Raw genomic sequence first — 72089 nt, 5'->3', positions numbered from 1 at the left:
ATTGATTGATGTTCACTGTAATCTCTTTTCATCTTCAGTTTTCTTCTCCCTCAATACTTTCACACACAAACCTCTCTCACACCTTCAGGTACCATCTTAGAAATTTCTTCTGCCATCTCTGATTTTCTTTTAAATTTCTATAAGCTTTATGTGTGGTTCATGATATATGTTGTATTATTTAGTTATTATTATTATTATAATAATTAATCTGATTTAATTTTACAGCTACAGTCTAAAATTAAAGTATGATAATTCTGATAAAAACTCCAAGTTTAACTATAAAATTAAATATGGAAAATGATATAAGAAAATACTTTTACAAAGCATGAAACACGTTTTGCTTAATTATAAGAATATTTACTTGGAAACTTTTATGAAACGCGTTTGGTATATGGAAAATAAAGCTTATATAAGTTTTACAATTTCAATATTTATTGTATTATTATTACAATTTCAAAAATTGAAGATTTATTCGGGATTCCTATTTCAGCTAATTAATTCAATGATTATTCTCTTCTTCCCATTTTGGTAAATCTTGTCACTCCAGTTAGAGAGCAGTACTATGGTTTATAAATCAAACGGCAATTAATAATTTGATTGAGCCAAACGATTTTAAATTTTTAATCCATTTAATACAAATTATTTCTATTGACTTTCACATGAATCGTATCTACCACGCTTGTTCTAGGATTTTTATTGTTTTGTTCATATTTTGGTTTCTTAAGTAATTGATTTTGTGAGATTTGGTTTAAGGAATTAAATACAAAATTTATAAATAAATAAATAAATAAAAAAGGGTTTTGATTAATGCTGAAAAGTTAGATATACCCTCTACCTGTTAGTTTCACATTAACTTCTGTCAAGTTGAGAAACAATTCAGTTAATACAAAATAATTATGTCATTGACGATAATAGACCAAAAACATAGAGATGACAATCAGTAAGACTCATAAAAATTTAGTGGTTCTTTCATCTTTGAATTTACTTTTTAAATAGTTATAAGATATTGTAAATTTTATTTTCTTTTGAGCTAGAGTCTCCGTAATAAAATTAATGGTCAATATTATTTTATCAAAGTTTTTCTTATTTTAATAAAATATAAATTTGTCACCGGGTGAGTCTCAATCAATCAAATATTCTCAATAATAAAATCATGGGGTCTCATAAACAGTAACTAAAGAGACATTGATGGAGTATAAAATAAAGTAAACAATTATATAAGAATGCTTTTTTCAACAAACCATGAAACACGTTTTGGACAACTTATTAGAATATGATTTTACAATTCGCTAAACACGTTTGATTATTAAAAATAATTATACTAAAGCCATTGATCACGTTATTAAAATGAAAAGCTCATATTGATATTTTTAGGTATTAAAATTATATTAATCACTCCTGAGTAATCGAATGGTTAGATAAAAACTCTTAAATATATTATTCAAAAAATTAAATTATATCCATAAAAAAAAAAATCGATCCCCACAAAAAAAAACAAAAATAAAAAAAAGATAACAAATTTGATGGAAAGGTGAAAATTAAACACTTGAACTTCCATTCATATCCACATAAATTTGAAACTATTATATATATTCATTCCATTTTTCCTTATAGTAAATGACATGTGCTTACACTTATTTTTCAGAACAAATCCGAGGTTGGTTACTGCATCAACAATATCATTGATTTTCTTGGGATACATTTTCTTTATTTCCTTTGCACATCAATTTCAAAATTGAAGACTTATTCACTACTCCCATGATCCCATCTAAGCTAATTCAATAATTATATTTCTTTTACAGTTAATAACATTAATCTCATAAGGTTTGATTATATAATAAACTTTTGTTGAGATTTGTAAAATTAAAATATTCTTTTATACTAAATTTTATGTATTTAAAATACAATTTAATAAATATTTATTAATTCATAATAATTTAATTCTAACCATTTTTTATTAATTAATGGTTGATAATACAATTTTTGTGATTAATTTTTTTTTGTTAATACAAGGTCTTTCTCTCGTTGTAAGGGTCCTCCTCTCCTTCCCCATTTGGTTTGTCTGAACAACGTCTTGTCAAAGTCTGTGGCCTCGTAGCTGACTCCAGCTGGAAAGCAGTCAGCTAGCCTAAAATGCCTTCACGTGGTGGGTCTCCATCGTCATCAATTATTCACAGACAATCACAGTAAAGTTAAAATCAATTGATTGATGTTCACTGTATTTATGATTTCTTCTACCATCCATCTCTGCGTCTTCCGTTTTCTTCTCTCTCAAGTCTCAATCTTTTAGAAACCACTCAAAAATACTTTCTCACTCTGAAACGTCTCTCACTCACCCCTTCAGATACCCACCAATAATACTTTTACTCTCAAACCGGATTGCTTTTGAATATATCATAAGTTCCAATAATTCGATATAAAAAACTATAATTAGATAATGTGGCTGGTGGTATTACTGAAATTAATAACTGTAGAATTTTAAGCATGTGTCTGATACGTCTATGCATTTGATGATTATTTGATTGTTTATTTGACTGCACTATAAATGGTACCTATGAACGTAAAAATTTGTGTGCGTGTATGATGAAAATTTGAACTTATAAAAGTTTAGCTTTAGCAAGTGCACTTAAAAAAGCGAATGGTAACTTTATCTTCTGTTTTTCACCAAAAAGAATAATAAAATAATTAATTATGAAGCACAAGATCTATATTCAAATATTGTAAATTTTATTTTCTTTTGAGCTGGGAGTCCCTGTAATGAGGTTAATGGTCAATCTTATTTACTTTATCAAACTTTTTTTTATTTTAATAAAGTATAAATCTGTTCACAATGTGAATCTCTATGTCAATCAATTATTCTCAATAATAAAAACATCAGGTCCCATGAATAGTAACTACAAAGATATAAATGGAGAATAAAGATGTAGATAGAACAATTATATAAGATTTCCTCTTCCACGAACCATGAAACACGTTTTGGACAAGTTTATAAGAATATGATTTTACAATCCACTAAACACGTTATTAAAATAAAACTCAAATTGATATTTTCAGGAACTAAAATCATACTAATCACCTTGGAGTAGTCAATTAATTAAACAAAGAGTCTTAGATATATTACTCAAAAAGTCTTAGTATACATGATCCTAATCACCAATTGACCCAAAAAAAAAAAAAAAAAAAAAAATTAACAAATTTTATTGAAAGGTGTTAAATAAAATATGTAAACTTACGTTCATATTTACTTAAATTTGAGACCATTATACATATTCATTCCATTTATTTGATGAAAAATAATTAAAAATCATAGAAAAGTCTTTTTTTCTTATAGTAAATGACATGTGATTATACTTATTATTTTCAAAATAAATCCAAGGTTGATTACTCCATCAACAATATGATTGATATTCTTGGGATGCATTTTCTTTATCTCCTTTGCGCATCAATTTCAAAATTGAAGATTTATTCAGTACTCCCAGTCTAAGCTAATTCTATATTTATATTTCTCCTACAGTTAATAACATTAATCTCATAAAGTTTCATCAAATATTAGACTCTTTTTTTGAGATTTATAAAATAAAAATTTTCTTTTATCTTAAATTTTATGTATTTAAAATATAATTTAATAAATATTTATTAATTTATAATGATTTAAATTCTAACCATTTTTTTAATTAATGGTTAATAATAAACTTTTTGTGATTAAAAGTTTTTTTTGGTCAATACAAGGTCTTTCTCCCGTTGTAAGAGTCTTCCTCTCCTTCCTATTTTGGTTTGTCTGAACAACGTCTTGTCAGAGTCTCTGACCCTCATAGCTCACTCCAGCAGTCAGCTAGCCTAAAATGCCATTCTTGATCTAGCCTAGAACTCTCTCAGACCATCATCAACCCATTGTATCAAATTGCTGTAAATTTTGCACCAAATTTGCGTGAGTTTTTTTACGTCAAATACTGTTGCATCATATTACATTAAAAAGAATATTTTATCCAAAATATTCTTTTTCCTTTTCTTTTATTATAATAATAAACAATTAATCTATTTTAATCATCATTTATATATATATTAATTAAATATTAAAATTAATATTTTAATAAAATAATAACAATTTTAAAAATTATACTAATTTAATAAAATTAAGTATTTATTTAATCAAATAAATATTATATTTAATATAGAAAAAAATTACATCTAATATAAAAATTCATAAAAAAAAAGACACAAAAGAAAAATTTCATATTGATAGTAATTTAATTTTCTGAATTAGTATATTTTTCCCACAAATAATTAATTAATACATTTCGAAGAACCTGCGTGAGTTTTTTCAAAATGAGCAATCAAGAATTATGCAAAAAAGAGCTCAAAAGTCAATAATCTCAAAATAGCTCATGTTCTTTCTAATATTTTGATTATCTTAGAGGATCCGGAACTAATTTACCAGCATATCAAATTATTATTTTAGTTTATGTTGTATTTTCTTTTAATTTTAGTGTTTTAAAATTAGTATTAATTTTTATTTTGAGTTATTGTAGTTTAATATTTGTATTTGTTATAACTACTCAAAGAAAGAATCAACCAACACAAGCAACAAATCAAGATCAAGAAACACACACAAGACCAACAGATTTACCGTGGTTCACTTGCTCTAAGAATGAGCAAGCTACGTCCACGTTGAACTCGAGAATCACACGAGCTCGCTGCACTAATACTGTCAAGATTACAGATTACACACTCAGCAGCACAAGTCATTCAAAAACACCTTCTTCAACCCGTAACTAAACCCTAGAGATTACACCCTTCGAATCCCTAAGAACAGTGTATACTATACACCCAGAAATGACCTAACCAGTCACTCAACACTCAAGTTACAGGAAACACTCAACCCAAACTGTAGAAACCCTAAAGGCTTAACAATGGTGTTTTACCGAAGAAGAGAGAGAGTTCTTCGAACGAAAACTGAAGAATCGATCCCATAAACTGCCAAAAATAATTCTGCTTTTATATGGGAACATTAGGGTTGAATTTCACCCGTTGGATCTCCCTTTTTCATCAATGCTCAGGATTGGTTCTGTCAGTTGGAGCAAAGCGACGTCGTTCCACTTAAGTGTCAATACGGTAGCGTTTCAAGCCATCATCCAACAGTATTGAATAAAGTTTTTTTTTTTTATTTTTCATCATTTTTTGAATTATATAATTATTATGAATTTATTATTATAAATATTACCTTAAATAATAATTAAATTAACTTAAATACAAATAACAAAAAAAAAGTTTGAATAGTATCATGCCAATTTGGTGCAGTATGAACAGTGTTACGCCAAATATGGCGTGGCACTGTAGCTGAGCACCAAATTGGTGCCCAAATTGGCGTTGGGTTTACACCAAAATGACGTGGGTTGGAGATGCCCTCTCCTCTCATACACCCACCAAAAATATTCTTGGGTGTATTTGTTTTAGTATTTTAAATAATATTTTAGATAATATTTTAAAAAAAATAATACTCTCAAACCAGATTGCTTTTGAGATACATATGCATGTATTTGATCCAATCCAGATTGATCTTCATTAACCGATGTCAAATTTCTGATAATCTGATAATGAGAAAGATCCAGTGACATTAAGGGACCGGTTGATTCATTCTTGAAAATTTTGGGTGTATTTGGTTTATTATTTTGTATAGAATTTTAGGGATAGTATTGGATAATTAAATATAGGAGTATTACGAGGTAAAATTTAAAAATTTATAAAAAAACCCTCTAAGTTTGCTAATTTAATAAATACCCTAACATGTAAAATGACAAAAATACCCCCACCACCTGCAGTGCCAGATTTCGGCCACCACCACCGAAATCTGGTCGAAAAATCGCGTTACGAGACAAACCAGTCGGATCTGTGTCGTAACGCGTCGTTATGGCATTTTCTAGCCAGATCCACCACGGATCTAGCCGGAAAAGGCCAGATCTACGACCTGCCGTGGCCGTCGACGGTTAGAAAAGGCCAAAACGACGGCAGCAACGGCCAAAGATGGCCGTCATTTTTGGTCAACGATGGCCAAGATTTGGCCGTTATTTTCGGTCAACGATGGCCAAGATTTGGCCGTCGTTTTCGATCAACGATGGCCACGATTTGGCTGTCGTTTTCGGTCAACGATGGCCAAACTGTCGTTGATCGTCAACGATGGCCAGATCCAGCCTTTTTCGGCTAGATCTACTGTGGATCTGGCTGGAAAAGGCCAGATCGGTGAATTGCCGTCCAGTTTCGGTCAGTAATTCACCGTTGTGGTAGATTCCGACTACCACCGATGGTGGTTGTCGGAATCTGGCAAGTATGGGTCACGAGGGTGTTTTTGTTAATTTTTAAACTTTTTTTTGGAGGTATTTAATTAAATTAATAACCTTTTGGGGTTTAAAGTAATTAAAAAAAATAGGGTAATATTTCTAAAATAATGTGCCAAACATTATTTGGAGAATAGGATTGAGAATATGGATAATAATAATAAGCCAAACATGCCCTCTATTATTAGTATTTCTACTAAAATTAAAAAGTAAAAATAACTTATTTCAAAATATTATTTTATATTATTTAATTTTTTTTAAATCCTTTGAAATGTGTTAATTTAACTAAATATCCTCAAATATTTTTTTTAGAAATTACAAAAATACTTCGCTACCCTCCAGCGGTGGTGATCGGCTGTATATATTTAATGGATAGATTAAGAGTGTTTTTGTTAACTTTTAATATTTTATTATATGGGTGTTTAGCAAATAAATAAACATAGGAGGTATTTTTGTTAATTTTTAAATTCTACATCGTATTATCCACCCAATTTAACTTTTTTCAAAATATTATTCTAAAAACTATAAAATAATAAAACAAAGGGACATTAATTGCTTGATGATTTTTTTTTTTTTTAACTAAAATTTTGGGAAGCCAATGTCTTTATACCAAGAAAATTTTAATTCAGGGAAGTAAAATTTCTAATAATCTGATATTTTCTCTTAAAACTGCTTATATTTTCTTGAGAAAGTTTAGAGGCTCTGAAGAGAATCTTTTTTTACTCTTAATACATTTAATACAAATTGTTCTCTTCTTCCCACGATTAGTAATTAATTCAATGATTAATTCAAACTGCAATTAATAATTAATAATTAATTCAATGATTATTCTCTTCCTCCCATTTTGGTAAATCTTGTCACCCTAGTTGGAGAGAAGTACATGGTTTATAAATCAAACTGTAATTAATAATTTGATTGAGCCAAACGATTTTAAATTTTTAATCCATTTAATACATACAAATTATTTCTATTGACTTTCACATGAGTCTTATCTATCACGCTTGTTCTAAGACTTTTATTGTTCTGTTCATATTTTGGTTTCTTAAGTAATTGATTTTGTGAGATTTGGCCCAAGGAATTAAACACAAATTTATAAACAAAAAAAAAAAAAAAAAGGGTTTTGATTAGTGCTAAAAAATCAGATATACCCACTACTTGTTAGTTTCACACTAACGTCGTTCAACTTGAGGAACAATTCTGTTAATACAAAATAATTGTGTCATTGACGATAATAGACCAAAAACATAGAGATGACAATCAGTAAACTTATAAATATTTAGTGGTTCTTTGAATTTACTTTTTAAAACGTTATGTTAGCATATATCTATTTTAAAGGATGATATTTTGTAATTTCACATAAAACAAGGTTAAAATAATCTTTCAATCTTTTGGATTTTTATAGATGTTCAAGTGGTGGGTCTACAGAGAGTCAGAAGTTGATTGATATCCACTGTTATCTCTCTTTTTCTTCAGTTTTCTTCTCTCTCTCTCTCTCAATCTTTCAGAAATCACTACAAGTCTACAACATACTTTCACTCAGAAGCCTCCACCAAAAATATTTCTACTCTGAAGCCAGATCGCTTGATTTTTCACTTCTCCGTCGTTCCTTCATTTCTCTTTTGAAGAAAAAAAAATCCCAAAAATATTTTTACTTTGAAGCCAAATCGCTTGATTTTTCACTTCTTTCTCGTTATCGAAGAAAAAAAAATCCCTTTTCCTTATTTCTTCTTAACAAAAAAAAAAAAAAAAATCCTTACCATTTCCTTGTTTCTTGTTTAAGAAAAAAGATCTTCTTTGTAAAAGCATTTTTCCTTACTCTTGTTCTGTTATTTGAGTTTGCACCCTAGTTGTCCCGTTATTATTTCTGTTTTATTTTCATTTTCTTTTCTTGTCTTCTGTTTATCAAACTTGGAAAAAGGGTTGAAAATGGTGGAACCTGCCGGGAATATTTCGAGTGTCTTGGGTGTTGTTCTTCAAGTTGGCAAGTGGGTGGCTGCTCCGATTGGGCGTCGATTTATGTACTTGTACAACTACAATACCAACTTTGACAATCTCCAAGAAGAAGTTAATAGGCTGAAGGATGCGAAAGTCAGAGTGGAGCGTAAGGTTGATGCTGCTGAAAGAAATGTCGAAGAGATTGAAGAAAGTGTGAAGAAGTGGCAGAATAATGTGGAGAAGACCATTGTTCAAGCAGAGAGGTTGATTCAAGATAAATCAAACAACCCCCGATGTTTGAAGGGATTGTGCCCCAACTTGAAAACCCGCTACAAACATAGCAAGAAGGCATTCAAATTAAAGCGGGACGATATTGGTCCACTCCTGCAGCAAGAAGAGAAGTTCGACAGAGTTTCCTATGCAAGTATTCCGCAATCCAACTACGAGAAGAACTTTGACAAGCTCCGAGATGATGTTTTGAAGATGAAGAATGCAAGACTTAAAATGCAGCGTAAGGTTGAGGAGGCTAAAATTAAGGAGGAAGAGATTGAAGAGGATGTGAAGAAGTGGCTAGAGGATGTTGATTCTATCATCGCTAAAGCAGAAGAGTTGATTGAGAACCAAAGTTCAATTGGCACTGACCGCAAGACCCGCTACCAAAATAGCAAGGCAGCATCCGATTTAATGGTGGCTGATATTGGTCCACTGCTGCAGCAAGAAGAAAGATTCGATAACGTTTCCTATTCAATTACTCTACTATCCAACTACGAGACGAATTTTGTCAAGCTCCGAGATGCTGTGTTGAAGCTGAAGAATGCGAGACGCAAAGTGCAGCGTAAGGTTGAGAAGGCTAAAAACAACGTGGAAGAGATTGAAGAGGATGTGAAGAAGTGGCTAGAGGATGTTGACTCTATCATCGTTAAAGCAGAGGAGTTGATTGAAAACCAAAGTTCAATTGGCACTGACCGCAAGACCCGCTACCAAAATAGCAAGGCAGCATCCGAATTAATGGTGGATAATATCGGTTCCACTCCTGCAGCAAGAAGAAAGATTCGATAAAGTTTCCCACCCTACTATTCACAAGGAGATATGGCTTAGATCTAATGAAGATTATTGGCATTCGAATCAAGAAACTCCACTTTGAAGAAGTATGGGATGCTTACAAGATGAGGAAATCTACAGATGGGTGTTTATGGATGGGTGGTTAGGCAAGACCACTCTTGCGCAAGAAATTGGTAGGAAAGCCGACAAGGATAAGCTCTTTGATGAGATGTTTTTTGTTGAGGTAATGTTTAAACTAAAGGGTTCACTTTATTATATTCGTATATTATTTAGAGTGATATTAGTATTTAATTTATATCATTAATTTATTTGAGTGAAATTAATTAGACTTTGAGTTCTATTAATGAAGTAATTAATGGGAAAAAGTATTCAATAGAATATTGTTTCTTTGTTTTTAAGAAGAAATCCTTGTTTTCATTGTTTATTTATAATTTTACATATCTTGTTCAGTTTAGCTGTTAAGGTTTATTTGTTCTTACGTTATTTTTTTAATAAATTAATATTAAAAAGAAAAAAGCACAGTTATCAGTTTAAGATTTTTTTTATTATTATATTTTGTTTTTGTGGTTCTTCATCATGCAGGTAACAGAAACTCCGGATATAAAAAAATTCAAACAGTAATTGCAAACAAGTTAGGTGTCAAATTCGTGATGCTGCAAAGGAAGATGAGAGTCGAAGAGCAAGTAAGTTATATTCAGAATTGAGACAAAAAATACTTTTTAATTGTAGATAATATTTGGGGAGAGCTAGATTTGAAGATTGTAGGAATTCCGTCTAGAGCTGATCGTGGAAGAAGTAAGTATTGATGACAACAAGAAACGTTGATGTGTTGGAGAAGATGGGTTCTACAAAAAATTTCGGAATGGGCATTTTAAACGAAGAAGAAGCTTGGAGCCTATTCAAGAAAATGGCAGGTAATTAATAACTCATTTTAATTTGATACACATAAACTTTGTGTTATAACATGTGAATATTTTCAAAATCTGTATAATTACTCCATTGATAGAATAGTAGTGCTGGCCTAGGGGCACAATGATTGGATCTTCGTAACCTCTCATTAAAAACAAGAAATCTAATTTAATTAATTAATATTATTATTATTATTTTTTGAAAATTCCTTTGACATTAGTTTTATTATTCTCTAATTAAATATTCTGAAACTTAAATTTCTATGTTAATTTCCATATGCAGAAACAATTCTGACATAGGGCTATTTTAATACAAGCTAGTCTCATTTATCGACCTGATCTTTCTAACTAAGCTCTACCAAAGCCTGTAATTCTTTTTGCCTAGGCAAATCCATTTGGTCCATCAGGTTTAACCTAAGGACATTTGATCCAGTAAATTAGAAAGTATCGGTTAGGCTAATAATATAAGCATCAACCACAGATTGCCACCACCGACAAGAAGTCTTCGCCATTGTCAACCATCCCAACCGTTACCACATTTTCTTACCCAGAACATCACCACTGCTTCTTTACTACCCTCTCTTCAAAATCACAACCTTCCATACATACGACATCACTACCGCCAGTTTTTCAAAACCACCCACGCCACCATAATAGCCACAATCATATAATTATAAACCCAGAATCATAAAAAGTGAAAGAAAAAGAAAAAAGGTTATCATATAATCACCTACACTCTTTGGGTAGGTTTGGTTGGAGCCGTAGGTGGGGTTTGGCTGGGATGAGTGTACATTTATATTTTAATCTTTTTTTTTTTTAATGTAATAACCGTATTTTTTTCTTTTTCTTTTTATTCATATTTTTAATCTGATTTTTAAAAAGTAATTTTATAACCGTAATATTTTTCTTTTAAATTCGTAATCTTTTTTTCTTTTTTTAATCTGATTCTTTTGAAAAATAGTTCAATTAACTTTTTTTTTTGCTTTCTCATTTTTAATTTTGTAACCTGCACTCCTCCTAAAACCCAGTAGTTACAAACCTCACCCACATTGTGCCCCACCCCTATCGGTAGCCACTAACAACCTCCGTCACACCCATAGCCTCCCGTGCACCACCACCGCACCTCCAAATTATTGCCATCGCCACTGCATGCATCCACACCAGAGCCATCGCCACTGCATGCATAACACAACCATCGCCATTGCACCCACACCACAGAACACCACCTTTTAAACAACAACCACCACCTCATCAGCCACAATAAAACCAGATCTCCAATCAAATCAACTTCAAAAGATCAACAACAACAACAACACCCAGGTTTAAAACAACCTCCCTAGCCCAAATTGATGCATAAAAAAAACCACCCAAGGTGTCGCTGAGTTTTCTCGAGGAAGAAGATGGGTTTAATGGGAATGGGTGAGGGGGTGTGGCGGTAAGAAAGAGTGAATGGGTTAGGAATAAGATTTTTAGGGTTTTATTTATCTTAATTAATACACTATGTAAATACTTCTCTGCCCTTCACTCTAGTTTTTCAGGGTTTTATAATGGCTGTCCGTCACCAGGGAATAGTTTATGGACCTAAACATTACTTTCTGACTTAAATTTAAAAGTATATTCATTAATATTTAAATTAGTTTTATTAGATGGCGTTAGTTTTATTATTTTCAGCCTAAATTCACAGTAATGAGAATGACTTGGCAGCTTTATTTTACATTTCTGATTTTCTCATCACTTTATTTTATTTTCTATAAATATTGTCTTGATTTCTATGATAAGACAAATGAATTTCTATGATTTTAGGATGAAGAGTGTAAAGTAATTTTTTTTGAATCAAGTGCAGTTTATTTTTATTTTCAAATTTTTTATGGTCTGTTTAGAAAAAAGTCTAACAAGATTGCTAGAGGGAAAATAACAACATTTAGACATTTCTTGTTTAGAAAAAAAAGTCTTACCCAAAACATCACCACTGCCTCTTCGAACATACGACATAATTGCTACCACTTTTCAAACCTATCACACACTAACATAAACCATATAATTAAATCAGCAAATTTCTAATCATCCTAACAAAATCAAATTTTTCTAATATTTATTTTGTAATAATTTATTTTGGGTTTTAGTCATCCCCTAAGATTAAAGCAAATTATAAAAATCCCCTGTGATATTCTAAATAACAAAGAAAACCCTGACGTTAATGAGTTATATAACCTTTGACATCTAACAATGATATAGTAACGGAATCCCGTATTTGCCCTTGAAAACGTTGCACAAAAAGGAAAGACTTAACTGTCCCTTTTATATAAAAAATAAAGGTTAGAAAGGTAGTTTCAAATATTAAATCTTGTTTTATCTTTTAAGTGCCAACTTATTATATTAATCTACTTTTTATTTTTTTAAATCTAATAACCGTATTTTGTCTCTATATAATTGAAAAATGATAGAGTTACCGAAAAGTTTACACCGAATTGTGCACCGAATGACGTGCAAAATCTTGACGTTGATTAATATTAACTGAAATAAATCAACGATCAGGATTGTGCCACGTCATTCGTGTACAAATTCGGTGCACAATCGTCGGTAACTGTAGCATTACTCCTATATAATTACACAACCATATAATAGTGTACATAATACAAATTAATAATGTAAATTTTTAAACTTGAAATACAAATTTCATGTACTAATATGGCACTGTTTTGCTTTAAGATGTTGTCCACCTTAGATCCTCTTAATTTCTATTCCGATTTCTACATCTTCAATCTTCTATTTTGAAATTTGTTACACTTCTTTTTAAAAAGATAATATGAATTTAAAGTATATTCATTAAGATATTGTTTTAGACTAATTCTTATATTTGAATTAGTTTAATAGAATCATTAGTTAGTTATAGTGCTTAGTGCAACTCCTATTATAAAAATTGTCTTAAAGGTCTTGAAAGACAATTTTACAGTGAAGAGTGGAAAGGAGTACTATTGGAATTAAGTGCAGTTATTTTTATTTTCAAATATTTTTTATGGTTTATTTGGAGAATAGTCAAATAAGATAGCTAGAGGGAAAATAACAACACTTGGAACTTTTCTTGTTTTTAAACCAAAGCATGTAAAGAGACAATGCAATTAGTATAATCCTAGCTTGTGTGCAGGTGGTGAAAATCCAACTGTGATTGAATTCTTTGCCACAAGATGTATGTAAGGAATGGGGAGGCTTGCCTATGTGCATTTGTTCTATAGCAAAAGCATTAAAGAGCAAGCGTCGTCCATCTGATTGGAAAGTTGCCTTGCGAGAATTAAAAGCGCCTTCACCGGCAAAGTTCATAGGATTACTGGAAAAGGAATACATGAAGATGCCCTTGAGTTACAAATATTTAAGGATGATGAGCTCAAGAAAACATTTTTAATTTCTAGTCTAATGAAAAATAATACTTCCATCAAACTTTTTCATACATGTTGTGGGATTGGATATACTGAAGGAGCTAACCTGAAAATGGAAGAGCAAGGGATAGATTAGATACATTGGTTCGCGACTTGAAAGATCTTGTTTGTTAACTGACGGTTCACAAAGCGAACAATTTGCTATGCATGATGTGTTCCGTGCTGTTGCTGTTACAGTTTCATATATAGAGCACCATGTATTTACAGGGAGAAATGATGTTGAAAGGGATTGGAAGGATAAAGATAAGCTCAAGAAATGCACTAAAATCTACTTAACTGATAGTAGTACAGTTATTAGTAAGTTATGGCCTAATGTTGGATGTCCAAATCTTGAAATTTTCTATGACCAATATGGGGTTTCTTTCAAAATCCCAGAGGATTTTTTCACGTGATGCCAAAGCTCAAAGTTTTAAATTTATCTGGAATGCAGCAATCAATGTTGCCGCGTCACTTGATCTTCTGAAACCTTCAAACTTTGTGTTTAAATGGTAGCAACTTAAAGATGTTGCTATTATCGGAAAGCTAAAGAGCTAAAAGTTCTTAGCTTGCGAAATTCATCTATTAACGAATTGCCAACAGAATTGGGTCAATTGACTCAACTGAGTTATTGGATTTAAACAATTGTTGGCAATTAAAAGTATTGTGCCAAATGTGATATCAAAATTATCCAACGGAAGAATTGTATATAAAGGGATGCTCTATTCAGGGGAAGGTTGAAGTACTGCGGAATTGAAGCTCTTGTCTGAATTGGCTAGTTTAGAATAGATATTAAAGATATAAGCTATGCCTAAAGACTTCTTTTCAAAGAGCTTAAAAGGTACAAAATATCAGTAGGAGGTCAGTGGTTCAAGTTTATTAGGAGATAACAAAGATAAGGGTTTGAGGATGTTCAAATTGGAACTTAATTCTACCATCTCCTTAGAAGAATTACGAGGAATCAGGAATGTTAGACTCTTATGCTTAGCCGATTTTTCAGATGTTGATGAATAGTTTTAATGATTCGTCACTCTCAGTTTTAATGATTTTGTCAATCTCACGCCACTTCTTAATGAAAAGGTTTGATGACTATAACTCTTGTACTGTCTATTAATATATCTTATTTTTTTCTCTTATGCCTTTTACGTTTGTTAACACATAGTTATCATATTGATTTGTTTCTCCTTTTTTTGCGCTTTTTTTTGGTAATTTACATATTCAGTTAAATTTCACTAGTAAATACTTCTCTTTCAATCTCGATACTGCGAATTTAGGTCGAGTTGGTTTCATAATTCAGCTTGATTCCATGATGAAATTTATTAGAGACAAAAAAAACACATCGTAAATATTAATGGCATGTCATCTATAAATCCATAAGAATCAATTATTCTTTTTTAAATTTATCTCATACGAGTTCGTAAATATTTAAACAACAAGTACTTTGATTGCAGGTGTTTTCACCATTTGAGGCCTTGGAATTGAGAATATAGTCTGGGAAAGATTTGGGACAGCAAATTTCCAACACTTTGTCCTCCTCCTATCAGAATTTGACACGCTTTATCTTGGAGGGATGTGGAAAAATAAAATATGTGTTTCCATCTTCCATTGCCAAAAGCCTCCAGACTCTACAACACCTGAGATAAAGGATTGTGAGGTCTTAGAGGAGATGTTGTGGAAGAAGAAGAAGCAAAAACTGCTGTTAATTTTGCCTTTCCGCAGGTTACCTATTTGAAGCTTGGAATTTACCAAAACTTAAGCTTTCTATCCTGGAATAAATATCAATTTGGAGGATGAGTTGTCACTCTCATGCCACTTCTTAACGAAAAGGTTTGATTGACTATAACCTCTTGTACTTGTCTATTATATATATCTTATTTTCTTCTCTTATTCATTTTCTCATTTGTTAACCATAGTTATCGTATTGATTTGTTTCTTCTCTTTTTTGTGCTTTTTTATGGTAATTTACATATTCAGTTAAATTTCACTAGTAAATACTTCTCTTTCAATCTCGATACTGCATAATTTATGTCGAATTGGCTTCATTATTCATGCTTGATTGCATGATGAAACTTATTAGAGAAAAAAAAACACATTGTAAATATTAATGGCATGTCATCTATAAATCCATTAGAATCAATATTTTTTTTTAAATTTATCTCATATGAGTTCGTAAATATTAAACAACAAGTACTTTGATTGCAGGTTGTTTCACGAATTGATGGCCTTGGAATTGAAGATATTAGTCGTGGAAAGATTTGGGACAGCAAATTTCCAACACTTATGTCCTCCTCCTATCAGAATTTGACACGCTTTATCTTGAAGGAGGTGGAAAAATAAAATATGTGTTTCCATCTTCCATTGCCAAAAGCCTCCAGACTTACAACACCTTGAGATAAAGGATTGTGAGGTCTTAGGGAGATTGTTGTGGAAGAAGAAGGAGCAAAAACTGTGTTAATTTTGCCTTTCCGCAGGTTACCTATTTGAAGGTGAGAATTTACCAAAACTTATAGCTTTCTATCTGGAATAAATATCAATTTGGAGGATGAGTTTGTCACTCTCATGCACTTCTTAACGAAAAGGTTTGATGACTATAACTCTTGTAATTGTATTATATATATTCTATTTTCTTCTCTTATTCATTTTCTCATTTGTTAACACATAGTTATCGTATTGATTTGTTTCTTTTCTTTTTTGTGCTTTTTTATGGTAATTTACTATTCAGTTAAATTTCACTAGTAAATACTTCTCTTTCCATCTCGATACTGCATAATTTATGTCGAATTGGCTTCATTAATATGCTTGATTGCATGATGAAACTTATTAGAGACAAAAAAAACATTGTAAATATTAATGGCATGTCATCTATAAATCCATAAGAATCAATATTTCTTTTTAAATTTATCTCATATGAGTTCGTAAATATTTAACAAACAAGTACTTGATTGCAGGTTGTTTCACGAATTTGAGGCCTTGGAATTGAAGAATATTAGTCGTGGAAAGATTTGGGACAGCAAATTTCCAACACTTATGTCCTCCTCCTATCAGAATTTGACACGCTTTATTTGGAGGGAGTGTGAAAAATAAAATATGTGTTTCCATCTTCCATTGCCAAAAGCCTCCAGACTCTACGACACCTTAACATAGAGGATTGTGAGGTCTTAGAGGAGATTGTTGTGGAAGAAGAAGGAGCAAAAGCTGCTGTTAATTTTGCCTTTCCGAAAGTTACCTATTTGAAGCTCAGAAATTGCCAAATCTTACAGCTTTCTATCCTGGAATACATACTGTGAATTGCCAATGTTAAAAAGGTTGGAGATCAAAGAATGTGAAAAATTCACTTCAAAATGTCTAAGCTTCCAAGAAAATTCATTTCATATTCCAAAGCGAAAGTCCCTCTGCTGGAGCATAAGGTATGCGTCTTGTTTACTTTATTGAAAAAGAAAAAAAAAAACCTTATATATAGAACATAATTTAGAACTTAATAATTTGTTTTTTAACATCTCTTTCTTTTTTAAACAAAAATTAGGAAAAAGAAATAAAAATTAACGGTCAGTTGGATTGGCAATTTTGTCATAGTCTTGTCAATAAAACTCATTAAGTACTATGTTTAAATCATCCAGTATAATTCTATAAATTATCAAATGTTTACTAGAAATATCAATATAATTTAATTTTCAGATATTATCAATTGAAAACAACTTTTCTTATTAATATTTTAAATTTGTGTGGAGAAAAATATAGATATTCTCAACTGGTACTCCCCAAAACCAAAGTCAATAACTAACTTTTGTTTTAAGTATAATTAGAAAGCTAATTGGATTTTTTTTTTTTTTTATGGATCTGTAGATTAATCACGATTTGGAGGTACTTGAATTAAGGAATGGTCGGAAAGGGATTACATGGCAAAGTCAATCTAAAGCTCTTAAGATCAAAGGTGATAAGTTAGCAAATAATCCACTCCAACTCTTTCAAAGATTTGAAATTATGAATAAGCTCAAACTATCCGGATGTGATCAATACAAAGAGCTATTCTTTCCAAATCTTCCAAATCTTGAAGTTCTAGATGTAAAGGACTGTAGCAAATTGATGAATCTAGCGTCATCCTCAGCTTCTTTCCAGAATCTTAAAGTTTTGAGAGTCGACAACTGTCATGAGTTGATCAAGTTAATAACACCTTCAACAATTAGAAGCTTTATCTTGAAGAATTGTGGAAAAATAAAATATGTGTTTCCATCTTCCGTTGTCAAAAGCCTCCAAACTCTACAAAGCCTTGAGATAAGAGATTGTGAGCTTTTAGAAGAGATTGTTGCACAAGAAGGAGGAGCAGAAGATGCTGTTAATTTTGCCTTTCTGCTGGTTACCTATTTGAAGCTTGAGAATTTACCAAAACTTATAGCTTTCTGTCCTGGAATACATACTTGTGAATGGCCGATGTTAAAAGAGCTGGTGATCAACGAATGTGAAAAATTCACTTCAAAATGTCTAAGCTTCCAAGAAAATTCATTTCATATTCCAAAGCCAAAGTCCCTCTGCTTGGAACATAAGGTACGAGTCTCTTATTTACTTCTTTATTGAAAAAGAAAAAAAAACCTTCATTTTATATATATTACATAAATTAGAACTTAATAATGTGATTTTTAACATCTCTTTTTTTTTTAAACAAAAATTTAGAAAAAAAAGAAATAAAAATTAATGGTCAGTTGGATTTGGACAATTTTGTTATAGAGTCTTATCAATAAAACTCATTAAAGTACTATGTTTAAATCATCCAGTATCATTCTATAAATTATCAAATGTTTACTAGAAATTATCAGTATGATTTAATTTTCGGATATTATCTATTGATGTGCGATTTTGACACCAACTAATCGACATGTGTATAACGTTGAATGGACAAGAGGCACACGTGAATATTAAGAGAAAAATAGTAAATGCAATGGAAGACTTTTTAAGTGGTTCGGATGCTAAGGTAGTAAGTTCTACGTCCACTGGTTTTATATTAATGTGGTGGGCCAGGTCGTTGTAACGAATTGACTTACAAAGTGACTTATGACTTGCTGGAAGTGAATAATAAGGAATTCAAGAGAGAATAAGCTATTTTCAATCCCCAAATGAGCGAATCCCCTCAAAGGGAAAGTCTTCTCCTTTTTATAGGGGGATGAGCATGGGCAATCATCATGAAATCCGTCGGTTGGTGTGGATGTCAGGGTAAATCATCCTTTATGTCATTTAGCTCACCTTCCAACCCGATTTTGCGTGATTTGGAGCAGGAAATGGACACATGGGTTCCTCACAGCACCTGACGGGCCTGTCATCCACCCACCATTCTGACAGTTGTAGGTCGTTTCTCTTCCTCACGTGACCCCACGTCAGCCCTCGGTTTCCAGGCATAACAGAAGCCCCCTAGTTTTTAAGGTTTGAGGATCGAACCTTGGAAACTACGAGTCATGCCGGGATTGGGAATTTCTAAGAGGTCGTCTGTTCCGACCTGGTTGAAATATGTTCGTTAAAGGACTTCAGCGAACACGTCAGGAAGCGACCTTCCCCTTAAACGACCTGGTAGCCATTGTCCAAGCATCCCGACCTAGGAGCGGGCCTTGCGTTGACATATGTTCTGTGTGTCAGGTGCTTACTAGGCGCATTAAATGCGTTGTGTGCTGAAACGTTATCGCTTTGTCAGGGCATTAATTGCGTGTCACACTCGAAACGTCAGCCTTTATTAAGGCATTTAATGGGGCGTGTGGCGCAATTAATGCGGAGAGAGAGAGAGGCGTCGTTCGAGTTCTTCAACGGAAAAATCTTAACCACCTTTAATTAAAAATCTCCTCTCCGTCGATCAGCGACACATGTCCGCGATCAAAGGTGCGAGATGGCTGCTGCCCAGGCGTCGCTTTGGTTCCGAGAAGCGGTAACCGTCGATTCATCTCCTTATAAGAACTCGAATCTTCAGTTGAATCCACCAAAGCATCCTTTGCTGCGAAAATGAGACCTTTGCAAACCGGGAACTTCCTTTCTCCGATTGGCGTTTCTCTGTCATCTGAAGCAAGAGTCGTTCACGGTTGTGTTTTTTGGAAAGGTGAAGCCCCCTTTTCTTTTCTTTCGCGTTGTTTTATTTTATTTTTATTTTGGTGGCGTTGAGTCTCTTGATGCTTCATCGGAGACGTGACGCCGGAGTTGGGCTTGGGCTGCGAATGACGGTTCGAGCCATTGCTAGGATTTAGGGAATGCAGTCCTCATCGTCGTACGGGGCAACCGCACGATGATTAAAATGACCCGTCTGTCACTGTTGCAGACTGCGGGATGGAGCCCTCAGATTCCAGGTCCGAGGAAGGAGCTGGCCCATCTTCGCGGGATGTTCCCGCAGATACATCCCTTGACGTCTTCTCGGTTCTCACCTGAGAAGAGTTCAAGAGGGTAAAGAAACAGTTCGGCGTCCGCGTGGAGGTGTTCTATGACACTACCCATCCGTCGTGACATCCTTTCGAAGCCTTGGTCGCGATTTCCGAAGAGGTCTTCAAGGGTGGGGGGTTGATTCCTTTCCACCCTTTCATTAGGTCGGTCCTGGACCACTTCGAGATCGCGCCGATGCAACTGACACCTAACGCGTACATCATCGCGGTCGCGATGTATATTACGTGTCGGGAAAACGATCTAGGCGAGCTAATAGCAGAGGAGCTCGGCTGTTCGTACTACCTGAAGAGGAGTAAGGACAAGGACTCCTTCTACCTGTCCCGGCGACCTACCATCGCCGAAGGGATACATAGCTATCCCAGTAATGCAGGGGCCTACGAGACGAAGTTTTTCTTCTTCCTTTACGACGGCCACTGCCACTTTCAAGAGCCAAGTATGTTTTCTCTTCGCTGATCTTACTAACTCTGTTTCTCTTTCTAACGACCTGTTCTCCTATGCAGTTAACAAAACGACCAGTCTGGACCTTCTCGCGGACCCAGACCGGATAGTATCCTTCAGGTTTCTGCCAGAAGAAGCCCGTGACGCGAAGAAACTCGTGATGACTGCGAACTTGCAGAAGTACGGTTTTTTCAACCAAGAGGCGTCCCTAGAGCCCCCAGAACGTGAGTCTGTCCGACTGAGATTTCTGGTCGTGAAGTATCTTTCTATTTTGCTAACATGTTTGTTGTGCAGCGACCATGCCTCCGAAGGAATCCGAACAGCCCCGCCGGGCACCGTTCTTCTTCCCCCGATCGAAGAAGGCCAGGGCAGCGGAAGCTGGTCGCGCCATCCCGGTTCAGCCGGTAAGGATTTCTGCTCCGTCGCAGCCCGAACCCGAGGAAATAGCGACCAGGACTGAACAGGTCGCTCAGCAGCCACCCCCTCAGCCATCGCCAACTTGTCCGAGGCATAAGACGATAGCCCAGCGGTCAAAGAAAAGAAAGCAGATCCGGGCCGAAGAATCTGAGACCGAGTCAGAGGGTGACCAGCCCTTGAGGTCGCGCCAGGGGATTAGAAGGAGGTCGGGCAAGGAGCCCGCCGAAGGGGCGACCGCAATGGATAAGGCAAAGGGCACCTCGGTGTTGGATTCGCTGGGGAATTTGCCCAAATACTTGCAGCCGGTGGTCTACTCCCTGCTCGAGTGTAAACTATCGGAGTCATACGACGAGTTCGCTGACAAGGGCGATGTGGAACTTATGACCACGTCGGTCCAACATCTGGGGAAGGTGAGCGAACCGTTTTTAAATGTAGATCTTTGCTAGCAATGTTTATTCTAACCTGCTCCTTGTTCGCAGGCCCTGCTGGCCATAAGGATGTCCCTTGAGAAGGCGCAGCTGGGCACCGCCAAGGGGGATAGCGACCTAAAAGAGGAGGTCGCTAAACTGAAGCAAGACCTGGAAGCCGCCGAGACCGAAAGGCAACTGTCTGCCGATGCAGCGAACAGATATCTGAACCAGAAGAACGCTGCCTTGCGTACGGTGGACTTCCAGAAGGCAGAGCTCGAGTGACGCGCCGAGGAGGTAAAGGAGCTCCAAAGGACAACGACTCGCCTTACCAAAGAGGTCGGAGAAAGGATCAGGAGCTTCGAGCGACCTTTGAGCGGGCCTAGTGAGCTGAACAGGAGGTGGAGGCTTCTGAGAAGAGAAGGCAAACTCTCGAGGCCGAGCTCCAGAAGAGCAAGGGTAAGATTGCTTCCTTGACCGAGGAGATGCGGGTCCAGGTAGAGGAGCTCGAGGACAAGGCAGTTGACTGGGCTATCGGGTCCATTTATACCCTACGACCTAAGAATCCAGACCTGGATATGTCCGACCTCCCGAAGGAGTGGCAGGAGAGTTTGTAGATATTGGCGATGGAGGACGATGATGCGACGGCGGCTGCTCGGGGGCCCGATCAAGCAGGTGGCTCGGGCCAAGCCTCAGAAAAACCTCCGGCCGACCAGCCCTAGAGGTCGGAGTTTTCAGTGGATTTTGAGGTTGTTTATTCTGTAATTTTTGTGCCTTCAATGAAATAGACTTTTACAATTCTTGTTCGCTTTATTATACAAGATTTGTAGTATAAACATATTTACATGGAAAATATAAGCGAACTATTACAACGAACAAATAATATTACAAAGGACTGTTACAACGAACAAATAACATTACAAAGGAAGTATCTCATAAAAGTAAATTACAAGTTGAGTTTCGGGATTACTGATAATATGGCCGAAGGTGTTCGGCATTCCAAGCTCGGGGTACTTTGGAACCGTTTAATCTTTTGAGGTGATAAGTCCCTGGTCTGATCACCTTGTCGACCCGGTATGGACCTTCCCAGTTCGGGCCTAGTACCCCCGCACTTGGCTCCCTGGCTCCGAAGAGAACTTCTTTTAGCACAAGGTCACCAACCTGGAAGTCTCTTCGCTTGACCTTTGAGTCGAAGAATCTCTTCGCACATTGCTGGTAGGCTGCTATCCTCAGCGAAGCCTTGCTGCGATGTTCTTCAACAAGATCCAAACTGGCTCTTATTAGTGCTTCACTTTCGACCTCATCGTACAAGTCTCTCCGAAGAGAACCAATTCTTACCTCCACAGGAATCATTGCTTCGCAGCCGTAGGCTAGCGAAAAGGGCGTTTCTGAGGTAGAGGTCCTTGGAGTTGTCCTGTATGCCCATAGGACTTCGGAGAGGTCGTCGGCCTAATTTCCCTTGGCTATCCCAAGTTTGGCCTTTAGAGTGTGCTTGATGGTCTTGTTAACGGCTTCGACCTGGCCATTTGCTTGCGGTCTCGCGACTGAGGCAAATTTCTTATGGATGCCCAGCTCGTTACAGAACTGCTTGAACTCCTCGTTGTCGAATTGCTTTCCATTATCCGAGATGAGTGTGTGAGGAATTCCGTAACGACACACTATATTCTTGAAAACGAAGTCTTTCAGCTTTCTGGTCGTGATCGCGGCCAGCGGTTCTGCTTCTACCCATTTTGTGAAATAGTCTACCGCAACCACAACATACTTGACTCCCCCTTTTCCAACCGACATGGGACTGATAAGGTTGATCCCCCACATGGAAAAGGGCCAGGGTCTAGTCATTGTTATCAGTTCGTGAGAGGGGGCTCGCGGAATGTTCGCGAACCGCTGACACTTGTCACACTTTTTAACAAAATTGTGGGTATCCTCTTGAATCCGAGGCCAATAATACCCTTGGCGAACAACTTTGTTCGCGAGGGATCGTGCGACGGTGTGATTACCGCAGATCCCTTCATGGATTTCCCTTATGATATAATCCGCCTCTTCACCAGTCACACATCGGAGGAGAGGGGCACTGAATCCCCATCTATACAACTGGTCCCCGATGAGGGAATACCGAGCGGATCTTGTTCGTAGGACCCTAGCCTCAATCTTGTCGTCGGGCAAGATCCCATCCTTTAGATACCGAATAATGGGAGTCATCCATGAGTCAGATTGTGTTACATTTACGGCCTGTTCGGTCGGACTGATGCTCGAAGCTTCGATGATCCGAACAGGAATGTTATCGGGTGCCTCTGAGTCTAACGATGAGGCTATCTTCACCAAGGCATCCGCAACAGAGTTGCTATCTCTGGGGATCTGGGTGATTGCGAAGTGTTTGAATGGCTTGAGCGCGGCCTTAGCTTCTTTCAGATAACGGATCATGTTTTCTTCCTGGGCTTGGTATTCCCCTAGGATTTTGGTTGACGACGAGCATTGAGTCGCTGTGGATGCTGATCGCGGTTGCGCCCATATCTCTGGCCAACCACAATCTAGCGAGTAAGGCTTCGTACTCAGCTTCATTGTTGGTCGTCTTGAATCCGAACCACAGGATGCCGTGAATGTGAGCCCCTTCGGAACTCAAGAGAAGGAGACCTGCACCTGCCCGCTTCCTGGTCGATGATCCGTTGACATAGAGGCTCCAGGTTGCCAGGTTCTGAAGAGTCTCTTGGATGGCTTCACTGGACTGTTGTTCTGGATCATTTGGGAGATAGGAGAATTCTGAAATGAAGTCAGCAACAGCTTGCCCTTTGATGGCCGACCTGGGCTTATACTTCAGGTCGAACTGGCTTAATTCCATGGCCCATTTGAACAATTTACCTGAGGGTTCTGGCTTCTGGAGGACCTACCTGAGGGGGTAATTAGTCATTACGTGGATCGTATGGGCGTGGAAGTAAGGTCGTAGCTTTCTGGAAGCGATCAGCAGGGCATAGGCTAATTGTTCCATTTCTGGATATCGCGTTTCAGCGTTCGACAAGCGCTTGCTCGCGTAGTACACAGGCCATTGAACTCTTTCCTCTTCCCGAAGCAGTGCTGCACTGACCGCGAACCGAGAAACGGACAGGTACAGGGGCAAAATCTCACGTGGGAGAGGCTTGGAGAGAAGAGGTGGCTTTCCGAGATGTTCTTTTATGTTTTGGAACGCTTGTTCACATTCGGGAGTCCATTCGAATTTTTTGTTGGCCTTTAGAACATTGAAAAATGGCAAGCAGCGATCCATTAGCCTTGATATGAAGCGACTAAGTGCCGCTATTCGCCCGTTAAGGCTCATGACCTGTTTTTTGCTGGTCGAGCTTTTCATATCGAGCAGAGCCTGAATTTTCTCGGGGTTGACTTCTATTCCACGCTGGTTAACCATGTACCCCAGAAACTTACCCGAGGATACCCCGAACGAACACTTGAGCGGGTTCAGTTTCTCCTGTATAGCCGGAGGATTTCAAACATCTCTACGAGATGAGCTACGTGATCAGAAGCGACATGGGATTTCACCAACATATCATCTACGTAGACCTCCATTGACTTGCTGATCTGGTAGGAGAACATCTGATTAACCAGCCGTTGGTAGGTCGCACCAGCATTTTTGAGGCCGACGGGCATGACCTTATAGCAGTACAGTCCACGATCTGTGATAAAAGATGTGTGCTCTTCGTCCGGTGTGTACATCGGGATTTGGTTATACCCCGAGTATGCATCCATGAAACTGAGCAGCTCGTGCCCCGAGGTGGCATCCACGAGCTGGTCAATTCTTGGCAGGGGAAAGCTGTCTTTTGGATAGGCTTTGTTAAGGTCGCTGAAGTTGACGCAGGTCCGCCACTTGTCGTTGGGTTTCTTTACCAGAACCGGGTTCGCAACCCAGGTCGGGTAGAGTGCCTCTCGGATGGATCTGTTGTGCAGGAGATTATCCACCTCTAGTTTCAGGGCGGTGTATCACTCTGGATCCATCGCTCTTCGCTTCTGGCGGACTGGTTTGGCTTCACAGTTGATGTTCAGCGCATGGAAAATTACATTCGGGCTGATCCCAACCATATCTGCGTGCGACCACGCGAACACATCTATGTTTCCCCTAAGAAAACTGATCAGTTCGTTAGCGAGCTGAGAATTTAGATTTTTACCGACCTTCAGAACCCTGCTCGGCTTGTTCTAGTCGACAGGTATCTCCATCAGGTCCTCAACTGGCCCACTGCAAAGGCCATCTTGGATACGAGGGTCTATATTGTCTTCGACCGGACCAGGTCGTGGTTCGATTTGACTGATCGCCATTGCCTGTCCGTGATTCCCTCGCTTAACACCCTTTCCCTTGCATGCCATCTGGACTGCTTTCACATAACAATCGCGCCAGGCTCGTTGAGACCCATTGACTTCCCAGATCCCCGTTGGGGTGGGGAACTTTATTTTCAAGTGATAGATCGAAGTGACCACCTTGAACTGTCTTAGCAGGGGTCGCCCTAGGATCCCATTAAAGGCTGAAGGGCAATCTACTACTAGGAACTCGGTTACCTTAGTCACTTCGTCGTAATCGCCCAGCGTGACCGGGAGGGATATTGTACCTTTGGGGAGCAGGTGGTCCCCTGTGAACCCATACAATGGAAACGAGGCAAGCTTCAGGTTAGCTTCGTCCAGACTCATCCTCTCGAAGGTGGATGCGAACAGGATATTCACAGCACTCCCGTTATCCACTAGCATTCTTTGGGTGTTATAGCGCCCTATCAGGGGCGTGATTACAAGTGCGTCGTCGTGGGGATGATGCAGCGTGGCCGCATCCTGTTTGGAGAAGGAGATTTCCACCTCCTTGCGAACTTTTCGTGGTCGCTGTTCTGCACTCATCACTCTAATGGGGTCGTGATGTGCCTCGCGAGCATACCTTTCTTGAGCACCTCGCGAGTTCCCAGCGAAGTGTGGTCTTCCAAAAATCAAGTTGAGGCTGCACACACCTTTTCGATCACGGCGCTTCTTACTCGGCTCCCCCCGATCTTTCTCTTGCGAGGGAACAGAGTCGTCTATATACTCCTTGAAATGCCCCTTCTTGATGAATTCCTCGATTGCTGGTTTCAGTGCCCGGCACTCATCGGTATGGTGTCCGTTATCCTTGTGGTAGCGACAGTACTTTTTATTATTTCTGGTTGTCGTAGGAGTTTTCATGGGCTTGGGCTCCCCGAGCAGACAAGCTTCTTCGGACTTATCAAGAATAGCTGATACACAGGCATTCAGTGGAGTATATTGGTTCCTATTGCGATCGCGACGAGGAACGGGAGCATAGGATTTTCTGGACTCGTACCTCGGTTTCTTTCCTTTTCGTTGATCTTCAACGGCCCCTATGCGATCAGGCCTTCTGCTTTCCCCGCGACCAGACATACCACCTAGAATACTCTGGTCGCGGCGGCGGAGTGCCGCCAATGAACTTTCTATTCGAAGGTACTTTTCCGCAAGGTTGTAAAATCTGGTGAGGGAAACATCGTCCTCACCTTGTAATTCCTTCCACAGGTCGGTTTGTGGGCGAACTCCCCCTATTATGAGTGTTCGGATGGACTCTTCGGGAGCATGAGCCACCTTGTTGAGTTCCTTGTGGAAACGATCAATGTAGGATTGTAGGGATTCATCCCTTTCTTGCCTTATGTTGTTGAGGTAGTTCAAAGGCATTGAAAACTTTCGATTTGCTTGGAAATGCCGCAGGAATGTCGCGCTCATCTGGGGCCACGAACTGATCGATCCTGCCGGGAGCGACCTTAGCCACCGTTCGGCATGGGAAGTTAATGTCACGGCCAAACAGCAGCATTTAGTAAGATCAGGGACCTTGTAGAGCTCCATCAGGTCGTTGAATTCATACAGATGATCCTGCGGGTCATGGTTCCTATCGAACGGCCGCATATCGGGCATCCTGAATCCGTGTGGGAGTGGGGCAGCTAACACTTCGGGAGAGAAGGGGGAAGCAGATGCGACCCGTCTTTGCTCATTTTGCTGCTCTCTCAGTCTGTCTAGGGCCCGTTACAGTTCCTCAATCTGTGGTAATGGAGCCGGTTGGGGATTGCTCTCACCCACGCGAGTTCACCCCTCGCGATTGCGGTTCAAGAAAGTCCGGAGGTCGGACTCCTCGCCTCAACCGGCATTGCCAGCCGCTCTTGACACACGCTGGCTAGACACATGCGAAGGCGACGGATGGTGCAAGGTATTTTCACGACCCTTGCGGTGGTACGAACCGCCCCGTGAGGTGTGGGAACCTCCCGTGTGATGACGATCAGGGGTATTCTGATGGTGGTGACGAGAATCGCCTCGCTTAGCATTTTTGCTCGGGTTCACTTGCGACGTGGCATGGGACAGCTCGGGATTTACTTTTTCACCGAGTCTCAGCTTTGCTAGCACCCTATTCCGGGCGCGGTTCGTGTTCGCTGGCCCTTTGGAGCCCGTAGGCTTGCTTTTCACCACTTGCTTACCCTTGCGTCTGCGCGCTGCAGTGCTTGCAGCACGGGCTATTTCCCTTTGTCGCACTTTCGCGCGACCTGCAGGCGTTTTTGGGGGTTGCACTCCCCCAACTGTTCTAGATGGCACGCCTTGGTCCAAACGGTCCAACCTTTGGTTGACCGTCTAGAGAGTATTGTCGAACCTCTCCAGGTAGCTTCTGATGGCGGGGTCAAGCTGTGAAGTTGCTGCGATATCCACCACAGCGTTTTGCAGGGCTAAAAGTATCCTGGAAGAGGTATCCCCCTGGTTCAGGGGGACTCCCTCAACGTCCCGAATAGCTTGCTCAGGCTCAGGTTGGCGGGCCATTTGTTGCTGTAGGACCGATAGGTTAGAGATTTTCCCGATGAAGGATGAACACTGAATCGGCCCTCCTTCTAGCGCCAAACTGTTGATGCGCGATTTTGACACCAACTAATCGACACGTGTGTAACGTTGAATGGACAAGAGGCACACGTGAATATTAAGAGAAAAATAGTAAATGCAATGGAAAACTTTTTAAATGGTTCGGATGCTAAGGTAGTAAGTCCTACGTCCACTGGTTTTATATTAATGTGGTGGGCCAGGTCGTTGTAACGAACTGACTTACAAAGTGACTTATGACTTGCTGCAAGTGAATAATAAGGAATACAAGAGAGAATAAGCTGTTTTCAATCCCCAAATGAGCGAATCCCCTCAAAGGGAAAGTCTTCTCCTTTTTATAGGGGGATGAGCATGGGCAATCATCATGAAATCCGTCGGTTGGTGTGAATGTCAGGGTAAATAATCCTTTATGTCATTTAGCTCACCTTCCAACCCCGATTTTGCGTGATTTGGAGCAGGAAATGGACACGTGGGTTCCTCACAGCACCTGACGGGCCTGTCATCCACCCACCATTCTGATAGTTGCAGGTCGTTTCTCTTCCTCACGTGACCCCACGTCAGCCCTCGGTTTCCAGGCATAACATTATCAATTGAAAACAACCTTTTGTTATTAATATTTTAAATTTGTGTTGGAGAAAAATATAGATATTATCAACTGGTACTCCCCCAAAACCAAAGTCATTCTACTCACAATTTGCAGCTGCCAAATCCCTCCTCTCACAACATTGTTAGCCTTGCAAGTGGTGCGCGGCTGGCCAAGGCCCCTGTTTAATTTTTTTTTTAAATTATAAAATAATAAATCTTTTAATTATTATTATGCTATATAAATTTACTTTTCAACTAAAAATATTTTAAAGTTGTATAAAATTATACCCTTATAAAATGTTAAATCTAACTATCTTTAATAACATTTTATCCCTTTTTAAAACTATTTTGGAACTTGTTTTCTTTTTCTTATAGTTTGTAAAACATTATCCCTCAATTGATAGCAGTCCCTTTATTTTTACTAGAAATTGTGCCTAACAAGTGATCCTTCTTATGATTAGAAACCAGATCACAAATTCAAAATTATTTAACATGATTTGGTAGCTAATGAGCAAAAAATCAGTTCAAAAAGGACAAAACTAAGTTAGTTACCATTAAATTTAAGAGGGAGAATGACAAAAATGGACACCTTTTTACTATACACACCAAAAACAGGCTAGCTTTTAAAACATGTTTAGTTTTCATAGGTTAGTAGCGTCTTTTATGAAATTAATTTGACTAGTAAATTAAAGAATCATACGCAATTACCCTTTGTTCTTCTCATAGTTAATTTAAACCAATTTCAATGGTTCCATATTTAAAATTTATTTCTATTATATTATAATGCAATTCATGGTATTGTCGTATTTATAATATTAAAATTCAACTACAATATGATGTTTCAAATCTATTTTAAAATTTTGTAAGTGAGTTTGGAATTAAATTTGAAAACATTTCAACAGTATATTAACTAATTTTATTTAATTATTAATTTCTTATACAATAATTTATTAATTGGGAACCTATCTTTAATATTTCATCATCCAAATTAACTATTAATTATTAATTGCCAAGGCCTGTGGGTAATTTATTATTGTTTTTTTAGTTTTCTCTTGGTTTTTTGTATTTTTTAATTATTATAAAACTAATAGAGAAAATAAATGTCCAAAGTCCAACTTATAGTTAGGATGGGCCGGTTTTGGATGTTAAAAAAGATAAAATTGACATTTCATACCAAAAGGAAAGATTAAACAAGAATATTTCAAAAATAGAAGATAAAACTAGAAAAACTTAAAAAAGAGCTAAACTTTTGGGTTTGGCCTATGACTTTTGAGCCAGTAACTAAACTTTTGTTTTAAGTATATAATTGAAAAGCTAATTGGAGTTTGTTTTTTATGGATCTGTAGATTAATCACGATTTGGAGGTACTTGAATTAAGGAATGGTGGGAAAAGGATTACATGGCAAAGTCAATCTAAAGCTCTTACGATCGAAGGTGATGAGTTAGCAAATAATCCACTCCAACTCTTTCAAAGATTTGAAAATATGAATAAGCTCAAACTATTTGGATGTGATCAATACGAAGAGCTATTCTTTCCAAATCTTCCAAATCTTGAAGTTCTAAATGTACAGGGCTGTAGCAAATTGATGTATCTAGCGTCATCCTCAACTTCTTTTCAGAATCTTAAAGTTTTGAGAGTCGACAATTGCCATGAGTTGATGAAGTTAATAACACCTTCAACAGCTAGAAGCCTCCAGACTCTACAACGCCTTGAAATAATGGATTGTGAGGTTTTAGAGGAGATTGTTGCGGAAGAAGAAGGAGCAAAAGTTGTTGTTAATTTTGCCTTTCCGCAGGTTACCTATTTGCAGCTTGAGAAATTGCCAAAACTTACAGCTTTCTATCCTGGAATACATACTTGTGAATTGCCAATGTTAGAAAGGTTGGTGATCAAAGAATGTGAAAAATTCACTTCAAAATATCTAAGCTTCCAAGAAAATTCATTTCATATCCCAGAGCCAAAATCCCTCTGCTTGGAGCATAAGGTACAAGTCTCTTGTTTACTTCTTTATTAAAAAAGAAAAAAAAAACCTTCATTTTATATATATTACATAAATTAGAACTTAATAATGTAATTTTTAACATCTTTTTTTTTTTTTTTAACAAAAATTTAGAAAAAAATAAATAAAAATTAATGGTCAATTGGATTTTGACAATTTTGTTACTGGAGTCTTGTCAATTAAACTTGTTAAAGCACTATGTTTAAATCATCCAATATAATTCTAGAAATTATCAAATATTTACTAGAAATTATCAATATGATTTTATTTTTGGATATTATCAATTGGAAGACAATCTTTTGTTATTAATATTTTTAGTTTGTATTGGAGAAGATATAGATATTATCATTGGTACTTCCCCAAAACCAAAGTCATTGTACTCACAATCTGCAGCTGCCAAATCCCTCCTCTCACAACATGCCTGGCTTGCAAGTGGTGCGGGGCTAGCCAAGGCCCTTGCTTAATTTACTTTTTTTTTTTTTTTATAAAATTTTTTTTTTTTATATTTTTTTATTATTATAAAAATAATAAATCTTTTAATTATTATTAGTTTATATAAATTTACTTTCCAACTAAAAATATTTTAAAGTTGTATAAAATTATACCCTTACAAAATGTTAAATCTAACTATCTCTAATAACATTTTGTCCCTTCTTAAAACTATTTTGGAGCTTGTCTTCTTTTTCTTATAGTTTCTTAAAACATTATCCCTCTCACAGTGATCCTTCTTATGATTGGAAACTATATCACAAATTCAAAATTATTTAACAAGATAAGCAAAAAATTAGTTCAAAGAGGACAAAATTACATTAGTTACCATTAAATTTAAGAGGGAGATAATGTAAAAGAGTCCGGCCAACATAAGAGAAGAAGCAAATCATATGTAAGAGAGAGAAAATTACGTTAGTTCTCAGGCCCAACTAACAAGCCCAAAATCTAAAAGAATCCAACCAACATAAGAGAAGAAGCAAATCTTTAAAATGATATAATGTCAAGGAGATTTGGGGTGACTGTGACTGTACATAAATTTAATAGACAATAAGAGGAGATGTATACTGTAGTTTTCCAAGTTAGTGGCGCCTGAGTAGCTTTTTGGTTTCAAGGGGTGTAATTGGTAAAATCACATAAATGAAACATTTGCTACCAAATTTGATTCACGGTAGCCCTTTGAAGAAAAATCTAAATTCATTTAAATAAAAATAAAATTCATTTGAAAAGCATGTTTCTATTTTCTATTTTAAACAAAAACAAAAAAGTATGTTCAATCTGTAGTTTACAAAAATAGTTTTTGAATGCAATTTTTAATGTTGATTTTTAATTTTAAATATTAATAAAATATAATTTACTAGTTTTAAAATAGATTGTAGTTGATTTGTCAAAATTTGATTGGGTTCGGCCTATGACTTTTGAACCAATAACTAAACTTTTATTTTAAGTATATAATTATAAAGCTAATTGGATTTTGTTTTATGATGGATTTGTAGATCAACCATGATTTGGAGGTGTTTGATATAACAATTGGCTGGAAAAAGATTATATGGCAGAGTCAATCTAAAGCTCTTAAGATCTCATGTGATAATAACTTAACAAATATTCCACTTGGACTCCTTCAAAGATTTGAAAATCTGAAAAAGCTTGGACTATATGGATGTGATCAATACAAAGAGCTATTCTTTCCAAATCTTGAAGTTTTATGTGTACATGGATGTGGAAACTTGATGAAGGTAATAACACCTTCAACAGCTAGAAACTTGATGCAATTGAGAGCAATGAGAGTAGAGAATTGTGGAATGTTGATTGAAATAGTTAAAAATGATGGAGAAGGAGATGCAACATCGAGTATTGAAATTGTTTTTGATAATTTGAAGAAGTTGTCACTTTTAGGGTTAGAAAGTCTTACATGCTTTTGTTCTGGGAATTACTCTTTCAATTTCCCATCTTTGGAAGAGCTAAATATAGGAGATAGTCCCAATATGAAGACTTTCTCTCAAGGAATTTTAAGCATACCAATGTTATACAAAGTTAATTATATGGGCTTGGATATGTATGAAGATTATGGGGAGATAATAAGGAAAGTAGAGATTAGTGGTATAGTTAATTATATGGGCTTGGATATGTATGAAGATTATGGGGAGATAATAAGGAAAGTAGAGATTGAAGGGAATGAGCTTAATAGAACCATTCAACAAGTACACAAAAAAGAGGTACATGTATTCCATTAATTAGTTTAAATATTTATTTTATAATAATATTATGTTTTTAGCGTTAATTATAATAAACTGTTTTTTTTTAAAGTTAGTTTGTGTATAAGTATTGTAATGCAAATTTTGCGTTAGAATAAAATTCACATATTTCCTTTCAGCATTGGAAGCTTTAATCTAGTGTTATGCAACACTAGGTTTGTCCTAGCATAAGGCTCGTCAAAAAGTCAATTTGTTCCAGTGGCTGGGCTAATTCCGTGTGTCATGTTCTTGTTTTTAACTATCATATTTTACAAATCAACATTAATTAGAGGTATCAATTTCAGCCCTCAGGTTAACTTTTTTTATTCTGATTCAAGGGTTATAGGTGGCCCGATAAAGTAATTGGACTAATTACATGGTAATTGTAAAGGAAAAAAAAAAGGTTAAATGAATATCTTTTTTTGCTTATATATATATATAATTATTATATGTTTTTAAGGGAAACATTAATTTTAATTTGATTGACATGATTTTGATTTTTCTTTAGGTTGACTTCAATTTGGAGGAATTGACATTAAATGGAAGGGACATCATGTCGATTTGGGAAGGAGAATTTCAAGAGAGCTTTGGCAAAGTAAAAACTCTTGAATTGATTAATGATGCATATGCAAATATTCCAATTCAAATCCTTCATAAATTGAACAGTCTTGAAAAACTCTTACTGAAAGTGAGTTCATATGAAGAGATATTCTCATTTGAAGAGGATAAGGAACACATTGGAACACTCACAAAATTAAAACATTTAGAATTGTTTGGACTTTTAGATTTAAAGTGCATTTGGAAACAAGACTCTCGATTAAACTCAATTCTTCAAAATCTTGATAGACTGGAGGTGAAATATTGTCACAAATTGACTACTCTGTTGCCATCTTTAGCATCTTTTGAAAATCTGAAGATTTTGAACGTAAGCTATTGCAATGAGATGCAAAATTTAATGTCATCCTCAACAGCCAAAAGTCTGGTGCTACTAGAACTGTTGAGTATAACTCATTGTGAAATGATCATGGAAGTAGTAGCAAATGAGGGAGATGTAGAGAAAGATGAAATTGTTTTTGAGAAATTGAAGGCGTTGTACTTATATAATTCAGAAAGTCTCACATGTTTCTGTTTTGGGAATTACACCTTAAAATTTCCATTCTTGGAACGTTTATATGTGAGTGGATGCTCCAAGATGAAGACTTTCTCTAGAGGAGGCTTAAGCATGCCAAGGTTAAAGATCTTGAACTTTAAATATTGTTCGGAGAGTGACATCGATACAACCGTACAACAATTACAAAATGGTAAGTATTCATTTACTTAACAATTTACTTTTTCCATAGACTTCTTCGTTTTCATTCATTGAATTAATACTAGTTATGCTCAATAATCTTTATTATTGATTTTGTCTTTAATTAAAATCCTCTAAGTGAATCAATTATAAATTATCAAGTATATATAGAGAAGCTATAATATTACAATTTATGTTTCTTTAAAGTTAATTTATACATGTTTTTGAAGTAATCGTTGAGGAAATTTCTCATTTTCTTGTTTAATTGATAAATTATTTATAAATTTAGAGCTTAAAATAACATTCTACACAGTTTTTGCTTCTAATATTAATTTGTTCTTCTTTATGATTACAGATTGTTCAGATTTCTGTGAAAGATTCGAAGGAGAAGATCCAGAGTTTTAGTTAGATAGGAAACTATAATATTCATCAACACACAGCAATCATATGGTAAGTGTATGACATTTAGATGAGTTGGCATTTCTTTTTAAACATAAATCAAAAGAATATATATAATAAGTTGACTATGCAACTATAGCATTTCTCTTTCACATATACTATTATTATTTTCTTGAAAAATAAAAGATTATTAAAAATATTTTCTTAATATTTATTAATTTATTTAATTCTAAAGTTAGTGTAAAACAAATAAACTCAAATATCCGGCTGCGAAGGCCTTATTTGGGGGCGGCAAACCGGTCAACGGCTTGGCTACTCAAGGTCCAGCCGAATCTTTGCTTGAGCTGCGCGGTTTGGTCGGATTTTCGCCTCAGCCGTGCGGCATGGCCACACATTGTCAAGCCAGATCTTGGCCTCAGATGATGTCACCACCTCCCATAACCTGGTATTGTGCTGAATTTTTTTTCCTTTGGGCACATGAAATGATGAAGCTAATCCTTCAATGACGTTTCCTATACTGGTTTATTCTAGGTATTTTAATATGAAGACGATGAATGTTCATGGAGCCTTTTGTAAGATTTTGTTTACTCTGTAGCCATAGGAATTGTTTACCCAAAGCAATTTATTAGCTCTATGGTTTGAAGAGTATATTTAAAGGGAAAGTAATAGACTTCTGATTCATTATGCCAATATACTAAACCCATTGAAGTGATCATCAGGACATATTAAAAATTAATGGTATTGCCATTCATTAAGAAGGAAGTAGTTTTGTTTTCATATGTAGAGTTTTAACCCATATATGCATAATAATGTTCCATTTTTTTCCTTCATGTTATCAGGAAGGATCGAGCAAAGGCTATTGAGATTCTTGACTAGGACCTTAAGGTTTTTGCATCCTTCAATTAAGAACATTTCAAGGAGATTTACCCAGCTTCTTACACTTGATAACTTTAGTTGATTTAGGTGACTACTCCACCATTCTTTTTAATTGGTATGGTATGCCATGAAAATTTTTGGTTGATTTTTTCTGCTGGCACTTCGTGATCCAGCAAAATGAACAGCTTTCCAAGTATGGAGACACAAAATCGGTTTGTAATATTATGCTTGTAGAACTTAATAAGTTAATTGAAGCAAACCCCCTGTTTTGTGACAGGCTTACATTCCTAGCCTTCAACAGTTCACAACTGAGGACATTAATAAACCCGAGGTTTGCTGCAGCGAGGTTTTTTGGTAAAAGCAAAACCTACAGAATGCATTTTACAAATATTTATTTGTATTGGTATATTATATATTAGTTGATTTCTACTTTGGGTTTGCGCTTTTGCTCTTATATTTGTAAGGTGATTGATATCATTTACACTTGCAGATGATATAACCTCCTCTTGATAGACTTATTTTCTAGAACTCACTTTAAAAAAAAAAAAAAAATGAGTTTAAATTGGCAGCATCAACATTGCAAGAATCCTTGTCCAAACCCTGATATTAGAACACTCTTCACTGATCATTGTTGCAACCCTATGGCTAATGGAGCTAGTCCTTCTCCTACAAACAGCCCGGCTTGTGGGACCAATTCCTAAGGCTGGTGCATTTCGCCTATTGGTGCTCATGGTGTGAGTATTTTGCATCCATCTGCCATATAAAACATTGGTTGCATACTCAAATAATAATTGTAATGATTCTTACTGTGCAGCCATTTCAGAGTGTTGTTTCCCCATCTCCAGGTGCTATTGCTGGTTGGATGTCAAACAATAGTCCTTCCTTACCTCACCCTGCTGTGGCAGCAGGGCCCCCCATCTTGTGCAGTCTTCTAGTGCAGGTAAGGACGTTTGTAATTGTGTAGTTTGCATTGTTTTTCTCCCTCTTTAGGCTTAATATATTAGGTTGAATTACTCTAGTCTTTTATTATTTATTTATATTGGGATGTCTATAGCTGCATTCTTGAAACATCCAAGGACGCCTACAGGTATGAATGGGATGGATTGTCAATCAGAGTATTCAATGCATTTGATGAAGCGTATCTGCACTGGCCAGTCTGATGCTGTCTGGATGAGTGACATAATCTATTGTTTTTTCAAGCTTGATAGCTGCTATAAATTTCTAAATGGCTCTTATATCTGCTGGTTGTAACAATTCTCTTGTTCCTTTCTCACCTCTTATTATCTTTTGGTTTTCTAGGTGTCTTTTGCTGGTGTAGCACATACTACCAATGTATATTCTCAAGATAACCTTACTAAAGCTGTTGTGCGAACCCTTAATCAAGGATCTAATGTCATGAGCATGGACTTCCATCCACAGCAGCAAGATATTCTTCTTGGTATAAAATTAGAAAAAAAAACCACTGTTTAATGACTGGTCACTGAAAAATTTATAAAACTTTTTCCAGAGATTATTTATTATTGATTGAAATTTCTGTTCTTTGGACTGTAGTGGGGACAAATGTTGGTGACATTAGCCTTTGGGAGGGGGTTCTGGGGATTGGCACACAAGTGAAAGCTCTGTGCGTACCTGATTCTATAGCACCAAGCATGGTAAGTGGTAAAGAATTCAAGTATTTGCATTTTATTTTAGTTAGGAAGAAACCCCTCTGCTTCTATAGTACTGGATATTTTCTTTGTGGTTATTTACTGCCCTTTGTGTGCCTATGCTCATATATGAAATATTTTACTATTATAAAGCTATGCAAATCATATGAACTATATTTTTCATTAATATACCAACCGTATATTCTAAAGAATTAGATGCATAATGCCAGGAACTCTGGAATGTTAAGTCAAATGCTGGAATGCCAGTTTAAACCTGCTCATCTGATGTGCTAACCTTTCTTTTGAATTTTTCCTTTCTTTTTTTGAATATCCTGACATGCCTCTGAGGATGATGGTATGTGACTGCCAATTCACATGGTAATGCCACCTCAGTTGTGAAGTTAGGGCATAATGCACCCTCTCTGCATGGCAGTGCTTGTTTCATGGATTAACAAAGTAGGAGAGGACTGGCGAAATAAATTTAAACTACATGACTTCTTACAAATAGACACAGAAGAAGAAACAATATCAAATTCATCAAAAGCTTAATACCAATCAATGTATAAATAGCCAAATAAAACATTAGGCATAAATGATGTGAAATACATTGGTAATTTCCCCTGCATTTAGGCCTGGGATACACCAACTCTGGTCTAGCTCTATTGGCCCTTACCGCCAGCACTGTTCACAAGCTTTGGAAATGGCAACGTAGTGAAAGGAATCCCTCAGGGCAGGTTTATTGCTTTCCATTTGTAAATTTCTTTTGTTTTTATACTTTGACCTTTTTAATGTCAGTTGCAAACTCGCCAGGCTACTGCATACGTAGTGCTGCAATGTGGCAACCTCCCAGTGGAACACTTATGACCAATGACATAAATGATAATAAACCAGTTGAAGATGTCTGCTGCATGCATCGTTTTATCCAAAAATGATTCTTACGTTATGTCTACCTCTGGTGGAAAAGTTTCCTTATTCAACATGATGACATTCAAGGTAAGTTATTGCACCTCTCCAAATTTGAAGTCTGTATTTCATAAATGTTCAACAATATTTGCTTGAGATAATGCTTTTGCAATATTTTGAGATTCCACATGACTGAATAAGATTGCTTACTATGTCTTAGGTCATGACGATGTTTATGCCCCCACCTCCGGCAGCTACCTATTTGGCATTCCATCCTCAAGATAATAATATTATTGCCATTGGGATGGAGGATTCTACCATTCAGATATACAATATCAGAGTTGATGAGGTGAAGTTTCTCACTTGATCTGTTGTTTTCTTTACTTAATTTCTGAAGCTAGTTTTATGTATACCTGGTCAAAGGATATGTTCAACTGACTTTTGCTCCATTTATAGCTAGTGTTAATTTATAGTTGATTATGATGATATTTTGAGATTGTTAATGTAAATTTGATTCTGGTTTGGTTGAATCATTACCTATTCCATACAGTCTGATTTATGCTTCTTAGCAGAGTTCATTGGAGGGAAAGTCTTATTGTTACCTTCTTGTTTTAAGGAATTGATGGTTAGTATAATTCCATAAGGACTATTGAAATCATTTTTTTTTCTAAAAATTAAACACATCATCTTCCTGAACAAACACAGATGCAACAAAAGTACAAAAAGGCGAACATGAGTCCATCACAATAGAAAAAACTTAAGTATAGCTATTTTAATAATTTAATCAATAGCTCTCTTGATTATCTAAAGCTTATTGTGTGACATATAATGAGGAAGCATAACTAATGTTGGATGTTGTTGGCAGGTCAAAACCAAACTTAAGGGTCACGAAAATCAAATCAAAGGGCTTGCATTTTCCCAAACTTTAAATGCATTGGTGTCTTCAGGGGCTGATGCTCAGGTTAGTGCCTGACTAATATAAAATTTAATATGTTAATGTTTATGGCTATTAGTTGTTCTTAATAATGTTTAATTGGGATGCTATAATTTTTTTTGCCAAGAGTAAGAAACCTAGAACATTTGGACCATTAAGGGTTTGCTCTATGAACTTTTGCTTATCTGGGGAGCAAATTACTTTATATGAAATCGAAATTACAATTTGAGATTGATCTTAAGCCATTTAGTGTAACCAATGCCTGCATACATGAGCCTTTTCTTTGGTAAAATTTCAAAACATAGTTGAATTACAATGTAAATATAGTCTTCTTGGATGTTACCTTCTCAGCAATAGGTGTTGACAAGTGCTCAAATATAAACTGTCGTTTGAATAGGTGAAGTCGAAGAATTGAATTGTTTTGAGGGGATCTCTAATGTGAAGATCTTTCCATGGAAATGCTCTTTTAGAATTATTTTTGAACATGAATCTGGTTATTTGGGTAGTGTCATAGCTTGAATACCATTATTGAGCTCTTGGCTATAAGCTGAAGCTTTTGATATGGTTTTTGGATCAAGTGGTTACTCAACATGAATACATGATATCATGCTAAGTGAGCCAAGTAATTTGAGTTCAAATCCCTTAGCAATCTTAATTCAAAAAAGTTATATAGGATTTACAAGTGAAAACAAGAATAGAAAATATTCTACTTCCAGCGTAGCTAATCCCTTACTACACTGAAAAGAATAGTCAATCATACAAATGAGGAAATACTCTAATTTACTACAAGTTTCAAACATGGCTTCCCCCAGTCACTTCTAAATGCTATTGAATTTCAATCAGGGTCCCAAAAATCAAGTTGAAGCTTTTTCTTCTTTGTTATCTCTGGGTTTTTGATTTCCGCTACTTAATAATTTATTTATATTCAATTAATTTGATGCAGCTATGTATGTGGAGTACTGGTAAATGGGAGAAGCTGAAATCAAGGTTCATACAAGCACCAACTGGCCGTCAATCCCCTTTGGTTGGAGAAACTAAAGTCCAGTTTCATAATGATCAAACACATCTTTTGGTGGTTCATGATAGCCAAACTTCCATTTATGACAGCAAGCTTGAATGTTCACGTTCAGTAAGTTTTGCTTCCATGTCATCATGTTGTAGTTTTTCTTCAGTTCTCTCATTCTTAAGTAAACTTACCGACCATAATCGTATTTCTAATACTGTGGAAGCACAGCATCACAATAATTAAGGTCAATGAGACGCCAAATCACATATTGTTGTTTGCATAAAAGATTTAGTTATATAGCCTATTATCATCATTGTACTAATTCCACGGTGACTCGTTAGAGTAAAATTTCCTACTTCAATGGTTTTTTATGGATAGTATGTTATAAACCTTGGCCTAGTGCGTGGCTTATTGTTCTAAGCTCATTTTTGGAAGATTTATTGATGGTGCTGCATACATGTATACTTCAGTTATTCTATATAAACCAGTTCAGATGTTTCAAGGCATTTTTTTGTATATTTCATTGTATCATAATGTGGAAGCCCGTAAAATCCATCACTCATTGACAATATATATTCTGCAGCAGCAACACTCCCACCTATGCTTTTGTCATAGCAGCTCATCGATCCGAGCCTAATCAGATCGCTCTTGGCATGAGTGACATGAGTGACAGAGCAGTGCATGTAGTCGAGCCTATGGATGCAGAGCTGAAGTGGGGTGGCACGCCCTACCAAGACAACGGCTCCCCCCCTTCTAATTTGTCAAATCCTTCTTGAGTGGCAACCATTCGTCTAAACCTTTAAAAAATATAAAAAATGGTCAACCATTCGACAAAAAGAATTGTAAGTTCATGTAGAAAAATTAGGAGTACAAATTAACCCACCATTAAATTAACTTGTACATAAATACACAGGGCGATGAGCGTACAGATGACCCTTATCCTTAAAATAAGATTTATCATCCATAATTCGCAGTGTACTAGTTTACACTTCATTTGAATCCACTCAGTATTTCTTTTTGTAAGGTTAGGAGCAAAAACAGAGGAAAATGACGAAGAAGAAGAGAGTTTTCTGGAAAAAATTCTGTTGTATTTCTGATAACAAGTACAAGCTACAATGACACCTTTTATAGGCTGCTTTAAGCTGAACAGTAACTAACACCTAACAGCAGTAACCATTTCTTTAACAAACTAACATAACCTTAAACAGACTTCTAACAATGCTTAACATCTTCCCTCAAACTAAATCAGGAAAGATTATTATATTTTTCTTGCTACTATCTTCCCTCAAACTAAATTGGGATTTGTTGCACTTTTACCATCATTTTCCCGCAAACAGAATAGTGTAGCATTGTGCATCTTCATTTATCAATATCTTCTTTCAGTATGCAAACTGATCACAGACATAAGCTATGGTCCACCAAACTGACTTTCACCCAAAAAACACAAGAGTTGTAGGTTCTTTTTTTACAGATTTCCACCTTAAGGTAATGTTGTTTCTTTTATTTTAATAGGTTCCCAACTTTTCATTGTAGCATGACACATGTTAGCATGCTAAATTCTGCTAGCGCTCTTTTTGGCAGAAGATAGACTCATTTTAGCAAAAAAAACGACTCATGTTAATAGTGTCCAAACTGATGGTTTTCAGCTTTTTTCGGCCGATTTCGAAGTCTAAAATCACTTCCAAGACTACCATTGGACTCTCCACAACCTCCTCTATAAAACTCATACATTCACTTATAGACTTCACTTACCATTTCTAACTACCTCTATCATTCACTAAAGGTGTTAGTTTAAGGGTGAGAATTTAGAATAAATACAATTAGGGATATCAACTTGGGATTTTGCTAAAACTCGGGTGAAAATATGTCATTTACTCTTACTTTAAACCTGTCGAGATTTGTCCTAAACCAGATAAACCACCTTGGTATTGATATTAACTTAAAACCCCCTATGGTTAGGTGAACGTTAATATTTTTTATGTTCGTTTTAATAAAACAGGGGCAAAAGAGTAAATCGCTAATAAATTTTATAGTTAAACATACATTCAAGTTTCTGATTGAATTAATTTCACAGATTAAATCATGTGGGTCCTCTGATATTTGGATTTGTACTAATTTCTAAATATCAACAAGCTTTAGTTAACAGCAAAATGTGGGAAATTTTCATATATCTGCGGCCGTGGCAAGTGCACACATACAAAAAGGGAGCTGAAAGAGTTGGTAAACTTACTGTCGAAATTCTTAATGGGAAAAAACGATGCAGCAATCACTTTTGCTCACTTTTTTTTTTCTTTGTGTCTGCAATGGTTGTTCCCTGTTTTTTTATTTGGTAATGATGTTACGTGGGTATAAGAAAGGTTGAAAGTTGTTGCAAGAGGAGAGTTTAAAAAAGCATAGAAGGTGTTTGATGAAAAGCCCGAATGGTATTTTTAATTTGTGCGAGTATGGTTGCGGTAAGCAGCTTCCTGGTTGTGGTGGTTGAGGTATTGTTGTGGGGGAGAGTTGGGTGTTTTAGGAGAATGATTCTACGACACTGAGAGGGTGTTCCATGGCTTATACAGGGGAGGAGGGTTTGGGGCATGATAGGGTAGTTGCTGGGCATGTTAATGCAGAAGGGGAGTGTTTTGGATGGGAAGACGAGGACTTATGCTTAGGCTTAGAGTTTAAATTACAATGATAGATACCTAATCTTTTTTAGCATATTCCATTTTAAAAATAATTTGATGAAAGAAATATTTTATGTCTTCATCAATGGCGGACTTATGCTTAGGCTTAGAGCCGCCATAGCCACCCCATATCCCACTAAAAGTTTAAAATATATATATATATATATATGAATATTAATTTCACCATTTGAAATTAAATATATACCTTTGTCTGGTCCTATTTATTTATCAAATTTTATCTTTTAGTACACAAATGTCACTTACTAATTTGACCAATGGTCTTGATCATTATTCTCCTGATTTCTAACACAACTTGATTAATACAATCATCAATATTCAATACAAATTAGATATATATTTTCTTATTTATGCTTTTGTTAATTATTATTATTATTATTATTATTTGTATTCAAATAAAAAATACAACCTTAAAAACCTGTTTAAAATGTCAAATAACAAATGACTGCAACAGTCTCTGATAATACCATCTTATTTGGTTTTGAAGTAATTATGTAAAGGAGACAAGGGTATAAAAGTCAAGAAATTGGATGAAAGGTCAGCTTTCAAAAGCTCCTAATGTTTTGGTCATTTTATTTGACCCGTAAAGTATTTAAATAGTTTAAAGAGTATAACGGCATTAGTTGGTTTGTTGCTCACAAGGTTTTGTATTTTTTCCGTTTGAATTGGCCCATACATTTAAGCTCGAGTTATTTTATTTTATTAATTTTTTTGAGTTCTTTTACGTTATGTTACTAGTCTCACATTTCAAATTGTATTATCGGTTTTCATAATATTTTATTAAGTATGACACTAATATCTTATATTTTACACCATCATATTATTACCTGACATATTAACCAATCTCATATTTAAGTAAACTAGTTCTACGTTTAATATTATTTTCATTCAATATATCAAACTCGCAACTCCTAGATTACTAATTGAAATCAAATTAAATCTTAATTTTATTTAACATGAATATCAACTAAAGAAAATTGTTAACTATGTTAATTATCTAATTGTCCTTGCAATTGTATTTTTCTCGATTCATTACCTTCAATTTCGATTAGCTTGTGGTGAAAATTATGATTTTTGAAGCTTGAGGGATTCAATAACGATGACAGATCTTGTCCTGCTTCCTTTAAAACAGGCAAAGGTGAAGACTCATCTACTTTGGTAATTAAAACAATCCAACTCAGACTCTTTTTTGCAAAATAGAATTAATCAATATATTGTCGGTTGTCTTCTTCAATATCAGAATCTATGTTTGGTCATGTAGCAAAGTGATGAACTTAATTAATTTGATATTTGAATTACACTTGAGCGTCATTTTGTTATAGAATCCAAGGCTACAACTATGCATCTTAGGAACATCTCAGTAAAGTTAGATTGTTGCTTTCAAAGTTTTGTTTTGTTTTGTTTTTTTTTTTTTTTTTTTTGTTTTTTGTTTTTTGGTTGAATAAAATGAGTACTTATAAGAGTTGTTGTAATTGAGGACATCTATTAAGCTTCATAAAGAAGAAGAAGATGAGCTGAGAAGAAGAGAGAGAATGAAGAATAAACTGCTTTCTTTATTAGTAGTCGAATAAAATAGAAGCAGACTATATATAGTCACTATTACAATGGATTAGTTATAACATAAAATGTAATTAGTGAAACTAACTAACTAACTAATCTGTAACTAATCTGAAGATTAACAACTAATCAGTATTTACAATATTTACACACCCTAATACTCCCCCACAAGGTGGCTGGTAAATGTCTTTTAAAGCCATCTTGGACAACAAAGAAAAAAACTGAGTAGAGGGAAGGGGTTTAGTAAACAGGTCAGCCAATTGGTATTGAGAACGAATGGGCAACAATTTAAGAACTCCCGAAGCAACTCTTTCACGAACAAAATGGCAATCTATTTCGATATGCTTAGTGCGTTCATGAAAGGTTGGATTAGAGGCAATATGTATCGCAGGTTGATTGTCACAATATGGCAAAGCAGGAGAAGCAACTGTGACTTGAAAATCTTAAAGAAGTTGCTGCAACCAGATGAGCTCATTGGCAGTAGAGGAAAGAGCTCGATACTCAGCTTCAGCTGATGATGAAGCTGAGTATCGAGAGATGGTGGTATGCTTTTTGGCCTTCCAAGAGACTAAAGAATCTCCAATAAAGATGCAAAAACCTGTAACGGAGCGACGAGAATCAGGACATGATCCCCAATCAGCATCAGAGAATGCTTTAAGCTGTAAGGAAGAATGAGATGAAAACAGCAACCCTTGGCCAAAACTGTTCTTGAGATAACGAAGTAGATGATGCACCGCCTTAAGATGAGGAAGGCGAGGTTGGGCCAAGAATTGAGTGAGCTTGTGAACTACAAAAGTGATATCTGGGTGAGACAAAGTGAGGTAAAGAAGTTTCCCAACAAGCCGTCTATAGTGTGTAATATCAGAAAGCATTTCACCTTCAGTAGCAGTCAATATGAGTTTTGGATCCATGGGAACAGCAGTGGGTTTACAAGCCAAGTAACCAGAGTCCTCAAGCAATTGTAAGGTGTAATGACGTTGAGAAAGTGCAATACCCTGTTTGGATTGAGCAATCTCAAGACCAAGGAAGTACTTGAGACCACAAAGATCTTTTAGCTTAAACTGTGTATGCAGAAACTGTTTGAGCTCATCAATAGCTTGAGGTGAAGGACTAGTAAGGATGATATCATCCACATAAACGAGAAGAGCAATAAACAAGGACCCATGACTCTTTGTAAAGAGAGAATAATCGGACTTGGAGTGAAGAAAGCCAAACTTGATCAAGGCTTGAGAAAATTTTGAATACCATTGTCTCGAGACTTGCTTGAGACCATAAATTAACTTGTGAAGCTTACATATGAGTTTTCCTTGAGATGGAAAATACTCCCCCTATCTAGGATAGCCTAGAGGGAGATCCATATAGACTTTCTCAAAAAGATCGCCATTTAAAAAAGCTTTATTGACATCGAGTTGGGCTAGATGCCAATTATTGGAGGCAACAAGGGCAAGAAGAACCTTTACAGTCACTAATTTTGCTACTAGAGAAAAAGTGTCAATAAAGTCCAAACCTTCTTGTTGTGTATAGCCTTTAGCTACCAAACGAGCCTTATGTCGCTCAATAGATCCATCCGATTTAAGTTTGATCTTATAAATCCATTTGCAGCCAATGTTATATTTGTCATAAGGAAGAGAAGTGACAGTCCAGGTGTTATTTTCCTCCATAACTTTTAACTCTTCATGCATAGCCAATCTCCATTCAAGAAACTTCAAGGCTTAGTGATAGTATTGAGGCTCAACCTGAGAAGATACACTGAGCACAAACTGCCTGTGGAAATCCGAAAGGCCATGATAAGATATATAGTTAGAGATTGGATAATATGCAGAAGCGGAAGCAGGAGTAGAAGAACCAGCAAGCCAATTGTAGTGGTAATCCTTCAAGTAATGAGGTTGATGAATCATGCTGGTAGATTTGCGAAGAACAACACCAGCAGATGAAGAAGCAGTTGCTGGAGTATCATTTACTGGAATATTAGCTGCTAAAGTAGAAGTATCACCAGAGGGAACAAGTGGATCATGAACAGGTGAGGAATCAAGATCTGGAATAAAAGGAGCCTGTAATGAAGAATGGGGCAGAACTAAATTTGGAAACAGACCAGGAACTTGATCGGAACTAGTAACAGCATGAAAAGGAAACACTTCCTCATAAAACACCGCATCGCGGGAAAGAAACACTTGTTTGGTTTCTACATCATAGAACTTATAACCTTTCACACCAGGCGGATAACCAAGGAAAGCACAAACTCGAGCACGAGGTTGGAACTTGGTTCGATGAGCAGCTAAGGTGGAAACAAATGCTAAACAGCCAAAGACTCAAAAAGCAGTGTAATCAGGAGCTGTTTTGTATAGCAACTGAAAAGGTGTGCTGTGTCTCAATAGTGGGGAAGGAGTTCTGTTAATCAAGAAAGCCGTCGTAAGAACACAATCTGTCCAAAAAGAAACTGGAATCCTGGATTGAAAAAACAATGATTGAGCCACATTCAATAAGTGTTGATGTTTGCGCTCTACAACTGAGTTTTTTTTAGGCTTTTCAACACATGAAAACTGATGCAAACACCCCGATCTTGAAAAAACTCAGCAAAAGATAACTCAGGTGCATTATCAGCTCAAAACACCTTGATTTTGGCATTAAACTGAGTTGAAACCATGTTGAAAAACTTTGGTATCACAGAGACAGCATCAGAATTATTCTTCAACAAATACACCCAAGTGAACCGAGTGCAATCATCAACAAGAGTCAAGAAAAACTGATGACCAGTATAAGAAACAGTTGGATATGGCCCCCAAATATCACAGTGCACAAGATCAAAAGGAAATTTGGACAAATGATTATTTGATTCAAAAGGTAGCCTTCTTTGCTTAGCAAGAGGGCAAATATAACAAGGATCCACCTTATGTAATCTAGTTACATCACATTTCAACTGATCTTTCAAAGAATCAAGTCTCTTAAAAGAAATATGTCCTAATCTGTTATGCCAAATGTGAGCAGAAACATTATTGACAAAAGCATTGGAATTAGAATTCAAACAACGAACATTAAGAATATAGAGATCTTGAACTTTGTCACCCCTGCCAATCATCCTCTTGGTGGATAGATCCTGGATAACAAAGCAGTCAGGGAGAAAACTCACTGTAAGGGCAGATCCAGTTACTAAAGCACTGACTGAGATCAAGTTGAATTTGAATTGAGGAACAAACAGTACATCCTTAAGCACAAGATCAGAATGCAATTTAACATCACCAGCAAAATGAACCAAAATCTGAGAATGATTTGGCAAAGTAACTGTCGTGTGATGAATAGAATGCAGGGAAACAAAAGCACCAGCTTGTGAACAAATATGTCGAGTAGCTCCTGAGTCTACAATCCAGAATTGATTGGAGGAAAATAAAGGACTCAGAGAGACAGAGAAGCAAATACCTGCTAGACAGTTGGTTTGAGCAGGATCAGGAGCATTGGTGACCTTTGCTGAGCTACTCAAATGTGTAGAAAGCATGGACATTAGCTGCTGATATTGATCAGAGTTCAGATTCTGTACAAAACCTCCAAAAGAATTAGAGTGATCTGATTTATTATCAGTAGTAGAGACTTGATGAGCAGCTGCATTATAATTGTTGTTAGATCTGAATTTATAGCCAGGAGGATATCCATGTATCTTGTAGCAACGATCCACAGTATGTCCAAGAATCTTGCAATGTGTGCAATAAGGCCTATCTCTTTTCTGATTCTTAGGAGCAGTGAAATGAGAATTCTGAGAATTTTGAGAACTGGGACCACCAGACTTAGCTACATCTGTTTTAACAGCAAATGCCATTGTGCCAATAGAATTGCTCGAATCAGAGGAAGGATTGGTTCTCCTTTGCTGTTCCTCTTGAACAATAAGAGAGAAAACATGATTAATAGGAGGCATCGGATCCATGAGAAGCAACTGACCACGAACTTGAGAGAAAGAATCATCAAGTCCCATTAAGAAAGACATTATGTACTCCGTTTGATGATGATTGTTAAGATTTTTAACTCCATCACAAGTGCACTTTCCACAAGAACAATTAGGCCGGTAATTACTCAGTTCTTCCCATATAGTTTTCAGCTTTGTGAAGTAAATGCTAACAGAACTCTGTTCTTGACGCAGATTCATCAATTCACGTTTAAGCTGAAAAATTCTAAGTCCATTCCTCTGCTGAAAACGATCCTTAAGATCTAGCCAAATCTCTCGGGCAGAAGAAGCAAAAATAATACTGGCAGAAATTTCCTTTGAAACCGAATTTAAGATCCAAGATATAACAATATTGTTATTGCGAGTCCAGGAATTAAGTAGATTATTGTCAGTACCTTTAGGTTCAGAAATAGAGCCATCAACAAATCCCACTTTGTTCTTCACAGATAGGGCAATCAACATCGCACGACTCCAACTAGTGTAATTCTCATCAGTGAGCTGTTGCGAGACAAGCACTTGCCCAGGGCTGTCAGAATGATGAAGATAGTAAGGATTGGAAGGTTCATCAATGGCAGAATGATTCGAAGTTGTACGCTCTTCAGAATTGGAATCATCAGCATTCGAGGACAGAGTAGCCATATTGACGAAGGCAAGAACAATCAGCGTAGAAAGGAAGAAAAAAAACGAGCAGATTTGCAGCGGATCAAATATGCTCTGATACCATATTAAGCTTCGTGAAGAAGAAGAAGATGAGCTAAGAGAAGAGAGAGAGAATGAAGAATAAACTGCTTTCTTTATTATTAGTCAACTAAAATAGAAGCAGACAAGCAGACTATATATAGTCACTATTACAATGGATTAGTTATAACATAAAATGTAATTAGTGAAGCTAACTAACTAACTAATCTATAACTAATCTGAAGATTAACAACTAATCAGTATTTACAATATTTACACACCCTAATACCAGGATAGCAAGAGAGAACGGTTCCAGTTTTCAAGACTGGCTTTCCATATGATAAGAGCATGTGCTTCTTCACTAGAATCAGAAGCAACATCGAGTAAAGAATGTGACACAGCAAACAGGACCAGCAAGACAAGTTGGAACTCCATTGTTATGTTATTTACTGTGTGGTGAAGATCAACTTTGTGAGTTTTAAACTCACTTTTTAGTTTGAAAAGTCAAAGAAGATGGCTGAGTTCTTCGCTTTATTTACGGAAGCTTACCTAACATGAGGCTGTATAGCTATTTGTTTATCCATTAGTAAGATTATTTGTTTACCCATTAGTAAGATTTGAGGGTGCGCATTGGTAAAGGTAGAACCGAAACCGGCAGGTATTCATCCGCCGGTTTCGGGTAGGAACTAAAACTGGTTTCATTAGGGTCCAATCCTACTTCTGGAAAATTAGAAAAGGGAATTCCCAGATCTGGTTCCAGTTTCTACACTGTTGGATATGGAATTGAAACCAAAACTACAATCGAGGTCTTGTAGCTGGGTAGGAATTATAGTTGAATTGTAATTTTTTTAAACTATTGGAAGTGTATTTATAATTTTTTAAAAATATGAGTAATTGAAATTAACCAACGTACCAAGAATCAGAACGAAACTTATGTTTCAGGCTCCAGTTCTAGTTCCTTAAAAAAATGTTAAGTACTTGGAACCATAATTGTCAAATCGCATATCGTATCGTGTATCGAAAATCTAATTTTTCGAATCGTGAATCGCGTATTGTAAGATACGCCTTTCTGAAAAAAATTAATAAAATAATAAAACAACATTCACATCTTATAATGTATACAAAATGACCATTTTACCTTTTTATTGATAAAAAATCCTTTTAAGGGTAGAATTACATACCTCATAGCATCGAAACGCTGACGCGGGGTTTTACAAATGCACACAATTATGATTTACATGATATAGTAGAATATTCTTTTTATTGATAATTAAACATTATTACAAAGAGTCAATTCTACAATAATTGATTGGCTCTAGGACATCTACTCTAACACTACACTAAAAAATTCAACAAACTGATTGATGAAAATAAATCACAAACAAAGAGAACCTGATCAAAATGAACTCTAAAAAATTTAGAGCTGCAATGGAAGATCAATATATCTGGCCTAAAAGAAACACAAGGAAGAAGATGATCAATTTATATCCTTGCACTTTTTCATCTCCACCATACAAGCCATTTTTCAGTAAGAAGCCGTAGATCACGCTTTTGAAAGAGTGACACCTATAAAGTGACAAAGCAATGCAAATACCATGCATAAACATAAAACTTGATAATGAAGAAAGAAGAGTGCTACCTGTACTGGGAAACAAAATGTTTGCACATAAGAAAAACGCGCCCACATAGTTTGTTCATTCACAATCAAAGAAAACAAAGAATATGAGTGCACATTCATAGGATACTACCACATATGCAAACCAACAAAGAATTCACAATTGTGCGTAAGTATAAACATGCAACAAAGTTCATAAGTCGACAATAAGACTTTACAGTTTTAAACATGTAAAATATAAAAGTATTCAACAAAGACATATATGTCAAAAATAAAGAAATTTATTATTGTAGGGAGTCTTTTGTATTAAAAAAAATCAAGAAATTACAACAAATATAAAATTACAATAAACAAAATAATAACCTACTACACTTGCTAAATGCAGATTGCTTCAAAAGCTAGCAAACTAGGGGTGTAACCAAGAATTGTTTTTAGGCTGCGGTATAATTTTATTTTTTCTGGCAAACCTCAAGGGGTCCATTTGGTTTAGGGTCATATGAGATTACTGAGTGTAATCTTTGTTTAATTTTCAAGATTCTCTTGCTTGATTTGCAAGTAATAAGATATTACCGATATCTTTTATCAAAAATAGTGTTTACTGTTGGTAATATAGAGAGTAATAAGATTACCACCCAGGTGTTGTTAAAAGATTACTGAGGTAATCTAATTCTATTACCTGTTTTGCCCTTAATTAAATACCATTTCGAACACAATTTCCTTCAAATGTCTACCATAACCAATTACCCAAACCCCTACATTTAAGAATTTAACTAAAACTCCCCAGCCACAAAAAATTTTAAAAGTTAACAAAATACCCCCAACCACCTAAGACCACCGCCAACCGTTGACAGCAATCGTCGTAATGGTGCATAACCATCGGAATCTGGCCGGTTGTGCGCCGATAAGGCCGTTTTTGGCCATGGATCACAGATCCATGGGCAGAAACGGCCACAGATCTGACCATGAAACAGCCACAGATCTGGCCGTTTCAATAGAAACAGCCAAATTTGGCCATTTTTGCCCATGCATCATAGATCCATTGCCGAAAACGACCTTACTGGCACACAACCGACCAGATTCCGCCGGTCGTGCGCCATTACGGCAACTACCAATGGTGGTGGCTTGTTGTCGGTAATGGCTTGGGGTGGGTGAGAGTGATTTTGGTACAAATTAAAGTTTTATATGGCTGAGGTATTTTAGCAAAATTTCAAATGTAGGAGGCAAAAGAAATTATTCAAAAATTAATAATAAAAATAATATTACATTGATATTTAAAAAGGGAGGGCAATTTAGTAACTATATAACATATCCACCCATTTATCATCTCAACCAAACATATTATTATAACATACTCACTAATTTATTCCAACCAACCAATCATATTTTCCTAAATATTCTCAATAATCTTTAAGGTAATCTATCTTTCCATTAATATAACATTCCCTATAATAAAACATTATATGAACCAAAGACGCCCAAAGATTCAAAGAAATTTCATTAATAGAAAAAGTATATAATGGCAGTAAGAGGCAGCATAATCAAACTTACCCATCAAATTTTATATAAAAAGGACAAGCAAAGTTATAAGTAGACATGTAATGCAAATACAACAAAATACTTTTGAAGTTATACCTAAATAGATTATTTTTTCTGATTTGAGTGATTATTTGTTTGACATTATCAACTACAATAATAAAATATAAGAAAATCAAATATTACTTCTTATCTTATAAATAAAAAATTAAAAAAAAATATACCTAAACTAATTGGAAAAGAAACTTAAAACAATTAATTCAATCTAAACTAATTTTCACCAATTTATTTCACAAGCATTTAATTATCAAAATTGTCTAAACACATCTCAATATAATAAATCATCAATTGAAGAAAATATAATAACTTTGTATCTCAAATATAAGAAAATCAAACAATATTTCATATCTCAAAAACAAAAACAAAAAATTCAATTCAAAACAAATATATAATAAACTTAAAACATTACTCAAATATTATTGAAATTTGAACAATTATCTTAAAGTTCAAGCTATTTGGTCTTTCAGAAAGGAAATTAATACAATACAAAAATCAAAATTGACTTTTATGTGACAAATTCTTTTTAGAGTTAAGAGAGAGAGAATAAGGAGAAAAGAGGAAAAAAATCAGGTAGAAAGTGAAAGAAAGATCAAAGAAAACTGAAGGGTTATACTGCAATTAACTTTTTACAATATTTTAGGACATATATAAAATAAATTATAACTGTAAGGGGTATTTTAAAACTTTGGAAAAAAAATTCAAAAATCTAACGCGATCTACCCAATTAATTGTTTGAAATGAATTCCGAAATATAAGATATGAAATTAAGACTTAAGAGGTGTCATCGCGGCGTCAACCATTTATAAGCATTTAATTCTTGATAATAAAGCTAACCTCATAATGGAGGTTGTTTCTTGTCAATAATTTAATTATTGGACCGAAACGTAGGTGGCTGTTTGTGGTTATGTAAAGGAAGTATTTGATATATTATTAATGGTAGCAAGTAGAACATTTAAGCTACTGCCATGCACTGGAGACATTAAGGCTCATGGCCCTACTTTTAAAACTCAACCACTTTTGATCTCTTTTTTTTTTTCTTAATTTCTCTTTACATTGCAAAAGAATATATTTATATTCATTCTCTTCTCATATATTATAACATTCCAATCATATACGCGTATTGTATTATATGTGAACAAATAATTTTGATAAGACCCTGATGACAGGCTTACAAAGATGGACAACTTACGCAGTAAGGGAAAATAAGGTTCACAATTCGAGAGTTTGTGGAAGTAATGGGAAGAAGATGAGTTTGAATTAAATGAACCTGATTATGATAATTGAGGGTCATAATGTTAGAGTTAGTGGAAGCAGTAGGGAACAGAAGAGTGTAAATTATGTTGAACCCTTGTATGTCTTGACGTGTCAAAACCAATCAAAAGAATATTTAAGAATTAACAATATGCAAGGGTATGATTTAAGTTGTTGAAGTGGAAGCCTGAGAACAGTATCGTTTTGAGTAAGTAGAACGACGTCGTTTCATACAAGCTATCAGATGAATCCTGACCGCAGATTACTCTTCAGATCCAACGGCCAAAATCCTGCCACCAAGTCAACCATATATAAGCTCAACTTTTTCGTTCTAAAGAGGAAGAATCATTGTTGTCTTCTTTGCGTGATTGAGGAGTTAGGGTTTGTAAAAGGGTTTTCACTATTGCTTTGTGTAATCGGTTAGATTAGAGTGATTACGGGTTTAATCATTCTGGTGAGGGTGTTGTTCTCTCGGGTTAGAGTTACCAAGTGAGTTTCTCTAAGGGCTAATTACGGGATATTTTGTATCAGGGTGAGTGATTCTATGTTGGTTGGTTTTGAGGTGTTGGAATCGTGATTCTTGAGGTAATAGTAAGTGCAGCGAGCTCATCTCTTTCTCGAGCTCAACATGGGTGTAGCTTATCCTATAAAGATAAGTGAACCACGGTAAATCTCCGTGTTCTTGCTCTTCTTGATTTTGATTGTGTGTTTGATTGATCTTTGAAGAATCCTTTAGGTTACATAACAGTGGTATCAGAGCCATTTCTTGGAGTCTAGATTTGTTGATTACAGAATCAGTGTCCCGACAGAAGAGGTTTCGTGAAATTTGGGGATTTTCTAAGATTGGCTTCTCTGAGTCTTTGAATAGATCTAAGGTGGCGGGATTTGAGTGAGATTAGTTAATCTTGACAAATCTTGGGTAAAATCTAGGTTTCCAGAAATCATATAAAGGTTAGGGCAAAAGGATCTAGGGTTTACAATTTGGGGCTTTCTAAAATTAACCCTAAAATGAACACTACTACCACCATACGATTAGAAATAAATCAACACGATGGGAAGATTGATTTCGGAAGTTGGAAGAAGAAGATGAAAGCCCTCCTTTCACACAACAAAGTAGCAATCGTACAGGAAAAGGACCCCAAGAAGTGGTCAGAGGACAAGTTAAAGAAGAAGAAAGAGATTGATGAAGAAGCCTACAACCTGATCGTGATGAACCTCTCGGATAGTGTGCTTCAAAAGATAGATAGATTCGAAACTCCTCTTGGACTATGGGGTAAGTTAGAATATATGTTTTGCAGTCTGCACCGAATTTGGCTTTCTTAAGGGAGCCTTATTTTCGTGTAAAATGGATAATTCAAAATCAATTGAAGAAAACTTGGATGAGTTCTTAAAGATGAATCTGATCTTGAAAGGCACATACCAAGAGTTAGGAGGAACAAGCCTTGCCATGATACTGTTCAACTCACTAACGGATGACTACCAAGTAGTCAAGAATGACCTACAGTACTCAGGTATTGTACCCAGTGTAGATTTGATTATTGCTGGTCTTAAGGCCAAGGAGTTAGAGCTTAAAACCCTTAAGAGAAACAACAGTACTCCGTTTGTAAAGGGTAGATTAGAAACTAGCCAATTTAGTAAAGGAAACTAGCTTAGTCAAGGGGGTAAGAATAAATACTTGTATTCCCATTTTTTCTTCTAAAAGAAAAAAAAAAAATTGTTTTAAGTCATTAATTATACCTTCACTATTATCGTGCCTCAAAACACAATTTAAATATTCAATTTTTTTTTTTTCAAATTAAAAACACAATCCAAACCTATTAACGTAATAGAATTGAATTGATATCAATATGTTTACTTATAATTTACGAAAACAATAAATTTATATATAATTAAGAAACAATAAAATATAACATGAATATTAAAAAAAAGAATGAGAAGTAATTGAAAACTCATAATTTTACATGGTTATACATAAAAAACTTTTCTCCCCATTAAAGTATCATTTTCTTTTAAAATTATTCTAATTTTATCACAAAATCATATTTGAATAATATTTAAATTAATATATAAAAATTATATTTTGTGTCATAAAAGTAGTGCATCAAGAAATATTTATAAAGAGCAAGAAAATTAAACTAAATTTAATAATTTAATAAACAAATAAATTGTGATTATAAAATTATTAAAAATTAATTCTAGAACCACTTATTTAGGTATTCACTTTTCGTTTATCTAACAATTATAAATTTTATCCAAAAAAGGTATTTTTTTTGTGTAAACATTGTATATCCCAATATCGCAGAGGAGAAATTGCCCAAATTTGACGCATACACAAACATATATATGCAAAAGCTATGCATTTCGTTCCACAAGATAGAGCTATTTACACAAACTGTTACCAAAATCCTGGATTTTCTCTCACAAAAATCCATTTTTACAACAAAGATAAAAAAATTTCAGCGACTGAAATTTATAATACATAAACATCATTCAAAGTTCAAACCCAAGTGCCTTGAAAAAGTGCACTAGTTGATGCTGTCTCTCCAAAAGTCTTCACCAAATCCGAACAATATTCATTTGCTTCCCCTTCTTCTGTCTCCAGTTCCAGTTCCAATCCCAATTCCTCTTCTATATCGTCAGATGCTGCTATCAGCAAGAATTCACACCCCTCATAGTTCAAAAAATCCGGTGGGTCAGCCGGGAAATATCGCTTTTGCCCGAACCGGCCTTGCAGATGGGCAGGAAAGACGGCCCTGCGCTTGTTTTGCAGCCCTCTAAACTGTGAACTGCCATGCTGATCCGGGTTCTTTATTTGTATGAGAAATGAGCCTTCACGTTCAATGTTAAGGGACTCCTGAGGCTCATTTTGTTTGCTCTCTGGTGGAAATTCAAGCTTGTAGATTAAATGAGTGTGCATTTTTTTTCCTAGACTGTGCCTTAAAATGCGGTAAACGCCTTCTCCCACGGCCCTGGCTGGTTGATTTTTTCGATGACCTTTAGTTGAAGTATCATACTCCTCTGTATGCCAATACATTATTAGAAAGGGTTAATAACAATACTCCTCTCAGATATAATTAAATAACAAAACTCTGTCTGTTATAACAAAAATTCCCCTGTTAGTGTTCAAATAACAGCTATAGATAATTACTAACAGTTGTGAGATTTATGTTATTTTTTAAATCTGTTATTTGATTGGTAAAAATTGAATTCAAAGTTCAGTCGAGTTCAAAACCGCAGAAAAAATAAATTTATCAAGGAATTAATATTGAGAAACTAACAAATTAAGTGATATTCAGTACCTCCTGCTAGAGCAGTTTTCACATCCTCAATTTTTGCGGTAACAATCTCAACAAAACCCCAGTAAGGCCTGGATTTCTGGCTTGGATCCGGAAGACTTTTCCGTCCCATCACAATGAACCGCAACAGTGGTTCCTTCTCGATGTTCACTTCCTGCAATTGATAACAGTTATAGCAATTGTGCAACAATACGCTATTGAAATAAAAAATAAATTAATTTGTATTTTGTTAACCTGGCTACCGTGTCCACCTTGATTTCCTACAGAGCCAGTTTCTCCTTTCTTCAAGCCTTCTTTCCCGGACTCCTGCTCTTGTTTTTCTTCAACACTTTTTTCACCGGACTCCGGCCGCAAGACGAGGTACAATCGTTGCACATCATTTACGCTGTGAGCTTCTTGTTTGTCAACTTTAGGCCTGTAGAAGAAAAATATTTCCCCTCTTTCCTGCAATTAATTTTACATAACCAAACTACATTTTAATTAAAATTTCTTTACTTATATAATAATTTCTTTGTGCTGTACTTGAGAGAGAGAGAGATGAAAAGAGACCTGAATCTCAACTTGAGGTTCAGCTCGTGTCTTGTGTTCTTGGCCTTGTCCCATCTGAGATTGACTGATAATTTCTCTTGGGTCTTTTCCAGGTAAATGGATAAAATTAAAAATAGATAGTTTAATAGTAATATAGTATGCGTTTGGTTTAATATTTTTATCCCTATTCTGGATCCTATTTTTCAAATCGCGTTTGGTACAATATTCTCAAAATATTACCCTATTTTTTTTAATTACATTTTAACCCCATAAGGTTATTAATTTCACTAAATACCCCCTGAAAAAAAAGTTTAAAATTAACAAAAACACCCCCATCAACCCAACTTGTCAGATTCCGGCAACCACCGTCGGTGATAGCCGGAATCTGTACAACGGCCAAACTTCCGACCAGAAATGGCCGGAAGTTCACCGCTGTGGCCTTTTCCGGCCAGATCCACCACGGATCTGGCCGGAAAAGGCCAGATCTGGCCGTCAGCGACGGCCAAAGAAATGGCCGTCGTTGACGGTCAACGACGGCCAAATCTTGGCCGTCGTTGACCGAAAACGACGGCCACATCTTTGGCCGTCGCTGACGGCCAAAGATGGCCGTCGTTTGGCATTTTCCGGCCGTCGACGGCCAAAACAAACGGTAGATCTGGCCTTTTCCGGCCAGATCCACCATGGATCTAGCCGGAAAAGGCCATAACGACGTGTTACGGCACAGATCCGACAAGTCTGTGCCGTAACGAAATTTTCCGGCCAGATTCCGGCGGTGGTGGCCGGAATCTGACAGTGCAGGTGGTGGGGGTGTTTTTGTCATTTTACATGTTAGGGTCTTTAGTTAAATTAGTAAACCTAAGGGCTTTTTTATAAATTTTTAAAATTTACCTCGTAATACTCCCATATCCAATAACCCAATACTACCCCTAAAATCCTATCCAAAATACTAAACCAAACGCACCCATAGATATTTAAATTGAAGAAGACACGTAACACTTCCACAGACCTCTTATAAAGCCACGTTTTCCCATGAAGGAGCCACATTCTTATATTAAAAAGATGCCACACGGCACATGTTAATAGGTAAGCAATAATGCTACAGACATCGAGATTTTTGCATCGAAATATTGTATCGATCTACGTGTAACACGTTTCTAATTTTTTTAATAATTTTTTTCGAGTGAACAGTCATCCATCAAATTTGGATGACCATTCACTCACATGAACGTCCGTCCATATTATATGGACGGGAGTCCATATACCAGGGACAGGTGTCCCCACTTAATGGACGTCCGTCTATAAGTAAAATGAAATAAATTTTTTTTATAAAAATTAGGGACGGGCGTCCGCAAATAAGGGACACCCGTCCTTAACCAAAATATGAAAATAAAAATAAAAAATTGGGGGACAGTTGTCCATAAATTTTGTACGGTCGTCCCTTATGTTTGGACGGACGTCCATTAGGGTGTCCATACTTTTAAAAAAAAAAAAAAAACACCTTCTTCACTCTTCTATTTCTTCTTCTTCTTCTTCTTCGCTCCACTCCATCCTTGTAACACCTTAAATCCATTTTGCAGCAATCCTAATCCTCCCACTGAATTACAGCATAAACAAAACAAAAATAACCTTTAGATCAGAATCAGAAGAAATAATATCCCAAAATTAAATAATGAAGTTAGAAGCAAACCATCCTTAGCATTCGTTACATTGGTAAGTTCCCTACTAAGAGTATAAACTTCCATTGCATTAATGAGAGGAGGAAGAGTGGAGATCATCAGCCTCGAGGGAAATTTGGTTGCTAGCAGAAGCAATTCTGTTAGCAATATAAACTTCAAAGGCAGCTCCAAAAGTCGGAACAATGGAGGCCAAAATAGCCTTGCTATCGATGAACAATTTGAAGGATCTCTTGTGACTGCGGCCGAGCTGAGTTACTTCAGAGAAGTAGGTCGCCATGAAGAAGGGAGTCGGCTTTTCAGTAAGTTTTGTGATTATATTTATCCCTATCAAAGTGCTTAAAGAAGTTACAGCATTTTGTACCACCAATGGTGGAGGATTGTCAGGTGGAGTAGTTACTTTAATGGAGGATGCTTCATTTGAGACTTTTGTTAATCCAAACTCTCATATTACTGCTTCCCAGATTCTATCGTAAGGATCAACTGGATATCAATGGAGATCAATGAGCTATGTTGTGAGAGACGTTGCTGTGATTTTTGGCTTGGCGAAGAAGAAGAAGAGCGAAGAAGGGTTTTTTTTTTTTTTTTTCTTTTTTAAAGTATGGATAGGCGTCTATTCCTAATGGACGCCTATCCAAATGTAAGAGACCCAAAGGAATGGATCCGCACCAAATTACATAGAAAATTCTGTCCGCCTAGCTCATTTATATAATATGGTTGCCGAAAAATTCATTTACGAGATCGATGAAGAATCATTATGATTAAGGGGAAAAAGAGAAACACAATGCAATCAGTGTTTCTATTTCTAAAAAGGGAGAACGACTGTTTCCCACCTAAGGTTTGGCAAAACGACCCTTTTCCACCCATCAAGTTTTAAAAACAACACTTTCTCACCCACCGTTATATTCTGTTAGAAATAACCATTCTTAAGAAGGGCAAGATGGTGAATTTACTTAAAAGCCTCATTGATCCAAATTTTAAAATCGAAATCTTAGTCCGGTAGCTTTTTTCTTTCTTTTTTCTTCTCTTTTCCTTTCCTTCTCTTTCTGTTTTTTCCTTTTTCTTTTTTTCTTATCTTTTCTTAGCCATCATCTCCTTCTTGGCTTCTTCTACATTGGAGGTTGCGACGCCGACGTAACCTGTAACTGCCGGCTGGGCTGGCGGCGTCACAACCTTCAGCACGAGCCGGCCTCCTACTTATGCCACAGCCGGCCTCTCTCGCCACCTCCGGCGACTTTGCCCGCCTCCCTCACCAGCTTTTCATCACCTCAAACCCATTCTACTGACCTCTCCAACGAGCTGCCGCCTCAAAGACCTGCTTTCTCCTTCGCAGTTGCAGCCACCTGCAACTACGAGCAGCCGCATCCAGATTCCAGCCCCCCCGCTATCTGCTGCCACCTCCATCTGCCTCATCGTCCCCCACCGGTCGCTCCCCGTCATCTCACACCCCTTACCCTGCCTTTGTCGCCACTGTTTGCAGAAGTTTGTGTTTGATGGTGGAAAGTGGATTGTTTGGTTGATTTTGTGGACTTGGATTTGGTTTTGAAGTGTTGTTTTTTTATTTCTACTTTGAAGAAGATTTGGGTGATTTCTGCTATGTCAAACCCCTTCGCATAATTACCTTGCTAAGTCGCCCACCACCCGTTTTACAAAAAACCCCACCCAGCGCCCACTGCGCAAACCATAACTCGCATAAGAGAGCGAGAAACCAAGCAAGTCCATGATTGTTGAGAGGCAGGAGACGATAGACTAAAAGACAAAGGAGAAGGAACAAGAGAGCGACATCTACAGCTCTTTGGTGTGTGTTTTTGGGAAAAAAAAACTTTTTCAAATAGAGGCAAAGAAATTATTGGATTGGGCATGGGGAAGATACGAAGTGCTTGCTTCGCCGGTCGCGTGACCTTGTTCATGGCTATAGATATTTATATTGAAGTTGTCCCAAAAATTATGGAAAAAGGAACTGTGTGAGTTGCATGAATTATATAGTGGTTATTAGATGTTGCTCCATAGCAAATGTCAGTCTTTGCTTATTAAAAGTTAATTTTTCTGATCTCACCCTCACTTTCTCCCCAAATCTTCACACTCGTACATCCACCAATTCAAGCTTCTTCTCTCTTAGTTCCATCATCCATGGCTTCTTTTTCAAGGCACAAGCTCATTTTTCCGGCACCTTCTCTGGTGGAGTTTGAGGGTCCGGCTATTGCTCCACCAAGCGGTGCTTCAAGCTTGAAGAGTGGTTTGCTGGTTGTATTAGCTGTTCTAGATTAGGGGTTGTTTTAACTGAAATGGCCGGCCAGCTTGGATGTTGGACAGATTAGGAGATTTTGTTTAATTGTTTAGGGGAATCGAATTATTTCATTCTTTTTCCTTTTCTTGTTATATTATGTTAGTCCTTGGTTGGGATTTATGGTAATATATTAAATTCAGAGCGCCAAAAAAAAAAAAAAAAAAAAGTTAATTTTTATGTTGTTCATTCTTGTTGGATATGGTTTAAAGACTCGATGAAAAAGCAACATTTATTTTATAAGTGTCTAACCAGGTTGCAATGTTCAAGTTCTGTGACTAAGTTATATTAAGTTTTATGTTGATTACATTCTTTTTGGTGTACCAGTTAGATCCTGTGGTGGAAGTTGGTATCGTAGATCTTGTGTTTTTTGAGTTTGTGAAAAAAAAAAATTGTATATAATTTTTTTAAATTCCAGTAAAACATTATTTTTAATAAAAAAATTAGAGGGTTTAATTGATAATTTAGATTCCTTTACATAGTTAAGTGCATATCAATAATTTCATAGTTAAAGAGCGGATATATTGATAATTGAATCTTGTGATATGACATAAAATAATAAAAAAAATATTAAATCAAATCCTAAAGGATATTTTCGTCTTTGCAACCAAATAGTGACTGATTTTTCTAACGGAACATAACAGTGGATGGGAAAGTGTCGTTTTGAAATTTAATGGGTGGGAAAGTGTCGGCTTGCCAAACCTTGGGTGAGAAAATGTCGTGCTCCCTTCTAAAAATTAATATCATCCCAAAGATTAATTAAAGAATTTTATAGTATTATTGATTTTAAATTATGGTATTATGTAATCAAAATTAATCACAAAATTAAGAATCTATATCATTTCCTCATAACCATTCATATCATTTCCAAGATCAATATCAATATTTATATTTCCACTTGTATTATTATTATGCAAAATGGGCAACACATGTTCCTCTTCATTTTCTCAATGCAAAATGAGTAAATTTTAACAGGTTTTAGTAAACGAGGTTGGATGACCCGAATCCAACCCTAAAATTTTTTGGGCCTTTAGCTCAAATTAATAAAGTTGTAGCGATTTGTATAGATATTTTTTTAAGGATAAAAATGAATACTTATCGTATCGTATGACCTAGTTAGTAAAAACGCGTATTATACGCGAATTATACGGACAGTCGTATAATTCGCGTATTCAAATTTTGTAAAATCTGCCGTATAATTCACGTATAGTAAGGTGTACCGTATAATTCGCGTATAATTCGTGAATAATTGAAAAAAAAAATATAACCTCACACCCCCAAAACGACGTCGTTTTGGTGGGTTTATACAAAAAATTAAAACAGAAACAGATCTGGTTCACACTTCACTGGTTCAGTTTCAGTCGTTCTTCTTCAAATCTTCGGTAGTTCAGCAGCAGTTCTTCTTCCTCAGTTCAGTTCTTCTTCAGCTTTTCTTCCTTTGTTCTTCATGTTTTCAGCTTTCTTCATCTCTTATTCTCTTCTTCCAGGCTTCAACTTCAAGTTCGGGACTTCAAAGGTACACACTTTACACTTGTATCATTTTGGTTCAGCGTGAGTTCTTCATGGAGAGGAAGAGAAGTATGAAGAGTGTGTTTCGTTTTGGAGAATGAGAGTTTCAGAGAGTGTGCGAAGTGTGAGTGTTTGTTTAGAGAGAAAAAAAAGTTTTTTAATATATCGGAAGAGAAACAGTGTGGGGGAGAGTGAAAGAGAAAGAGAAACTAATCTTTAACTAAATTAGGAAAAGGAGAAAGAGAGTAAACAAATGAAATAATTGAATATTGATTATTGATTATTACTAATAGATACGGTGTCGTATCATTTTCTATCAGAGTATCAGGTTGTAAATAGTCAAATTTCAATACAGAAAAATAGGAATTTTTTAATCCTTTTAATTAAACCCTCACTTCATGTATGTGTTTGGTAGAATTCAAAAACTTGATAAATGAAAATAAATTATATTGACCCTTCATGACTTAATTTAAAAACTTTGGTTAATTTATATTTTATAGGAATTTTTAATTAAAAATTATTTATTGTGTATTTGTGTTATTGGTTAATTAAATACTTTGCATTTGATCAGGTATTTGATGATGTTCTCTACTTCTCTTTTATGTTCTTGTAAATACAGTCAAATTGAATACTTTTGTATTTGAAATGTTATGTTGATTTTAACGAGGTAGTCCATAAAAGTGTTAAAACTAAGATTGATATTGCCTTATTTTTCAAAACATATTATTGACAATATACCGTATCAAACCCGTATATACCCGTACCGTATTTTTCCCGTATCCGAATTTTATGGCCGAATTTTTATAAACGTATTTTTCATCATTTACCGTATTATACCCGTATAATTCCCGTACCCGTATTAACTAACTAGGTCGTATGATACATATTAGTGTATCAAAAAGTATAGAATACATTCTCTGATACGTATCGTTGGTAACTCATATCGCATCGTATCGTGGAATACATATCGTGTATCGTAAGATACTAATAACTATGCTTGGAACGACTTACCATTCCTATAAATATCATTGTTTTAAAACCCAAACCAGACCAATCGATTTGATCAATTCAATCGAGAACTAGACTCTTATCCAATCAAAGTATATTCTAAACACAATTATAGTAGTTGAATCGGATTGACTCAAGGTTAAACTGACAGATTAGTGCCGAATTGACGGTTCAACCATCGGGTTAGAGAACTGGTGGCTAAACTAGAATCCTAATTCCTAAAACTAAAATCCCTAAATTCTATTCTTCAATTTCTTATCTTCATCTTCAATTTCAATTTTCAGTTCTTGATTTTCACTCCTTTGAATATTCTAATCTTCAATTTCATTTATGTTATATTGTTATTTAGATTTTGCATATGGACGGAATTATTTTAGAAATTTATTAGAATTATAAAATCACGTCATGTTGACATCATCGATCTGACTGGTTATTCGAAGAAGCAAAACTTTTACGTTGCTTAAATTACCGAGGGTGGGAAGAATAATGCCAGTGAGTTGATTTTTGCTTAACCATAGATGGGAAAGGAACTTCAAATTTCCTACCTCCTCAGGAATGGAGCCATTTAATTGATTCTCAGCTAGATGAAAGACATCCAAATGTAATAGGAGGCCAATTTCTGGTGGGATTTTCCCAGAAAACTGATTATTCGACAAATGAAGGTACTGGAGTTTGGAGAGGTTTCCAATTTGAGGTGGAATGGTGCCAAACAGGTGGTTACTGCTAAGATCAAGATAAGCAAGATGCGGAAACGAAGAGAACAAAAATGAGTGAAGCTTACCTTCTAAGCTTGGATTAATGAGCTGAATACTTTTGATATTTCCCTCATGAATTCCTGACCAACTACATGGGCTAATTTCGGTCGCATTTGCAGGAGAAAGGGTCCAGGATGGCAAGAGAGAACGCTTCCAGTTTTCAAGACTGGCTTTCCATATGATAAGAGCATGTGCTTCTTCCCTAGAATCAGAAGCAACATGGAGTAAAGAATGTGACACAGCAAACAGAACCAGCAAGACAAGTTGGAACTCCATTGTTATGTTATTTACTGCCAAATCTGTGAGTTTTAAACTCACTTTTTAGTTTGAAAAGTCAAAGAAGATGGCTGAGTTCTTTGCTTTATTTACTGAAGCTTACCTAACATGAGGCTGTATAGCTATTTGTTTACCCATTACCATCAGTAAGATTATTTGTTCACCCATTAGTAAGATTTAGCGGTGCGCATTGGTAAAGGGTTGAACCGAAACCCGCGGGCATTCATTTCGGGTAGGAGCCAAAACTGGCTCCATTAGGATCGAATTCTACTTCTGGAAAATTATAGAAAAGGGAATTCCTGAATCTGGTTCAGTCTCTACAATGCTGGATATGAAACTGAAACTAGAACTAGAACCAAGGTCTGGATATCCATGTAAGAATTATGGTTGAATTGTAATTAACCAAGGTCAAGAGCTAGAGAAAAATTTAACTCTCCAGACATCTCAAGTTTACATTTAACAAGATGACCTTAAAAACCTTTTTGATTTTTTTTTAAATTTAGAAAAACTGACGTGACACTTATTATTCATTAAACTTGTAAAATGGATTAAACTAAAAAAATTTACTTTTTGGGTGAGAAAGTATCATCAAGGCAAACCTTTGGTGGGAAAAAGTCGTTTGCTCTTTTAAATAATATCTCCTGATTTTTATTTATATATTTGTGTAAAACTTTATTTTAAACTATATGAGATAACTAGTGAAGATATTTAACTTCTTTTATTATTTATTTATATATTGGGCCAGATATATGCTAGCTGACCTTTAGTAAATAGTAACAGAAAAATGGTCAAAAAGTTTGGCAGTCGGTGCATTGAAGATAAACACCACAAAGCCTGTGTATGGGGATGGGCAGGCCATATCACTGACAAAGCAGGAGAACCCAATTGACTTTTTACAACATTTCTCAAAGTGGTCCCATTAATTCTTCACAATTCAGCACTTTCAATCTATCCTATCAGTGAATGTGATGCAAGTTGCCGCCATGCATGCCGCTTGATAACTGCATCATGGACAGCCTGGTAAAAGACAAATGACAGAGTAGAATAGTACATAATTCTCGTCATTCTCTCAAGTCTCAACTCCACTTGAAGAGGTGGATAACGATATTACAAACTAACTCCTAAAATATGGAGAAGATATGATTCGATTTCATATATACTTGTTATTGGGTCCCAAAAAATCTACCATAGATATTACACCACTCCATACTCCATAGTTGGATTGTCCTATGTATTAACACTTGGACACTATTGTCTTCTTTCTTTATATTATTTTAATTTTAACAAAAATTTGGCTTCTCGAAACCTGAAGTGTTAATATATACAAACAGCTAGGGTGTTGGAGACATGGAGTCTCACAAGCCAGCTAGCCAGTTTTCCTCCCGCAGTGCATAAGTTCACTTATCATTAGAAAGCTGGATCATTGCAAAGACTTGTATTTCTTCACAATATCCTCACCTATTAAAGGCTATTGGTCCAGTGATCCAACAGTAACACATGCTATGCTCTTTAATGAGCTTCATTCTGTTCTGATATTCTTGTGATCTTCATTACTTAATGCCTTGAATACCATTAGTTTTCTTGCATGCATGTACTGAAAGCCATGTATAAATGTAGCTTCAAGCTTGGATCTTAGCCATAGATACATGTAGCTGAAGAAGAGACATATCGATGAAGTTACAGTGTGAGGTTTGTGAGAAGGCAGAGGCAGAGGTGCTGTGTTGTGCAGATGAAGCTGTATTATGTCGACGATGCGATGAGAAGGTGCATGCAGCGAACAAGCTATCCAGAATTACTGACCCATGAAATTTCGTAATAATTAATTGTCGTAACTGACTTGAGTAATAAATTCTAATTTCTAATAAGTTCGTTTATTTATTAACACATCAAAAGACTTTTTAAAGATCACGGTATCAATTAAGTAGATAGTAGTCACTTTCAATAGATTTCAGTAAGCATCTTTCAACGGTAACACGTTTAGTTAATTTAGGAGGCGTTTGGTTTCGAGGGAAAGAAAGATTATTAGGGTTATGTCAACCTTATATTACTTTATTACTATTTTTTGTTCTAATAATATAAGATTTAAGTAATCTTAGATTACCAATAGTTATTATTGTTGGTAATATTTAAGGTAATCTAATTACTTTTATTTTTTTAGGTATGGTAAGACTACTAAAGTAATTTTATTTTTGTTATAATTTTATCCCTTATTAATAAAAATTTGGGATAATAATGTTCCTATTTTAAAATAAATTTATATTAATATATCATTTAAATTTTATCCTTGTTTAACTAAATTTTTAGATAATAATACCCTTATATTTAAAATAATTTACAGACTACCACTGTCACCCAGCCACCACCGTCGACAGTGGGCCAACCACCACTGATCGCCGCTGGAAAGTCATTGAAGTCTCTAAAAAAGACCGAGATTCTGTGGGAGGCTTCAATATGACCATTTTTGGCCATATTGATGACTGAAAACTGCCATATCAGGCCGTTAACGATCAGATCTATTCTGGCCAGAATAGACATGGTCCTTAACGACAAGATCCATGACCATTAACAGCCAGATTTCGCCAAGATCTAGTCGATAATGGCCAAGGATCTGGTCGTTAATGACTAAATCTGACTTGTTATAGCTGTTTTCGACCATCAATATGGCTAAAATAGCCATATCGAAGCTTCATGGTCACGGTGAGCTACTCACGGCGACTTTCGGAGATTTCTAACGGTGGTTTGCGGTGGCAGCAAGGGTAGGGGTGATTTCGTTATAAACTAAAATTTTATATAAGCGGGATGTTTTAGTTAAATCTAAAATATTAGAGATTAAAAAAATTATTCAAAAATTAATAATAAAAATAATATTATATTAATATTTAAAAAGAGAACAATTTAGTAACTTAATCCCTAACTAAATATATTAATATAACATACACCCTAACTAATTAAACACATTTTTCTAAAGTTTTACGCTAATTTTCAAGTAATATAACATTATATCCAAACGCTGCTTTACAGTAATCAATACTTAGTAGGATTTGACACAAAGGTCAAAAGGATTGCCTACTGGACATTACTTTATCACCTATTTTTATGGACCCGAATATGATTCGCTTCTCATTACTTTTGGCAAATGACATGAAAAGTCGACCCCATTACATTATTGCTTTTCATATTGGTTTCATGTTTACTCGTGGAGGGTTTCTGATTTCCCCAGAATCTCAGTTGCTAGTTTTATAATTAAAGTCCTGTACTGTACCCGAAAAATTCTGTAAGAACATGGCCGCTTCTTCTTCTGCACCTTCAAACAGTAATGGTGAATGGAAGTATGATGTATTCCTCAGCTTTAGAGGTGAAGACACTCGCAATAATTTTACGAGCCATCTTTATGCCGCTTTGTCTAGGAAAAAAATCGAAACCTTCAAGATTATGCAGCTAGGGAGAGGATGAAATCTCTCCTGCACTCTTAAAAGCAATCGAAGAGTCTAGCCTTTCGATAGTAATCTCTCCGAAAACTATGCTTCTTCTTCTTGGTGTTTGGATGAACTTGAGAAGATAATTGAATGCAAGACAAAAAGGGCGATCATTGTACCAGTTTTTTATCATGTTATTCTTCTGATGTAAGGAAACAATCGGGGAGCTATGCAAAAGCATTTGCTAACATGAAAAACAATTGAAGAAAACAAAAGACAAGGTGAAAAGTTGGGCAACTTTGACACAGGTGGCCAATCTATCCGGTTGCATATACAGCAGCAGTGATGGGTACTCTAATTAATTTTGTTCTCTCTTATCCTTGTATTTCTAGCCATGCTTACTTTGTTTTGGATTTTTACTTTACCATGTTGAGGTCAACAGGACATCAGATCTGATTTTTTTATTCTGTCATTTCAATTAATGAAATGGATTGAGTTCAAGGATTGTGTCTTATGCATGCCAATAGTAAGATGAGTACAGCTTGAAGAGGTTTTCTGTATGCATGCAATTGGAAGAAAGTTTTGAATTGTAAATTTTTTCTAGTCTAATGGGTTTTTGTGTTGGAGTAATTTCTCTTACTCTGTAAACTTCTTGGTTACTTATGACCTTGCCGCGATTGTTACTGTCCGTTGCATATTTTGACTGAAATAATCTCTTGCTAAGTTCTTGTGTAGTAATACCATCGATTTATATTTGTTATCAAGTAATTTGATGCTGTAGTAGTGTCAAGCACCTGCATAGTGTCTTTATCTCTCACTTTTTGATTCCAAAGTGTTCTTCATATCTGGCAGATCAAATCAGAACTTGTGGAAAGCATTGTTAAAGATGTTTTGAAGAAGCTGAATCATATGTCCTCAAGCGATTTTGATGGCTTGATTGGAATTGATCACGCTTAGAAAGAGTTAATCACTATTATGTGTTGGTATGTTAAATGTTCGTTTTGTGTGGAATTTGGGGTATGGGTGGTGTAGGTAAGACCCATTGCACGAGCTTTGTTTGATCGTATCGCCAGTCAATTTGAAGGCTGCTGCTTTCTTGCAAATGTAAGAGAAAATCAGCTAAATATGGATTGAATCGTTTACAAGAAGAAGTTCTTTTCAAAATACTAGAGGATGGATCCAACACAAGTGCTCCTAGTTAGGACTCACTTTACAAAGAACAGACTTCGCCGTAAAAAGGTTCTTATTGTTCTAGATGAGTAGACAATTCACAGCAGTTAAAATTTTTAGCTGGAGATCATAGTTGGTTTGGTCTGGATAGAACATTATAACATCAAGAGATCAACAAGTGCTCAACATGTGTTGATGAAATTTAAAGCTTGAGGATAAATTATCACGAGTCTCTTCAACTCTTCGATTTAAATGCCTTTGAGCAAACATCCTACAAAATTATATGGAGCTGTCAAGTCGGGTGATTATATAGCTCAAGGCATTCCATTGGCTCTTAAAGTTTTGGGTGCTTTCTATTGGAAGGAGTAGCGAGATTGAAAGTGCATTAATAAACTTGAAAAGTATCCGAACATGGACATCCAAAATGTATTGAGAATATTTTATGATGGACTTGATGACGAAGAGAAGAAATATTTCTTGATATTGCATGTTTCTTCAAGGGAGGATAAAGATCGTTTAACACCATATTAGATGGTTGTGGCTTTTGCACAGAAATTGGAATAGTGTTCTCATCGACAAGTGTCTCATAACTATTGTGGCAATTTGTTACTAATGCATGATCTCATACAGAGATGGGTTGGAGATTGTTCGCCAAAATCCAGAAAAGAGCCTGGCAACCGTAGCAGGTTGTGGGATCCTCAGGATATTTAACTTATTCAAGAAAATACAGTAAGAGCTGAATGCACTAAATCCTCCTGGTTATGGAATAGCTGCTTAATCACAGTAGGATTTACATATACTATACTTTTTCTCTCAAAATTTACTATGCTAAACCAATACTCTGTTTTGTTATCAGGGACTCAATCGGTTGAAAGCATATTCCTTGACTTGTCAAATAAAGTCTACACTTAAGTTCCGATGCCTTCACGAGGATGCATAAACTTAGGCTTCTTAAATTATATAGCTCCCACTATGGCAAAGGCGAAATAGAAGATGATAAGTGCACCTTTGTCAAGGCCTTGAATTTCTTTCTGATGAGCTGAGATATCTCCGTTGGCATAGATACCCTTTAAGATCCTTGCCATGTAAGTTTAACCCGAAACCTTGTTGAGCTTGACATGCATCACAGCAATGTTGAATATCTTTGGAAGAAAAAACAGTGAAATGATATTTATGTATGTTCTTTGTTTCGGACATATTTTAGAATTTGTGGATGCTAATTCATCCAGCCATTTCTGTTTTGTTGCAGCCTTGTAAATTTAAGACGGATTGATCTCAGTTACTCTCAGCACTTACGGAGATCCCTGACCTCACATTGGCTCCGCCCTTGAGGTTATTACTCGATGTTGTTGTTCCCATCTCACCAGTTTCCTGGGATTTCGTGGAACATAAAGAGCTGGTATTAGGCCATACTGCATTGAAGAGTTCCCTCAGCCATTGGTGTCTTAATAACCTTGACTCGCTATTGCTAATCAACTGCACACAGGCTAAAGAATCTCCAAGGAGTATTCAGAATTTGACGACTCTTTGGACCTTGATCTCCGTGTTGTTCAACACATCACGGAGTTCCCAGAGGTTTCAGATATATAAAGTATTTATATTTGAATGAGACTGCAATTCCAGAATTACCATCTTCAGTTGAGTATCTTACTGAACTAAATACATTGATTCTTGGAAATTGCACAGCCTAAGTGTTCCAAGCGGCCTTTTTAAGCTGAATTTTCTTGAGTTCTTTATCTCTTTGCTGTTCAAAATTGGGGAATTTACCTGAAATCTCAAGTCTATGGGAAAAGTTAGAGTTACAAGGAACCGCCATAAAAAGTTACCTTACTCAATTGAACGTCTCTCCTCCACTTCTTTGTTGCACTTGGGGGACTGCAAAAACCTTACAGTTTGCCAAATAATTCTCTTTCAGTTGACCACACTTTCTCTTCGTCTTTCTGTTTGTCTGGTATTGATAAATTGCTGGACAACTTGCCATTATCTCTATTTTCAGTTTGTGCTCTTTAGTTGATTAAATCTCAATGACTGCAACCTGGTAGAATTGCCAAGTGCTCTGAGTTGCTTATCCTCCTCAGAGTATTTAATCTAACTGGAAATAATTTTGAGAGCTAGCCTCAAACCATTTCTTGTCTTAAAAGCCTTGACGTTAGCTATTGCAAGCGACTTCAATCTATCCTAGAGTTCCCATCTCCGTTGCATCTGACAGATTCCAGGCACATCTGCTTATCACTCAAACTATACCAAATTCAATGATTTTACGCTTTACACGGACTGGAATTCCCAGCAGAGTTTCACATTTTACAATTGCTTCAATCTGACTGAAGATGCGCAAAGAAAATATCTTGCTGACAGAACTTCGAATACAGGTTATGGCAACTAATGCACGGGAGACTGCATCAATGGAAAATTATTGGAGGTACCTGTCTTTCACTCTCGATGTTGAGTTCTATAATTTTCTCTTGCCTTTTATGTTAAGACAAATATTTTCATGGTACAGTGGTATTGGCTAGGAGCTTCAGTCAGCATTTGTTCCCTGGAAATGAAATTCCAAGGTGGTTAAGCCATCAAAATGTGGGATCTTCGTAACAATGGAACCCCCTCAACATTGGTCTAGCGTAAGTTCTTAGGCTTCGCTCTGTGTGTTGTAGTTACATTCGGGACTACCTGGTTACATGAATTTCAATGTCGAATGCAAATGCAAATTTGAACCAATGATGTGACAAGCATAACATTGATTGTGTCTGAATGGCTTAAAAGCTCAACAAATCAATCTCTTTCGTCTGATCAGTATTCCTGTTTTTCCATGACGCTTGTATGCATGCTAGTTCAAAGAG

General features: G+C 35.9%; 3 protein-coding genes across 3 annotated transcripts; 1 reads left to right on the top strand and 2 right to left on the bottom strand.

Annotated features, from left to right (window-relative positions):
• Positions 1-27969: 27969 nt before the first annotated feature.
• LOC116141685 lies at positions 27970-40271 on the top strand. Its single transcript, XM_031427160.1, is given in 22 exon segments — positions 27970-28044; positions 30101-30739; positions 32239-32958; positions 33485-34068; positions 35503-35587; positions 35589-35617; positions 35712-35870; positions 36096-36219; positions 36221-36251; positions 36254-36273; positions 36354-36453; positions 36456-36479; positions 36594-36703; positions 36839-36977; positions 37091-37279; positions 37801-37919; positions 37996-38017; positions 38020-38084; positions 38086-38178; positions 38309-38437; positions 38954-39049; positions 39966-40271. Coding segments are annotated over 22 exon segments (3858 nt in total).
• A 15437-nt stretch (positions 40272-55708) lies between these two features.
• Positions 55709-57246, bottom strand: LOC116141523. Its single transcript, XM_031427027.1, has 4 exons — positions 57183-57246; positions 56868-57077; positions 56637-56787; positions 55709-56355 (listed from the first exon to the last, which is right to left on the bottom strand). Exons 1-4 carry the CDS (start codon positions 57234-57236, stop codon positions 55835-55837), a joined length of 936 nt encoding a protein of 311 aa, XP_031282887.1. The 5' UTR covers positions 57237-57246; the 3' UTR covers positions 55709-55834.
• A 6787-nt stretch (positions 57247-64033) lies between these two features.
• On the bottom strand, positions 64034-64666 carry LOC116141683 (probable leucine-rich repeat receptor-like protein kinase At1g35710). Its single transcript, XM_031427159.1, has one exon. It carries the CDS (start codon positions 64664-64666, stop codon positions 64034-64036), a length of 633 nt encoding a protein of 210 aa, XP_031283019.1.
• Between the last annotated feature and the right edge of the window lie 7423 nt (positions 64667-72089).

This window comes from Pistacia vera, unplaced genomic scaffold (assembly GCF_008641045.1).
Source record: "Pistacia vera cultivar Batoury unplaced genomic scaffold, PisVer_v2 Contig40, whole genome shotgun sequence".
Lineage (NCBI taxonomy): Eukaryota > Viridiplantae > Streptophyta > Magnoliopsida > Sapindales > Anacardiaceae > Pistacia > Pistacia vera.
This window is presented reverse-complemented; position numbering and strand designations above follow the sequence as displayed.

Coding starts and splice junctions, on each gene's coding strand:
- LOC116141683 (XM_031427159.1), bottom strand. CDS start 64,666: ATGGAGTTCCAACTTGTCTTGCTGGTTCTGTTTGCTGTGTCACATTCT.
- LOC116141523 (XM_031427027.1), bottom strand. CDS start 57,236: ATGGGACAAGGCCAAGAACACAAGACACGAGCTGAACCTCAAGTTGAG. Junction 57,078..57,182: donor AACCTCAAGTTGAGATTCAG/GTCTCTTTTCAT, acceptor AATTAATTGCAG/GAAAGAGGGGAAATATTTTT. Junction 56,788..56,867: donor AAGGTGGACACGGTAGCCAG/GTTAACAAAATA, acceptor TATCAATTGCAG/GAAGTGAACATCGAGAAGGA.